Below are 72089 nucleotides of genomic sequence, written 5' to 3'. Positions count from 1 at the left end.
ATGTTATACACACAACTGAGGAATTGTAGTGTTGCACCTTTTATCCAGATGAAAGGAATTATTTTATAATTTGTCCTGTTTGATAATCATTTATGCTGATTTATATTGTGTACTTAGTCTGGGATCACTTAGCTTTTTATGAAAAACATCTAGACAAGCTTATTGTAAACTGTTCCTTAACTTTTTCTGAAATAAATCCATATATTGACTATATTTTTCATTTACCATCTTGCTTAATATTAGGTTTCTTCAAACATTTTTAGAATTATTTTAATAGTCTTAATGTAAGTCAAAGGCATTTTTATTACTTTGATCTCATTTATGTTTCCTTTGTGCTGCTTTTACCCAACCCACAGGCTGCCTTTCCAGTACTAGCTATTGAAATGATATTTTGGGCTATCTGTCCTGTCATGATATCTCAGATCTAGATACAAAGCATGTGGCCACTTAGGCTCATTCATGATTACAAGGGACTCTGTACGTTCCTTATAAGTCTCCATTTCAGAATTATAACAGTGTGTAAAGCACTTATCACTGACCCCTCAAATACCTTGGTCTCCTTTACAGTGAACTATACAATAGAACACTTTTTTTTTTTTTTTAGAATACTTTTGTAGTAGAACTCAATTCTACTACTACATGCTTGTGGACCTGAAGCCCAATAGATAAGCCCCTTCCATTATTGTTCAACAGTAAGATTTTTCTAGTTTCTGGTTAACTACTTTATACCTTATCTACTATTGTTATGTATTTGGAGCTCGTTCACTTCAGTTCAGTCATTCAGTCATGTCTGACTCTTTGCGACCCCATGGATTGCAGCATGCCAGGCCTCTCTGTCCATCATCAGCTCCGGAGTTCACCCAAACTCATGTTCTTTGAGTTGGTGATACCATCCAACCATCTGTCATCCTCTGTCATCCTCTTCTGCTCCCGCCTTCAATCTTTCCCAGCATGAGGGTTTTTTCCAATGAGTCAGCTCTTCCAATCAAAGTAATAGAGTTTCAGCTTCAGCATCAGTCCTTCCAATGAACACCCAGGACTGATGTCCCTTAAGATGGACTGGTTGGATCTCCTTGCAGTCCAAGGGACTTTCGAGAGTCCTCTCCAACACTACAGTTCAAAAGCATCAATTCTTCAGTGCTCAGCTTTCTTTATAGTCCAACTCTCACATCTATACATGACTACTGGAAAATTCATAGCTTTGACTAGATGGACCTTTATTGTTAAAGTCATGTCTCTGCTTTTTAATATGCTGTCTAACTTGGTCATAACTTTCCATCCAAGGAGCAAGCGTCTTTTAATTTCATGGCTGCAGTCACCATCTGCAGTGATTTTGGAGCCCCCCAAAATGAAGTCTGTCACTGTCTCCACTGTTTCTCTGTTTGACATGAAGTGCTGGGGGACTGGATGCCATGATCTTCATTTTCTGAATGTTGAGCTTTAAGCCAACACTTTCACTCTCCTCTTTCACTTTCATCATGAGTCTCTTGAAGAGTCTCTTCATCAAGAGGTTCTTCTTCACTTTCTGCCATAAGAGTGGTGTCATCTGCCTATCTGAGGTTATTGATATTTCTCCCGGCAATTTTGATTCCAGCTTGTGTTTCATCCAGTCCAGCATTTCTCATTATGTACTCTGAATGTAAGTTAAGTAAGCAAGGTGACAATATACACCCAAGGTGATGTATTCCTTTTCCTCTTTGGAACCAGTCTGTTGTTCCATGTCCAGTTCTAACTGTTGCTTCCTGACTGGCATACAGATTTTTCAGGAGGCAGGTCAGGTGGTCTGTTATTCCCATCTCTTTCAGAATTTTCCCCAGTTTGTTGTGATCCACACTGTCAAAAGCTTTGGCATAGTCAATAAAGCAGAAATAGATGTTTCTCTGGGACTCTCTTGCCTTTTCAATGATCCAGAGGACATTGGCAATTTGATCTCTGGTTCCTCTGCCTTTTCTAAAACCAGCTTGAACATCTGGAAGTTCAAGGTTAACGTATTGTTGAAGCCTGGCTTGGAGAATTTTGAGCATTACTTTGCTGGCATGTGAGATGAGTGCAATTGTGCAGTAGTTTGAGCATTCTTTGTCCTTGCCTTTCTTTGGGATTGGAATGAAAACTGACCTTTTCCAGTCCTGTGGTCACTGCTGAGTTTTCTAAATTTGCTGGCATATTGAGTGCAGCACTTTCACAGCATCATCTTTCAGGATTTGAAATAGCTCAACTGGAATTCCATCACCTCCACTAGCTTTGTTCATAGTGATGTTTCCTATGGGCCCACTTGACTTTGCATCCCAGGATGTCTGAGTCTAAGTGATTGATCACACCATTGTGATTATCTGGGTCGTGAAGATCTTTTTTGTATAGTTTTTCTGTGCATTCTTGCCACCTCTTAATATCTTCTGCTTCTGTTAAGTCCATACCATTTCTGTCCTTTATTGTGCCTATCTTTGCATGAAAAGTTCTTGGAGTTAAGCATAAAATAACTGAAGCATCAAGACTAGAATACATCTCCAACTACCAGTCAGACATTTTTTTCTCTGAAATTTCCATAATTTAAATATGGGGTAGACTAAAAATACCTGTTTTTATATAGCTAAAGCAGAAAAAAATCTTTAGATAGCATATCCTCATTAAAAAGAATTACTTTGTATTTTAAAAAAAAGGGTTTATGAAAGTGGGTATAGAGGGAACACACCTTAACACAATAAAAGCTGTTTATAACAAATCCATGTCCTTCACAATCTTCCATAATTTGCTCAAACTCACATCCATTGAGTCTATGATGCCATCTAACCATCTCATTCTCTGTTGCCCTTTTCTCCTCCTGCCCTCAGTGTTTCCCAGCATTAAAGTTGTTTCCAGTGAGTCAGCTCTTCCCATCAAGTGGTCAAGTATTGGAGCTTCAGTATCAATCTTTCCAATGAATATTCGGAATTGATTTACTTTAGGATTGACTGGTTTGATCTCCTTGCTCTCCAAGGAACTCTCAAGCGTCTTCTCTAGCACCATATTTCAAAAACATCAATTCTTCAGTGCTCAGCCATCTTTATGGTTCAACTCTCACATCCATACGTGACTACTGGAAAAACCATAACTTGACTAGACAGAGCTTTATTGTCAAAGTAATGTCTCTGCTTTTTAATACGCTGTCTAGGTTTGTCATAACTTTTCTTCCAAGGAGTAAGTGTCTTTTAATTTCATGGCTACAGTCACTCTCGCAGTTATTTTGGAGCCCAAGAAAATAAAGTCTGTCACTGTTTCTGTTTTTTCCCCATCTGTTTGCCATGAAGTGTTGGGAATGGATGCCATGATCTTAGATTTTTGAATGTTGGGTTTTAAGTCAACTTTTTCTCTTCTTTCACCCTCATAAAGAGGTTCTTTAGTTCCTCTAAGCTTTCTGTCATTTGGGTGGTGTCATCTGCATATCTGAGGTTATTGATATTACTCCCAGCAATCTTGATTCCAGCTTGAACTTCATCCAGCCCAGTATTTTGCATGATGTACTCTGCATGTAGGGCTTACTGCATAAATCAGCTGGTAAAGAATCTGCCTGCAATGCAGGAGACCCTGGTTTGATTCCTGGGTTGGGAAGTTCCTCTGAAGAAGGGGTAGGCTACCCAGTCAAGTATTCTTGGGCTTCCCTGGTGGTTCATATGGTGAAGAATCTACCTTCAATGAGGGATACCTGGGTTCAATCCCTGGGTTGGGAAGATCCCCTGGAGGAGGGCATTGTGACCCAGTCCAGTTTTATTGCTTGGAGAATCCCCATGGACAGAGGAGCTTGATGGGCTACAGCCCATGGGGTTGCAAAGAGTTGGACACAACTGAGCAACTAAACACAGCACACACTGCACTCTGCATGCACGTTAAATAAGGAGGATGACAATAAACAGCCTTGTTATACTCCTTTCCAAACTTTTAACCAGTCCATGGTTCCATGTCTGATTCTCACTGTTGCTTCTTAACCTGCATACATGTTTCTCAGGAGGCAGTTTAGAAGGTCTGGTTTCCCATCTCTAAGAATTTTCCACAGTTTGTTGTGATAACATAGTCAATGAGGAGAAGTAGATGTTTTTCTGGAATCACCTTGTTTTTTCTATGATCCAATGGATGTTGGCAATTTGACCTCTGGTTCCTCTGTCTTTTCTAAACCCAGCTTGAACATATGGAATTTCTCTGTTCACATACCACTGAAGCCTAGCTTGAAGAATTTTGAGCAAAATCTTGCTAGCATATGAAATGAGTGCAATTTATTGGTGGTTTGAACATTCTTTGGCCTTGTCTTTCTTTGGTATTAGAATGAAAACTGGATCTTTTCCAGTCCTGTGGCCACTGCTGAATTTTCCAAATTTGCTGGCATATTTAGTATAGCACTTTCACAGCATCATCTTTTAGGATTTGAAATAGTTCAGCTAGAATTCTGTTACCTCCACTGGCTTTGTTTGTAGTATTTCTTCTTTTTTTATTTTATTTTTTTAATTTTTAAATTTTTTTAAATTTTTAATTTTTTTCATTTATTTTTATTATTTGGAGGCTAATTACAATATTGTAGTGGTTTTTGCCATACATTGACATGAATCAGCCATGGGTTTACATGTGTTCCTCATCCCAATCCCCCTTCCCACCTCCCTCCCCATCCCATCCCATCCCTCTGGGTCTTCCCAGTGCACCAGCCCTGAGCACTTGTCTCATGCATCCAACCTGGGCTGGTGGTCTGTTTCACCCTTGATAGTATACTTGTTTCAGTGCTATTCTCTCAGAACATCCCACCCTCGCCTTCTCCCACAGAGTCTAAAAGTCTGTTCTGTTTCTTCTTAAAGGCCCACTTGACTTCACACTGCAGGATGTCTAGTTCACACCATCATGGTTATCCAGGTCATTAAGACCTTTGCTGTAGCAATCAAAGGTAAAACACCTTCTGCCATAGTTGCACAAACGTTTTCTTAGGTCAGTCTCCCAAGGTAATGGAAATAAAAATGAAAATAAGCAAGTAGTAGCTAATCAAACTTATGCTTTTTGCACAACAAAGGAAACCGTAAGCAAAATGAAAAGACAACCTTCAGAATGGGAGAAAATAGTTGCAAAAATGGAGCTGATAAGGGCTCAATTTCTCAAATATACAAATGACTTATACAACTCAACAACAAAACAAAAACAAAAACAACCCAATCAAAAAGGGGGAAGAAGACATAAATACACATTTCTCCAAAAAAGACCGCAGATGGCCAATAAGCACATGAAAAGATGCTCAACACTGCTAATTATTAAACAAATGCAAATAAAAACTACAGTGAGTCAGGACACATTACATACGTACACCCATGGCTGGTTCATGTCAATGTATGGCAAAAATTACTACAGTATTGTAAAGTAATTGGCGTACAATTAAAATTAATTAAAAAAAAAAAACTACAGTGAAGTACCACCCCAGACCAGTCAGAAAGGCCATCATTAAAACATCACCAAGTAACAAATGCTTTAGAGAGTGTGGAGAAAAGGGAATACTCTTATATTGTTGCTGAGAATGTACATTGATGTAGCCACTATGGAAAACAGTATTGATATTCCTCAAAAACCTAAAAATAGAGTTGCTATATGATATAGCAATCTCACTTCTGGACATATACTCAGACAAAACTATAGTTCAAAAGGATACAGGCACACTTATGTTCCTAGCAGCATTATTTACAATAGCTAAGAAAGTCAAAAAACAACCTAAATACCCAAACGTTTATCAACAGAATGGATATAGAAGATATGGTATGTGTGTGTGTGTATGAGTAACATTTCATGAGATATTGCTAAACCATCAGAAAGAATCAAATAATGCCATTTTATATGAAGTAAGTTATGAGGAGAAAGACATATACCGTATGATATCACTTATATGTGGAATCTAAAATAGAGTACAAATCAATATATCTACAAAATAAAAATAGGGTCACAGATATAGAGAAAAGACTTGTGATTGCCAAGAAGGAATGGGTTGGAGTGACAGAATGGGACTCTAGGATTAGCAGGGGCACATAATTATATATAGGATGGATTAAAAACACATATATGTATATATACACACACATATACATATAACTGAATCATTTTGCTGTATATAATAAATTAACACAACATTGTAAATCAACTATTCTTCAATAAGAATTTCAAAAAAAGGAAGAGAATCATTATATGTAATGTAATTAAAAAGTTTTTAAACCCCAGAACACAATCAGTTTTGTTTTATTAAATTTTTCTCCTTCCTTTCTGTACTCACAATGAAATAATCTCAGAAAAGAATTGAAGTTTTGTTGAGATTGCTATCACATAAATTATGCTTTGAAATTGGTAAGCATAAACTTTATTTTTGTTTTTTTAAAAGGTATAGATAAATCAGAAGATAGTCATGATTTATTAATAAAGAAAGATACCTTATATAGCATTTTTAGCAATTAAAAATCAGCATGTGTATACATGTGTGTAAACATGTGTACATATACTTTTTAATATATGTATATAAATTTACTTTAAATAAATTTATATAACAAAAATATGCATAAATCTGTTAACAGTGTTTGACTGTGGGTAGTGGCATCATTACCCTTCCCTTCCATGTATCACAGCCATGTCATGGTAAAGGGGCTTGCATAATTCAATGAAGCTATGAACCATGCCATGCAGGATAACCCAAGATGCATGGGTTATATTGAAAAGTTCTGACAAAATGTGGTCCACAGGAGAAAAAATGACAACCCACTCCAGTATTCTTGCCTGGAAAACTCCATGGACAGTAAGTATGAAAAGGCAAAAGATATGATGCTGGGAGATGAGCCCCCTTAGGTTGTAAGGTGTCCAATATGCTACTAGGAAGAGCAGAGGGCAGTTACTAATAGCTGCAGAAAGAATGAAGTGGCTGGGCCAAAGCAGAAACGATGCTCTGTTGTAGTTGTGTCTAGCGGTGAAAGTAAAGTCTAATACTGTAAAGAGTAATGTTGCATAGGCACCTGGAATGTTGGGCTTCCCAGGTGGTGCTAGTGGTCAAGAACCTGCCTGCCAATTCAGGAGACATAAGATACATGGGTTTGATCCCTATGTTGGGAGGATCCCCTGGAGAAGGGCATGGCAACCCACTTCAGTATTCTTGCCTGTAGAATCCCAATGGACAGAGGAACCTAGTGGGCTACATTCCATAGGATCACATAGAGTCAGACATGATTGAAGTAACTTAGCACGGCACATCACCTGGAATGTTAGGTCCATGAATCAAGGTAAACTGGATATGATCAAGCAGGAGATGGCAAGATTGAACATTGACATCATAAGAATCAGTGAACTAAAATGGATGGGAAAGGGCGAATTTAATTTAGATGACCAGTATATGAGCTACTATGAGCAAGAATCCCTTAAAAGAAATGGAGTAGCCCTCATAGTCAACAAGAGACCAAAATGCAGTACTTGGGTGCAGTCTCAAAAATGACAGAATGACCTTCATTCATTTCCAAGGCAAACCATTCAACATCACAGTAATCCAAGTCTGTGTCCCAAACACTGATACCAAAGAAGCTGATGTTGACCAGTTCTACAAATGCTTACAACGCTTTCTAGAATGAACACTGAAAAAAAAAAAAAAAAAGTCCTTCTCATCATACAGGATTAGAATGCAAAAGTATAAACCCAAGAGATAACCAGAATAACAGGTAAGTTTGGCCTTGGAGTACAAAATAAAGCAGGGAAACTCCAGACATGTTTCTAATAAGCAGCCATGTTTAAAATTAGATGGATGAAACTGGAGCCTATTATACAGAGTAAAGTAAGCCAGAAAGATAAAGAACATTACAGCATACTAACACATATATATGGAATTTAGAAAGATGGTAATGATAACCCTACATGCAAAACAGAAAAAGAGACACAGATGTACAGAACAGACTTTTGGACTCTGTGGGAGAAGGCGAGGGTGGGATGTTTTGAGAGAACAGCATTGAAACATATATGTTATCTATAGTGAAACAGATCACCAGCCCAGGTTGGATGCATGAGACAAGTGCTCGGGCCTGGTGCACTGGGAAGACTCAGAGGGATTGGGTAGAGAGGGAGGTGGGAGGGGGGATCAGGATGGGGAATACATGTAAATCCATGGCTGATTCATGTCAGTGTATGACAAAACCCACTACAATACTGTAAAGTAATTAGCCTCCAACTAATAAAAATAAATGAAAAAAAAAAAACAAACAAACAATTGGACTGTATGAGAATCTTTTACTTTCATCCTGTTTGTTTCACTTTTTCTATCTCATATTCACTGCTCTCATTTCATTTAGTCTATGTTTTTTCCAATTCTCCATCTCTCTCTCTCTCTCTCTTTTTTTAGTGTTCTTTTTGAAGCCTTTATCAAGAATAGTAGAAAAGCTTTCATATACATATATACAAACCTACATATCCTATATATAATTTAGAAAAGTTATGACTTTTTGCTTAACTAAAAATTCTATGACATTCTGATTCCACATGTTTGACTTTGTATTAATAGAATTCTAGTTTTCTAATTTTAAAAAATAGATATGCAGCAAGAAACTCCAATACTTTGGTCACCTGATGTGAACAGCTGACTTATTGGAAAAGACTTCGATGCTGGGAAAGAATTGAAGGGAAAAGGAGAAGGGGTGACAGAGGATGAGATGGTTGATAGCATCACCAACTCAATGGACATGAATTTTTAAAATTAATTAATTTATTTTAATTGGAGGCTAATTACTTAACAATATTGTGGTTGTTTTTGCCATACATCGACATGAATCAGCCACAGGTGTACATGTGTCCCCCATCCTGAACCCCCCTCACTTCCCTCCCCATCCCATCCCTCTGAGTTGCCCCAGAGAACTTGCATTGTCTTCTGTTTTACATATGGTAGTATACGTGTTTCAACGCTATTCTCTCAAATCATCCCACTGTCACCTTCTCCCACACAGTCCAATAGATTTTTGAACAAACTCCCGGAGATAGTGGAGGACAAACGACTATGGCATGGGGTCACAAAGAATTGGACACAAGTTACTGACTGAATAACAACAAAATGATCATATCTGACTTTGTGACCCCATGGACTATACGGTCCACGGAATTCTCCAGATCAGAACACTGGAGTGGGGACCTTTCCCTTCTCCATGGGATCTTCCCAATCCAGGGATCGAACCTAGGTCTCCTGCATTTCAGGCAGATTTTTCACCAGCTAAGCCACAAAGGAAGCCCAAGAATACTGGAGTGGGTAGCCTATCTCTTCTCCAGCAGATCTTCCTGACCTGCATTGCAAGTATATTCTTTACAACTGAGCTATCAGGGAAGCCTAGCAAGTGCCAAAAAATCATCAAGTCTTGAAATTTCCACTATGTTTTGTTCAAAACTATGATTATATAAAAATTTATAACATTTACTACACACATGCAAGTTGTGCAGCTGTAACAAGCATGTTTGAATGAGGAGCAGTGGCAAAACCTTTCTTCTATTCCTCTATAACACAGAGAGCTCAACCTGGTGTTTTGTGACAACCTAGAGGGGTGGGTTGGAAAATTTGGAAAATTCAGCCATGGCCACAGGACTGGAAAAGGTCAGTTTTCATTCCAATCCCTAAGAAAGGCAATGTCAAAGAATGCTCAAACCACTGCACAATTGCACTCATCTCACACGCTAGTAAAGTAATGCTCAAAATTCTCCAAGCCAGGCTTCAACAATACATAAGCTGTGAACTTCCAGATGTTCAAGCTGGGTTTAGAAAAGGCAGAGGAACCAGAGATCAAATTGCCAACATCTGCTCGATCATTGAAAAAGCAATAGAGTTCCAAAATAACATCTATTCCTGCTTTGACTATGCCAAAGCCTTTGACTGTGTGGATCACAACAAACTGTGGAAAATTCTGAAAGAGATGGGAATACCAGACCACCTGACCTGCCTCCTGAAAAATCTGTATGCAAGTCAGGAAGCGACAGTTAGAACTGGACATGGAACAACAGACTGGTTCCAAAGAGGAAAAGGAGTACGTCAAGGCTGTATATTGTCACCTTGATTATTTGACTGATATGCAGAGTACATCATGAGAAACGCTGGGCTGGAGGAATCACTAGCTGGAACCAAGATTGCCAGGAGAAATATCAATAACCTCAGATAGGCAGATGACACCACCCTTATGGCAGAAAGTGAAGAAGAACTAAAGAGCCTCTTGATGAAAGTGAAAGAGCAGAGTGAAAAAGCTGGCTTAAAACTCAACATTCAGAAAACGAAGATCATGGCATTCAGTCCCATCACTTCATGTCAAACAGATGCGGAAACAGTCACACCCTTTGTTTTGGGGGGGGGGGGGGCTCCAAAATCACTTCAGATGGTGACTGCAGCCATGAAATAAAAAGATGCTTACTCCTTGGAAGGAAAGTTATGACCAACCTAGACAGCATATTAAAAAGCAGAGACATTACTTTGCCAACAAAGGTCTGTCTAGTCAAAGCTAGTTTTTACAGTAGTCATGTATGGATGTGAGAGTTGGACTGTAAAGAAAGCTGAGCACCAAAGAATTGATACTTTTGAACTATGGTGCTGGAGAAGACTCTTGAGAGTCCCTTGGACTGCAAGGAGATCCAACCAGTCCATCCCTAAGGGAAATCAGTCCTGACTATTCATTGGAAGGACTGATGCTGGAGCTGAAACTCCAATACTTTGAAGCGAAGAGCTGACTCATGGAAGAGACCCTGATGCTGGAAAAGATTGAAGGCAGGAGGAGAAGGGGATGATAGAGGATGAGATAGTTGGATGGCATCACCGACTCAATAGACTTGAGTTTGAGCAAGCTCGGGGATTTGGTGATGGACAGGGAAGCCTGGCATGCTGCAGTCCATGGGGTCACAAAGAGTCGGACATAACTGAGTGAAGCAGGGTGACAATATACAACCTTGACATACTCCTGTCCCAATTTTGAATCAGTCCACTGTTCCATGTCTGGTTTTAACTGTTGTTTCTTGACTTGTAAACAAGTTTCTCAGGAGGCAGGCAGGTATGATGGTCTCATATTCCCCTCTCTTTAAGAATTTTCCATGATTTGTAGTTGTCCATGCAGTCAAAGGCTTTAGCATAGTCAATGAAGCAGAGGTAGATGTTTTCCTGGAATTCTTTGGCTTTTTTCTGTGATACAGCGGTTATTGGCAATTTGATCTCTGGTTCCTCTGCCTTTTCTAAATCCAGCTTGAACATCTGGAATTTCACAGTTCACATACTGTTGAAGCCTGGCGTGGAGTACTAGTTCAATTAAATCAAGTGAAAACAATACATTAGTGAAAAGGTAAAACTGAGTGAAAAAGAAAACTCTTAGATCAGAGATTCTTGACCTAATAAAAGTCTAAATGACAATTACAGGAGACACTGAAATTACCAACATTCCTCTTTGAAAAATAGACTCATGGATTTATATTTTATGCACTACATTTATAATAATAAATGATTATAAAGTATATTTCTAATATCAACATAAGAAAATACTGATGAGTTATCCAAACTGTATTAGTGAATAAAACATAATATATAAGAATCTACAAATTGTCATATCTGTTTTGATAATTGTATTGAAAAACATCAGATAGACATACACGTAAGAAACTAAAATTTGAATTGGGTCCTTCTTTCAATATCTACAAACATTTGCTTTAAATTCTCCCATCAAAATTTTTATGTGAAGATGCAGTAAAAATTCAATAGAAAGGAAAATATGCACATGTAATTTCTGATCTAATTTTAGAATTCTGGGGCATCTGTTAAATTAGGATATGCTTGTTTCTAATGTTTTTAATATTTACACTCAACACTGATCTTTATTCTGAACCCAGGAATCCCTTAAATATGATGGGATAAACATTTTTTAAGCAGTGACCTAGAATCCTGAAAGAGAGAGAACTCCAAAAGATAATAACTTATCTTTTGATAAATTTAATGTAGTGGATTGGAGGGAGCCTCTCCCACACTATACCCACCAAATTCTTGTCTATCCAAGAATTTAAGACTGACCTTATTTGGAAATGGGAGCTTTGCAGCTGTAATTATTTAAGGATTTAAGAATTATTTAAGGATCAAGCCCATGAACTCATGGGCTTCTCAGGTGGCACTAGTGGTATAGAACCTGCCTGCCAATATAGGAGATATAAGAGATGGGGGTTTGACCGTTGGATTGAGACGATCCCCTGGAGGAGGGCTTAGAAACCCACTCCAGTATTCTTGCCTGGAGAATCCCATGGACTGAGTAGCCTCCTGGAATACAATCCATAGGGCCACAAAAAGTTAGACACGACAGAAGCCACTTAGCACACACCCATGCAAGGTGAACTCATGCTGGTTTAGGATTGGCCCTAAATCCATTGAAAAAGACATGAACAGGCAGGAGGGAGAAGGCCACTTGAAGACAGAGGCAGAGATTAGAGGGATGCCGCCACAAGCCAAGGACCCAGAAAGAGCTGGAAGAGGCAATGAAACATTTTCCCTAGAACCTTTAGAGGTAGTGTGACTCTGACAATACCTTGACTTCTGTCCTCCAGAACCATGAAAGGATAAATCCCTGTTATGTTTGCAGCAATTTGTTTCAGCAGCCACAAGAAACTAATACAGTGGGCATAATCTACTCCAGTGCTTCACAGATGTAAATTTAATCTGTAGGCAGATGTTCATGTCCATTGAATCTGTGATGTGATCCAAACGTCTCATCCTCTGTTTCCCTTTTCTCCTTCTGTCTACAATCTTTTATAACATCAGGGTATTTTCCAATGAGTTGGCTGTTCACATCTGGTGGTCAAAGTATTGGAGCTTCAGCATCAGTCCTTCCAATGAGTATTCAGGGTTTATTTCCTTTAAGATTGACTGTTTGATCTCATTGTTGTCCAAGGGACTCTCAAGAGTCTTCTGTAGCACCACAGTTTGAAAGCGTCAATCCTTCAGCTCTCTGTCTTCTTTATTGTCCAGCTCTCATATCCATACATGACTACTAGAAAGACCATAGCCTTGACTATGAGGATTTTGTAGGCAAAGTAATGTTTTGCTTTTTAGCACTCTGGCTAGTTTGCCATAGCTTTTCTGCCAAGAAGCAATCATCTTCTAATTTCATGGCTACAGTTACCATCCACAGTGATGTTAGAGCCCAAGAAGGGGAAATCTGTCACTACTTCCACCCTTTTCCTCTTTGCAATGAAATGATAGGACTGGATGCCATGATCTTAGTTTTTTTTTCAATACTGAGTTTTAAGCCAGTTTTTTCACTTCTCACCCTCATTAAGAGGTTCTTTAGTTCTTCTTCGCTTTCTGCTATTAGAGTGGTATCATCCCCATATCTGAGGTCATTGATATTTCTCTGGGCAGTCTTGATTCCAGCTTGTAATTCATCCAGCCTGGCATTTCACATGACATGATCTGTGTATAAGTTAAATAAACAGGGTGACAATAAACAGCCTTGTTGTACTCCTTTCTCAATCCTGATCTAGTCAGTTGTTCCATATAAGGTTCTAACTGTTTCTTCTTGACTGGCATCCAGGGTTTTCAGGAGACAGGTTAAGATGATCTGGTATTCTCATCTCTTTAAGAGTTTTCCACAGTTTGTTATGATCCACACAGTCAAAGGCCTTAGCGTAATCAATGAAACAGAGGGTTTTTTTCTGGAAATCCCTTGCTTCCTCTATGATCCAGCAAATGTTGGCCATTTGATCTCTTGTTTCTATCCCTTTTCTAAACCAAGCTTGAACATCTGGAAGTTCTCAGTTCACATGATGCTGAAGCCTAGCTTGGAGGATTTTGAGCATAACCTTACTAGTATGGGAGATGAGTGCAATTGTCCAGTGGTTTAAACATTCTTTAGTACTGCCCTTCTTGGGGATTTGAATAAGGATAGATCTTTTCCAGTCCTGTGGCCACTACTGGGTTTTCCATATTTGCTGGCATATTGAGTGCAGCACTTAAACACCATCATCTCTTAGGATTTTAAATAGCTCTGCTGGAATTACATCACTTCCACTAGCTTTATTGGCAACAGTGCTTCCTAAGGCCCACCTGACTTCATACTCCAGAATGTCCAGCTCTAAGTGAGTGACCACACCATTGTGGTTATCTGGGTCATTAACATCTTTTATGTAGGGTTCTTCTTTGTATTGCCTTCTCTTCTTGATCTCTTCTGCTTCTGTTAGGTCTTTACTGTTTCTGTCATTTATTGTGCCCTTCTTTGGATGAAATTTTCCTTTGATATTTCCAACTTTCTTGAAGAGATCTCTAGTCTTTCCCTTTTATTGTATTCCTCTATTTCTTTGCATTGTTCATTGAAGAAGGCCTTCTTGTCTCTCCTGGTTATTTTCTGGAACTCTGCATTTAGTTTGGGTGTATATTTCCCTCTCTTTCTTGCTTTTCACATCTCCTCTTTCCTTGGCTGGTTGTAAAGCCTCCTAAGACAACCACTTTGCTGTCTTAAATTTCTTTTTCTTTGGGATGGTTTTGTTCACTGCCTCCTGTACAATACTACAAGCCTCTGTCCACAGTACTCCAGCACTCTCTACAAATCTAATCCCTTTAACCTATTTATCACCTCCACTGTATATTCATAGGGGATTTGATTTCAGTCACCTGATTGGCTTAGTGGTTTTCCCTACTTTTTTCAGTTTAAGCCTAAACTTTGCTTTGAAGAGCTGATGATCTGAGACACAGTCAGCTCCAGGTCTTGTTTTTGCTCCAGGTCTTGTCAAAATAAGGAACAAAGAATGTAATCAATTTAATTTCAATATTGACTATTTGTTGATGCCCATGTGTTAAGTCATCTCTTGTATTGTTGAAAATGGGTATTTGTTATGATCAGTGCATTCTCCTGGCAGAATTCTGTTAGGCTTTGCCATTCCTCATTTTGTACTTCAAGGCCAAACTTGCCTGTTATTCCAGGTATCACTTTAATTCCTTCTTTTGCATTCCAATCCCCTATTGGAATGAAACAGAACTTGTGTGTGTGTGTGTGTGTGTGTGTGTGTGTGTGTGTGTGTGTGTGTGTGTGTGTTAGTTCTAGAAGGTCTCGAAGGTCTTCATAAAACTGATTAACTTCAGCTTCTTCAGCATCGGTGGTTGAGGCATAGACTTGGATTACTCTGATGTTGAGTGGCTTGCCTTGGAAATGAACTGAGATCATTCTGTCATTTTTGAGGTTGCAACCAAGTACTGCATTTTGGGCTCATTGATTATGAGGGCTACTCCATTTCTTCTATGGGATTCTTGCCCACAGTAGTAGATATAAGCGTCATCTTAATTAGATTCACCTATTCCTGTCCATTTTAGTTCACTGATTCCTAAGTTGTCGATGTTTACTCTTGCCATTCCCTGCTTGACCACATCCAATTCACCCTGATTCATAGACCTAACATTCTATGTTCCTATGCAATATTGTTCTTTACAGCATCAGATTTTACTTTCATCACCAGACACATCCACAACTGAGTGTCATTTCCACTTTGGCCCAGACACTTCATTCTTTATGGATCTATTAGTCATTGTCCTCTGCTCTTCCCCAGTAGCATATTGAACACCTACGAACCTCAGGGACTCATCTTTCAGGGTCATATCTTTGGGTGTTTTTATACAGTTCATGGGGTTCTCACCTCAAGTATATTGGAGTGGTTTGCCATTTCCCTCTCCAATGTATCACATTTTGTCAGAACTGTTCACTACGACCCTTCTGTCTTGGGTAGCCCTACACAGCATGGCCCATAGTTTCATTGAGTTATGCAAGCCCCTTCACCATGACAAGGCAGTGGTCCATGAAGGGGATTTAATACATCATTGAATCAATTGTAAATAATGTGTAATAATGGTGCTAAATTTTTAATTCTTCTTCTTAAGGTATGTATTTTGGGGGAAAAGTTAATTCAATAATTCAAACCTCTATTTCTTCATATCTTCTTCCTTTTAAATATTTTTAAAGTTAATTTACAATTAAACTTCAAAGTTAATTTGTCAAACCACAGACTCCCCTGGTGGCTCAGTGGTAAAGAATCCACCTGCAATGCAGGAGACACAGGTTCAATCCCCGCATCAGGAAGATCCCCTGGAGGAGGGCATGGCAATCCACTCCCATTCTTGTTGGGAAAATCCCATGGACAGAAGAGCTGAGCAGGTGACTGTCCATGTGTAGCAAAGAATTAAACATGACTGAATTGACTGAGCATACACACACAGACTTTATAGATTAGCTTTTTTTCAAAATATGTTTTATTAATATCAGTTTAACCTTCACATTTTATAAGATGTTATAATCAAAGTGTTTTTTAAAAAAATTTACGTAAATGGTATTTTACCTTCTCTTGAAATCTATCAAAGAATAAAGAGCAAATTTAACCCTCCATGTGCAACCCACCATAGGCAAGGTGATCTCCACTGTCACTTTACATACTGTATCCAAGAGTGACTTTATTTATTCCTTCCTAATTTTCCTATTATATATGAAATGACTTATTCACACTTTTCCATTCTTTCATTATTTCCCTGCCCAAGGACCAGTAGTGTTGGCTCCATCTGAGCTTCCTCAGGGTTTCCCACACAGTCCATATGTTAAGCCCAGAAGGGTTTCAGTAACACTCAACCTTTATGGGCTATTTTTCCCACCAACATATTGCATTAGGTTGGCATCTAAAGATATGTAAGACTTATGGCTAATTCAATGGTCCAAAACCATAGTAGCAGAAATCTGTTAAGAAATTTTAAGGAAACTATCTGGTCATGATTTTCTACCTTCAAAACCTACCAGACCAGAATACAAATCCTGTGAAATTTAAAACCAAAGTGGCACTGATTACCAACATTTTGAGATTGATATAAACAAAAGAGATATATACCATTTAGAATACTGAAAGCCAGAGAAATACCTTTGTTCTTTAAAACTGAAGCATGTCAACATTTTCAGATGGTAATCATATTGTTATTATGGTGGTTTGGTGGCTTAGTTGCTAAGTTGTGTCCAATTCTTATGACCCATGGACTGTAACCTGCCAGGCTCCTCTGTCTGTGGGGATTCTCCAGGCAGGAATACTGGAGTGGGTTGCCATTCCCTTCTCTAGGGGATCTTCCTGACCCAGGAATTGGACCCAGGTCTCCCACATTGCAGGCAGATTCTTTACCGACTGAGCTACAAGGGAAGTCCGTTATTCTTATATATGAGTCCAAAACAAAAAAGGACAACTTATCATTCTTAATTTTTTCATCATATGAGGATAGAGAAATTTGTCATTGTTCCAGGGAGGGGGGCATTTTATCAGTGAACCTCTGAGTTGCCAGTGGTTGAGCCCATATGTATGTGTTGACAAGGGCAAATCCAATGGAAACTGCAAAGTAAAAATGCCCCTGCCTTAGGCTCCTAGAACACACAATGCAGAAGAAAGATGAGAGGACAGGATACTACTGTACAGAACAAGTGTGCACTTCACAACACAATCACCATCTCTCAAGCATCTGAGGGTTTATTTTATGAGTAGGAACAACTGCTGAACCTTGTCCCATCAAATGTCTGATATATGCCTGGAAAGATAATGTATCAGCAGAATTAAATAGTTCCCCATGGGTTCCTGGTATCTAGTATAAATATATTTTTAATGAAGTGATTTTCTTTTTTGTTACTCTAAGACTTGGTGACAATGCAAATTACTACTATGTTTTAGGGTGTTTATGAGCTCTAACTTACACTGAGTAGATGTTTGGATCATAATCAAATTCCTTAATGTGCTTTTGAGATTCTTCATAATTTGGCCACTTTTTACAGCTTTCCTGACTCCTCGCCTGACTTCAAGTTCTAATAAATCTGAAGCACTTTCAGCTTAGGAAGAGTTGTGCTGGGTTAACCAGACACCATTCCTGTCTTCAAGAAAATCAATGAGGATTATAATAAATATAATAAAAGCTACATATATACAAGCACAAACCTAATTCAGTCTTGGGAGCATAGAAGGCTTCCAGGGAAAAATGTATAAATATAGGAAGATAGTTAAGTATTAGGGAAATGAGTTTGTGTGGACAAGTATTTTTTACAAAGGAAATAGCCTGTGTAGATGCCTGGCAACCAGCAGTTCCTACAAACATTCTTTAGCTCATCCAGAGTTTCAATTTCTTCATAGTGTCTGAAGTGCTAATTATCATGGGTATATGTGAAATGAGTTCTCAGTATAAGTTTTTTTCCTAGGTTCTAAGTTTCACAAGTTTACTATGCCCATACTAATTGCAGAAAAATAAGAAACAAGTCTACAAAAGTTAAGAATGGAATGATATATGTATCATTTTACAAACTGCTATTCCCTAAGTACAGTATTCTTCCCTAAACTATAATGCCTGTTAATTGTTTTATTTCACTCACTGTTAAATTGTTCTCCATCTTCATTAGACTGAAGGCATGTGGTCTCCTTGAAAGATAAGTCTTAAAATTAAACTTGGCTTTGAACAGCTATTTCTCTTCTGTAATCTTTTACATTTCATACAATTCAGGTTCACTCCTCTTCCTGGCAATATCCTCATTCAAAAACACAAAAGCAAAGCAGGAAGAATGTTATAAACTGTGTGTTCTGAAAGCATGACATTTCTCCACCTTCATTTCAGCCTGACCCCTCTCATTTATCATCCCTGGCCTCATTACCAAGTTCTTCTAGTCACCCCTTATGCCACTAGAAAAATACATTGGATGAGAACTTGGCAAAATGTAGCTCTTCTCTAGCTAAATATACATGTGTGTTACAAAAGTGTGTTCAGCAAAGAAGTAAGGTGAGTGAATTTCACAGGTACCACAGTGGAACATCTGTTCTCCATAAATTTCAGTTGAGAAGAATTAGCTTGGAGCTGGTCCAGCAACTCAAAAACTTTTGTGTTCAATTACTGGTACTTTCTTTTGATTCACAATGAGATGTATCACAAATATCTTACCCTTTTGTGACTAGTTTTCCTCTTCTGTTAAACAGCTATGAAGCTTCCTGGTCTCCATTCTCCTACTGCTTTTGGTTCCTAATTTCTGTGTATAGTTTTCACTGACTTTAGTATGTCCACTTAGGAAAGGAACTACATACAGTTGAAGGAAAAAAAAAAGAGGTTTTTCTGGTTTGCAGAACAACTTGATTAATCAGAATTTGAGGTAAAAATATAATCTTGTAAGTCTATTTTGAATGCCAAGTTTTGATGTTGAAATATGTTCACATTTTTACCTATCACCATGGCATTTATTTTTTACTCCAAAAGATAAAATAGCATGTTATAATCTAGAGGTTTTGGTAAGAAATATTATCATCCTTCAATTTAGTTTTCTAACACATTTTCTTTGCTGAGGCTCCAAAGACACACAAAAAAATCAGCTCTTTTTTTTTTTTTTCTTAGTTCCAACAGTAAATAACTTTTGATTCTAATTACCTTTGTGTATTGCCTAATTGTGCTGCCTGATGTTTAAAAATAAAAGTAAAGATTTTGATGAAAATGAATCTGTGTCAATGCTCTTCTTCCGAAGAGCACAAAGAAATTTATAAGTACTTTTTCAACCATTTTTGATTTTCTAATTTGAAATGATACATCATGTGAGAATTACAGACAATTATTTCTTATGAAATTACTTCTCATATGAAGTTTAGTGTCAGCTCTTACAAGTCATTTCCTATGATTTCTGAATCATTTGGAGAAGAGTTACACATCTGTACATAGTTAAGTGACCTAAATTACTTTAGCTTCTGATTCATCATGCCCCCACCCTATTTTTATATTTAGCTCTATCTTTTTCCAGACTTCAGTGTTAATATAGAGCAAGTTCATACATAGTCTCCAAACCTGTAGCTTTCTTGTTTGCTTCCCTAAAGAGATTTTTGCATCTTTTCTCCTCCTAGCTATTTCTTATTCAAGTTCTAATTATATAATCATGACAAACAAATATACAGAATCTTAAAGCTGGAAAGATATATCAAAGTTGACTAGTTTCAACCTCATAAATAATGCAGAAGTAGCCTTCTTAAATTCCCTGGCATGTAATGCAGACTCTGAACAGTACCAGGACAGAGTCCACTAAATCGCAAAGAAACTGATTTCTCATATTTCAAAATTGAGATGTTTTACTTACTCTTCCGATCGGAACTTTTACTTGCTCTGATGGGAACAATCTCCCTCCAAGGCTTTGCATAACTTGTTTCCAAAATAATTTGTTTCTACTTCAATGTCAACTCAGCAAGACTTGTAGTCATTCTTATTCTCTTATCCATCTTAATTTTTTTCCACAATTCTTATTGCTACCTGGCTTTACACTATAGATGCATTTGTTTATTTGTTGATTATCTGATGCTGAACATAATAAAAATTTCAAGAAAGGAGGGGCTATATTTTATTACTATGGAATCTCCAGTCCCTAGTATAAGTCCTGGTATATAGTAGGTACCAGGAATATCTGTTGATTAATTGAATATTGAGCTTAAATGAGCACCCCTATAATTTTATCTACTGATCCAAGCTCTGCTTTTTGGAATCAAATAAGAGCAAACATTCTCCACGTAAATTGGTACAGCCACTATGGAGAACAGTATGGTGATTACATAACAACTTAAAATAGAGCTACCATATGATTCAGCAATCCCACTCCTGGGTATATTTCAGAAATAAACATAGTTCAAAAAGATATATGCACTCCAGTGCTCAAAGCAACTCTATACACAGTGGACAAGACATGGGGCAACCTAAATGCCCATCAATAGATGAATGGATAAAGAAGATGTGGTGCACATATGCAATGGAATACTACACAGCCTTAAAAAATGAAATAGTGCCTTTGCAGCCACATGGATGGATCTAGAGATTATCATACTAAGTGGAGTAAGCCAGACGAAGAAAGAGTATATATCGTATTCCACTTATATGTGGAATCTAAAAAATGAACTTATTAACAAAACAGAACTGAGCTAGGGAAATTTAAAGGTAATAGAAAGGAGGATATTCAGTATCCATGAAGAACCCATTTAGAGGTATGGAATTAGACTCGGTGGACATCTCGTAGATTGGGTACTTTCTCTACTAATGTTATATGGACCAAAAGGAGGGGAGGGGAAGACACGGTGCTAATGGCCCAGGTCTGAGGCTGGGCAAGGTGGGTGCCTGACCTTTTAATGTAATTATGAGGGTGATATTCTGGTCATATGATACATGTTGAAAGGTAAATAGAGAAGTTAAACAAAGAAAATAAATTTTTAACACAGAAAACATTTTAAGAAATTGAAATATTTCCAGTAACTATTTACAATGATGGATGCATTAATATATATTTTTTACTCCTTCCCTCTATTCTTTATTACCAGTCTTGGCTTTCAAAATATCTTAAAAACTTGCTCTAGATTAAAATTATTTCTAAAATCTCACACTTCTTTGAGATGTCCTGACTTTTTTATTCTATTTCTTAGCATCTTTGTATGTGGAAAATTCTCTTTATTTCATATTTGAGTATAAATAAAATGTTACCAAAATGATTAAATTGGGTATTGCATACTATCTTGCATACCTGGAATACCCCAGTTTATTTACAATCTTGTCCAAGTATCTTTCTTATTAAATTAGTATGTGCTGAATCGCTTCAGTCATATCTGACTCTTTACAACTCTATGGACCATAGCCTGTCAGGTTCCTCTGTCCATGGAATTTTGCAGGTAAGAATAATGGAGTAAGTTTCCATGCCCTCCTCCAGAGAATCTTTCCGACCAAGGACTGAACCCATGTGTTATGTCTCCTGCATTGGCAGTTGGGTTCTTTACCATTAGTGCCATCTGGGAAACCCAAATAAATAAAATTAATCCTGAATAACTGATAAAATTGGAGGATGATTTTAATGTGAATAAATTCTATCCACAAACCTGATTCTAGACAATGGTTTCAACTACATTGTCAACAAATCTTTTGTAAATATTCCTAATTAGAAGAATCATTTGGATTTCAGTCTCATCTGCTTACCAAAAAAGGTAAGCCCCAGGGCAAGGCATAATAACACCCAAGGGCACACTTGCTGGTTTTGTCAGGCTTCCTCCCCCTAAAATCAAGTATACAAACATCCTCAGGTCTTGGAGATTGAGAAAATCATCTCCCTTAAGAGTTTGTTGACAGATACATCTTCCCCATTATTTCATCCTCAACATGAAGTCTTCCTTTTCTTAATCTCCAACTCTTTCTTTTCTATTAAATGCAACGTAGAGTAAAGTCAGAAATAACCTCTGGCAATTCACTTAGACATCTCTCAAATAGAGGACTGTCAGTGTTCTTCTTTGTAAGGACTTGTTTATATTGCTCTGCTTTAGATTTTCAACTTTGTATTTCTTTAGATAAAGTGATAAAATGCATCCAATAACATTTTCCAGAAGCAAGAGTTAATTTTAGGTGTTCTTTCTGACAGTGTCCTAAAATGTTTATAATATAACCTGGAAAATTTTTAAGATCCATGATAGAACTTGGATTCCTAGGTAAGGATACTTTGGTTACTTTTCCATTGCTATGTTGTTACATTATCACAGTATCACAAACTTTGTTTTGTTGCTCTCCAGTCACTCAGTCATGTCCAACACTGTGACTCCAAGGACTGCAGCATGCCAGGCTTCCTTGTCCTTCACCATCTCCTGGAGCTTGCTCAAACTCATGTCAATTGAGTCAATGATGACATCCAACCATCTCGTTGTCTGTCATTCCCTTCTCCTGTTTTCAATCTTTCCTAGTGTCAGGGTATTTTCTAATAAGTTGGCTCTTCACATCAGGTGGTTAAAATATTGGCGCTTCAACTTCAGTATCAGTCCTTCCAGTGAATGTTCAGGACTGATTTCCTTTAGAATTGACAGGTTTGATCTTGTTGCACTCCAAGGGACTGTCAAGAGTCTTCTTCAACACTATAGTTCAAAAGCATCAATTCTTTGGTGCTCAGCCTTCTTCATGGCCCAACTCTCACATCCATATATGACTACTGGAAAACTATAAGTTTGGCTAGACAGACCTTTGTTGGTAAAATAATGTCTTTGCTTTTTTAATATGCTGTCTAGGTTTGTCATAGATTTTCTTCCAAGGAGCAAGTGTGTTTTAATTTTGTGGCTGTGGTCACCATTTGCAGTGATTTTGGAGTCCAAGAAAAGAAAGTCTGTCACTGTTTTCATTGTTTCCCCTTCTATTTGCCATGAAGTGTTGGGACCAGATGCCATGATGTTTGTTTTTTGAATTTTGAGTTTTAAGCCAGCATTTTCACTCTCCTCTTTCATGAACTTAACAGCTTAAAACAAGATTAATTTATTAACTCACAGTTTCCAAGTGTTGAGACTCCAGCACAGTCTGCTGGTTCCTCTGCTTACAGTCTCACAAAGCTATAAAGTGCTAACTATGATTATGATTTCAATTGAGGCTTAAGGTCTTCTAGGCTTGTTGGCTGTTGCTAGGATTCAGCTCCTTCGATTATAGGACTGAAATACTATCTTTCTTCCTGGCTACTACTCGAGGCCCATCAACTTTAAGGAAGATGATTATTCTCAATCACCAGGACCTGGGGATGTCTGGATGGTTGAATTCTAGAAGAGGAGGCCGGCCAGAGCCATTCTCAGATCCTTAAGGCTGGTTCTGTCATGGGCTCCTCTATACAATGTGGCAGCTTATTCTTCAAGGCCAGCAGGACAGCACTTCTTCTGCTTTTAATCTCCCGCTCTAGTCTGTTAAGACAAAATCTTCTCTAAAACTATAAAATCACAGGTCCCACCAACAATCAAGTAGGATTGATTGTGCTACATCAAATGATGGGAGCACGGTCACAAGATGGTGGAGGAATAGGACAGGGAGACCACTTTCTCCCCTACAAATTCATCAAAAGATCATGGGAATGTCGAGAAACTTCCACAAAACAGCTTCTCAATTCTGGCAGAGGACACCAGTCACCGAGAAAGGAAGTCCAATCTCTTCAAAAGAGGTAGAACAAGTATAAAAGATAAAAACAGATACACAAGGATTAGGGACAGAGACCCATTTTGGGGGGTGGGGGGAGTCATGAAGGAGGAGAAGTTGCAAGACAATAGGAAACCCTCACAGGCATGTTAGTGGGGAACTTTGGAATCTCAGAGGGCAACAGAACAGGACAAAAAATCAGAATATGCACCTAAGTGCAACTACCAGTGGCGAAGTTGCTCAGACTCTCCTGTTCACCAGCAGAGAGTGGGGGCTAGTCAAGGAGGTGTGGGCTTCGTTATTGGTCCTTAGGGTAAGGACTGGCTTGAATGCCCTGAGAACCATCTGAGGGAGCTAATGTTACATAGCAGCCCAAACCTTTGATCTCTAGAGAGACAAAAAGGAAAAGAACCTTTCTTGCAAAAGGCTCTAACACTGCACAGTGACCCCAGGTGTGCTCACTGAATAAAAGATTGTGCCCTAGTGAATACCAAAGGAGAGCAAGCCAGCTGCCATTTAGGGACTTCCCTCCCCAGAGACAGAGAGTCAGAGCCCAAAAGCAAGGGTCTACTGCAATGTCAGCCCCAGCACCAAACTGTGAGCAGGGTGCCAGTTGCTAACCACATTTTCCTGGGATACTGATGGTTCACATTGACAGAGTCAATTCCTAGGCAGATTGATAAATCCAGGGTCCCCAAGGAGGAGAAAAGGGTCCGGGGCTCTCGAAGTGGAGATTGGGAGTCTGGAATTCCCAAGGAGGAGAAAAGGACACACGCTTTTTTCCCCCCTCTACATTCCTTAGTCTTAGTCAATTACATCAGTTTAAACTTTGTACTAGGGATTATACAACAACAATGTTGTTGGCTGGAGGACAGTTTCTACTTCCTGAAAAGCTTCTGACTAATCCTGATATCTTAGAATGTATATTGTGGGAGTGGTTCTGGAGGATCTTTCTATTGTTAAATTCTAATCTTGTTATCCTAAAATCTAAATTTTGGGAGGGGTCTAGTAAAATTTTCACAAACTCAAGACATTCTTTTGATTCATTGTAATAACTAACTAAAAGGTATATAACTCCATTGCTAACTGTAGCAAGAGGGCACCCTTTATGCCCCCTTCTGATGTCTGTGTCAGAAGCTTTCTCTACCCCTTTAATAATAAAACTTTATTGCACAAAAGCTCGAGCAATCAAGCCTCGTCTCTGGGCCCGTACTGAATTCTTCTCTTCTGGAGGCCAACAATCCCAGTGTCTTTTCGTGATTCAGCAACAACCTTTCATCTTGGGGGCTTGTTCGGAATTCTTCAGGACAAGGTAAGGATGCGTGGAGCTTTAGTTCTTTGTTCTCCTATCGAACACATTTTCTGCTGTACTATACTAACTCTACCGTGTGCTTGTGTGAATGAATGACACGCCCTGCACAAAGAAAGTGAGGAGCCCTGCTCTGCGGTTCCGTGGTGACCTCATACGGCTTACGGCAGAAACCTGTCAGGGGTTTATACCAACCTGCCAATGCCAAGAGGCACCCAATATCTCCTTCAGGGACTGGCCAGAAATGGGCAAAGCATGTGGACCGAACTCTCCTTTCTTGATCAAACTTTCCGGTCTCTTTGAATATTTCATAACTCCTTGGGAATTAGAAGTACTAACCTAATCTACTGGATCATAGACTTTCAAGGGACTTGTGATCTATGCTGTTACTATGTACTGTTACTTAGGTCCCAAACTTTGATTGGTAGTCAGGAAGCGCCTAGCCTCTCTAGGAATCGAAAGTTCGAAAGCTAGATGGAGCTCTAGCTCCAAGAGCATCTCTGAGGTTAAAGGTCACTCAGATTGGAACTGCAATGGGGCTTTTCCTTTGGTAATGCTAGCTCTTAGCAGACCAGAGGAGGCTTTTACACTGGTATGGTGATACTTGGAAGGAACATCTCAGTTTTATGTTCATACTGGTCTTACTGTGGTCAGGAATATACTCAGGGTCGTGCACAGGCACCCAGGTGACGAATGTTTCCCCCAGCGGTCTTAGCTTGGGAGACATTCTGGAAGGTTACTCTGATTGTACCCTGGGTGGCATCAGAGGCAAGCAAGGTTTTAATGGTGGGGAGATGGACATAAGTCTGGGAAGCCATCAGGTCTACCCCTGATGCATCTCCACCCCGTCTTGGTGGTAGGGAGGGATGAGTACGGCGCCTGCATTTGTAAGGGACAGACTAAGTCCAGCCAGGAAGGAAAAGCTTTTGGTGTAACGTCTGTCTACACCCCCATCTAGAGCAGGGAGGGACGCCTCTGTAGAAAGATGGCGCTGGTCTCTTTTTTCCTCTCTTACAGATTGGAGCTAACAATTCCAGCCTCACTCCTTTGAACTGTATCCTGAAACACTGGGATCCCTTGGGCTTAAAGAAGACACACCTGGTCTTCCTATGTGCCTGGTCTTCTGGCCTTCCTGCATGGCCATGGTATCCATTGGAGGATGGCGAACTGTGGGCGGTTGGAGGGTCTCTTAATTATAATACTGTTTTACAATTAAACCGGTTCTGTAGAAAACAAAGGAAATGGGTAGAAGTAGCATATGTGTTGCCCTTTTTCTCTGAGAAATATGCCAGACTTATGTCCTAAGGGTATAAATTTGGGTGTGAAACCTTCAGCTCCCTCCTGGCCTCATACTTTGCCCCTGTATCCGGGGCTCCAAATTGAGCAAACTGAAAGTCAGAGAACCAACACCTCTCGCCCCCCACCCCCCCACCCCCGCCTCCTCGTGTGCCAAGAAGGGTTGCCTTGGTCTCAGTAAAAACCCAAACTGAGATTCAAACTGCCCGAGTAGAGATCCAAACAACATGACCTCAGACTACTCTGGTTTCAATAGAAACTCAGACCATCGAAGTAAGAGATGGGATGGAGGACAGGAGACAAAGAGATAAAGAAAAGCAGGTTTCTCCAATCTATCCCTGGGATCATATGCGTAGAGCAGGAAGAGAGACAGAGGAACAGCCACACAAGCTGTTACCTGTTCATGAAGCACCCACCGGGAGAAATAATCAGCCTATAAGAGTTAATAAGCCCTTTTCTTATCAAGAAATATAAAGAATCAAGGAGGATCTGGGAGACTATTTAGAGGACCCAGAAAAATATATTAGAGCTTTTAAAAGTGTTACTCTGCTTTGTGACTTTACTTGGAAGGGTGTGATATATATCTTAGGACAAACACTGACTCCTGACTCAAAAAGTCGAGTTTTGGGGAAAGTGGTTGCTTATGGAGATGAATGGCTTTGTAATGAATCAGTAGGGAAGAGGGAGGATGAGATAGCTGACCTCCCCACTGGGAATCAGGCGGTCCCAGCTACAGAACTAGACTGGGACTATAACACATCTAAGGGAAGATGGGATCAGAGTCATTTTGTCAGATGTATTCTTGAAGGACTCAGGCAAGCGCATGCTAAGACTTTAAACTATGCCAAGTTGGCAAATATAGAACAGGAGGAGAAGGAGGCTCCTGGTAAATTCCTAGCTAGACTGAGAGAAGCCCTTCACAGATTCACTGAGATTGATCCCGAAAGTGAAGAGGGAAGAGTGATCTTAAAAGATTTCTCACTCAGTCAGCTCCAGATATCTGCTTTAAGCTATTAAAACAAGAGTATGGACCAAATCAGTCTTTAGATAACCTGTTACAACTTGCTCAAACAGTCTATTTTGGTAGGGAATAAGAGGAAAGTAAGAAATGCAGAAAAAGACAAAGGAACAGGAGGAAGCCCTCATAATGGCTGTAAGAACCATTCTTAAACAGCCTGAGAAAAATGCCCTGAGGGACCCAAGTGAAAAGGGATGGGCTTGCTGTGGAAGCCCATCCTGTGGAAAGGAGGGGCACCTGAAGCAGGATTGCCCTCAGGCATCTAGGCTGCCCCAGCTCCATGTCTGCTCTGCAAGGGACCACACTGGAGGAAAGACTGCCCCCAGAGGTGTAGGTTTCAGGGGTCAGACTCTCAAGACAATCAGGATTGAAGGTGCCTTGGGGTCCCCACACAAATTCCCATCCTAATTACACCTGAGGAGCCCCGGGTATTAATAACTGTAGGGGGCCAATCCATCAATTTCCTTTTAGATACTGGGGCAACTTTCTCTGTGCTTATTGAAGCCTTTGGCGCACTTTCTTCCCGATCTGCTTCCGTAATGGGACTGTCTGGATAAGCCAAAAGGTATTGCTTCTGTTTTTCTGTAACTGGGACTCTGTGCTATTTTCACATGAGTTTCTGATCATGCCAGAGTCTCCCTCACCCCTTTTGGGGAGGGATATACTGAGCAAGGTCCATGCCACTGTTTTCATGAATATGGAGCCCTCTCCCTTTAATTGAACAAAATGTAAATCCTAGAGTGTGTGATGATGGAAAATCTGTGGGTTGAGCACAAAATGCTATTCCCATAGTTGTCAAGCTCAAAGACCTGCACTTATTTCCACATAAGAAGCAGTATCCACTGAAACCTGAGGTGAAGGAAGGGCTAAAACCCATCATCAAGAATATAAAGGAGCAGGGGCTATTAATTCCCTGTAACAGTCCACGCAACCCTCCTATGCTGTGTATTAAGAAATCAAATGGTAAATGGAGACTAGTTCAAGATTTATGAATAATAAATGAGGCTGTGGTTCCTTTACACCCCGTGGTGCCTAATCCTTATATTCTATTGTCTGAAATTCCTGAATGAGCTAAACATTTCTCAGTAACTGATTTAAAAGATGCCTTCTATTCAGTGCCTTTGGTGGAGGACAGTCAATTTCTATTTGCCTTTGAAGACCCTACACAGTCAGCTTCTCAGTTGACCTGGACAGTTTTGCCCCAGGGATTTCGTGACAGTCCTCACTTATTTGGACAAAGTTTGTCACGGGGTCTACAAAACTTTAATAGCTCCGAAGCAGTGGTACTACAATATGTAGATGACATTCTGCTCTGTGCTGAGGCAGAGGAAGCTTGTTCATAAGCCTCCGAAGATTTCTTAAACTTTCTGGCAGGCTGCGGTTACAAGGCATCAAGAGAAAAGGCTCAGCTTTGTCTGAAGGAGGAAACAGGCAGAGCTGGACTCCATCTTAGGACAGGCTGCGAACATTAAACTACACGCATGATCACCCTCCCCATAGACTCAGAACTTTGTGCCCAGTGTCTATAGAAATGGCATACCAATGGGAAACCAGACCCCCTGGATAAAAGAGCCTCAGGACTTGTACTTGGACTCTCCGTTGCCTAAAAGAATATGCTAATTATCTCTGTAATAGAACAGTCGTAAATTCCATTATGTTTATCGGAATATAACCACAGTCCTATTGATAAATGTCCACTGTTTATCTAGTCTTGTGACACATGAATCATGGGTTAACTTTGATCATCTCTCTCTTTTACCTTGTCCAGACTAGTTTCAAGGAATTTGGGGAGGTGGGTTTGAGCAAGTACACTTAGGGTATATAAGGTTTTTACAAAAACTGGTCAGGGTCCTTGGCTAAGAGAAGACTCTGCCTTGGGCCCACTGGTGTAATAAACTGCACTCCACTATCTGCATTGTCCTTCTGAGTGAGTTTGTTTCCTGGAACGCGTTCCTACAACATTTGGCGTATGGACCAGGAAACTCCTCACTTTGAAGAGACAAGTCCCATTTGGGACTACTCTGAGGCCTCGCCTCTTGAATCTTCTAGAGGGCGGAAGGGGCCTCACCCTTCTGGAAGGATTCTGCTTCTCAACGTCTCGACCTTTCACGTTCGCAGGTAGCGGACGGCAGCAGGGAAACTGAGTGCTCAGGTGAGGAGGAACCCACCTGGCAGGGTGGAAGAGGGGGCCTGATCACCCTCCCCCCCAGGAGGGACAAGAAGGGGCATGGACCCACAGGAGCCTGGAATAGGAAGGCAACAGCGATTGCTTGGTACACAGGTCAACGAGCGTGCTAGGGCTTAGGAAGGGAATTTGTGAAGGTCATTTAGGAGGTGTGTCCATGCTGTCTCAGGGAAAATTATTACCAGTGATGACCAGGGGATTTTTAGGATAGGAAACGGGTCCTTGTATGCTTGTATTCTGCCCTCCCCCAGGAGGTGTCCTTTCTGCTGTGAAATTCTTGACCCCCTTGGAAATGTTAGGCTAGAAGGAGGGGGATACATAAATGAATATGAATTGGCTTTTCCGGAGATGGCCTGGGACATGAGATACTTAACCCATCTGTGTTTTCATCCACACCTGATCAAGCCCACCAAGGCAGAACGGACTTTAAGGGAGAAATAATCTTGGACCACATGTGTTCTGGTTCAGCTGTGCTGACCAGCAGGTGAAGACACGCTGATCCCCCTTCTCCCTCTGGAATCCAGCAGGTAAGGCTCTTCTCACCCCAATTAGGAAAGAGACATAATGGCAATTTAAGTGTTATTGAGTGGAAATATCAGAAGTACTTAGGGTACTGAGACCTTCATAGACAGAACAAAAAGGAAAAGTAGAAGAAAGTCGAGAAGGTAAGCAAGATGGGGGGAAGTGAATCTAAGGCAACTGTATTGGAGTGCATGATTAAAAATTTAAAGAAGGGATTAGGAGGAGACTATGGGGTGAAGATGAAGCCTAACGGCCTCCATATACTCTGTGAGGTCGAATGGCCCCCTATGGGAGTAGGATGGCCACCAGAGAACACCATGAACTTAAAAATAAGTGGAAGCAATCTACACAGTAGTCGCAGGAGAGCCAGGACACCTGGATCAATATCCATATATTGAGTCATGGCTAGGGTTAGCTCAAGACCCTCCTACTTGGACAAGGTTCTGTATCCAGAAAGGAAAGGGAAAAATATTAATGGCACAAAAATTGACTGATGATAAAAAAGGAAATTCTGCAGGATTTGGAGGGGGATGACCTGACCTGTCCCCCATACTGGATAGTGATGCGCCTGCCTCCCAGTGCTCCACCAGGACCAGAGGCCACCTTAATGCCCAATCCAGGGCCAGGTGAAGTCCCTGCAGCAGCCACTGCTCTTCCGCCAGCTCTCCCGGAGTTCATAGAGTCACCGTTTTTGCAGGCTCCAATTCCGGTGACAGAAGCCTCTGGCCAACACTTCTAGGATCCGGCTCCAGCCGAACCGCCCAAGCTATACCCACCTCTCCTGGTGAGTACTGACAAGAAGGGGAGGGAGATGTTGGAATTAAGCAGAGACTGCGCTCTGCCAGAGAGCTGGAGGAAACAAAAGAGAACAGACGAGAGATTTACAATGCTAGGTGCTGCTCTGGGAAAGTCTATCTCAGGCCCTCTGGAAAACCTCATCTGCCCCAAGGACAGGACAGTCCTTCAACCGGTCCCAACGGAGGCCCCGGGCCCATTACAGCTAAACCAGTGTGCCCGGTGCTGAGCTTCTGGCCACTGAAAGAATGAATGCCCTAAGGCAAGGAAGGAATAGGAAGCTCCCATAGTTGTGGGGCTTGATGACTTGGAAATTAAATAGGGCTGCCAGGGCTCAGAGATATCAGGTCCCCAAGAGCCCATGTTAACCTTAAAAGTGGGGGACCAAAACATTGACTTCATAGTGGATACAGGAAACTGTTGGTAGTAACAAAACCTGTGGCACCACTGTCCAAAAAGACTACTGCTGTAACTGGGGTATCAAGAGAAGAGATGACTAAATCATTTTGCCAGCCCAGAAAATGTTAGGTGGGGGGGCACCAAGTGATTCATGAATTCCTCTACATTCCTGAGTGTCCAGTACCCTTTTGGGAAGAGACTTGCTCTCCAGGCACCATCCTGGTTAGAAAGCGCCAGTACCCGCTACCGATAGAGACCCGGACCGGCATACTGCCCCATATCAATAGATTGAAACAAGCGGTCATTCTAATAGAGTGCCAGTTGGCTTGGAATACACCAATCCTGCCAGTCAAAAAGGAAGGAGGACAGGACTATAGGCCTGTACAAGATCTCAGGCTAATCAACCAGGCTACTGTGACTTTACACCCCACTGTTCTAAACCCCTATACCTTACTTAGCTTCCTCCCACCGAGGACTAAAGTTTATACTCGCCTAGATCTCAAGGATGCCTTCTTCTGTGTATGCCTTGCCCCAGCATCACAGCCCATCTTTGCCTTTGAATGGGAAGATCCAGTCAGGGGCACCGAACAACAGCTCACCTGGACTCCCCCACAAGGGTTTAAGAACTCCCCAGCTATCTTTGGGAAAGCCTTGGCTTCTGACCTGAACTCATTCCATCTGGAAGAGTATGGATGCTGGCTCCTACAATACAGGGATGACCTGCTGCTGGCTGCCAAGACCAAGGACAAATGCTGGAAAGGGACAAAAGCACTGCTCCAGTTGCTGATGGAAGCAGGTTACCGGGTGTCAGAAGAAGGCACCGATCTGCAAGGAGGAGGTAAGGTATCTGGGGTTTGTTTTAAATAAGGGCTCAAAGTTCCAGACCCTAATTGGGCCCTATGTACTGATGGCACTAGCCTGATAAAACAAGGACAATGGCTGTCAGGTTAGCCAGAGCGGAAGGGGCCATCAAGACTGAAAAGTGATGGTGGGAATTGCCAAGTGGCAAATTATTGGTACTGGAGGAGCTGGCACACACTCTGGTAAGCCAAACACACCAAGCGACCCACCTAGGCCATGGGTGCTGCCTGCTCACAGGTTAATGCTGCCTCTCGGGTATTCAGACAAAAACCTCTGGGTATTCAGCTGAAAGGCACGCTGCCCTTTGAACATCTGGGAGTGGACTTCACTGAAATGAAACCTCACTGACACTACCATTACCTGCTGGCCATGGTATGTATGTTCTCGGGATGGGTAGAAGCTTTTTCTACCTGGACTGAAAGAGCATCAGAAAGAGCCCGGTGCCTGCTTAGGGAAATAGTTCCCAGATTTGGACTTCCTACCAGCATTGGTTCAGACAATGGCCCGGCTTTTGTAGCTGATTTAGTACAACAAGTAAGCAAAACTTTAAACATCAAATGGAAACTGCACACTGCATATAAGCCCAGTGTTATGAGATGGTGGAATGAACCAACCAGACAGTTAAAGAGACTCTGCAAGTGGATCATAGAGACTGACTGCTCCTGGGTGGACTTGCTTCCGACGGCTCTGCTCAGACTCAGGATGACCCCACAGTCCCAAGGCTATTCTCCATATGAAATTGTGTATGGCAGTGCCCCTCCCTTAATAATACAGGTGTCAACAAATTTGCCTCAGGTAAGGGGGGATAGGATTTCATAGCAGATGGAACTGGGTAAGGTAATAAATTGGGTATCTAAGTTTGTAGAAGAAAGGGTGCCATTCCCCCCTGGGGAACAGATTCAGGAGCTTACGCTTGGTGACCAAGCATGGGTCAAACATTGGAAACATGATTTGCTAGCCCCATGGTGAAAGGGCATTTCAGTTCAGTCAGTCAGTTCAGTTGCTCAGTCATGTCCGACTCTTTGTGACCCCATGAATCACAGCACGCCAGGCCTCCCTGTCCATCACCAACTCCTGGAGCTTACTCAAACTCATGTCCATCAAATTGGTGATGCCATTCAGCCATCTCATCCTCTGTCGTCCCCTTCTCCTCCTGCCCCCAATCCCTCCCAGCATCAGGGTCTTTTCCAATGAGTCAACTGTTCGCATGAGGTGGCCAAATTATTGGAGTTTCAGCTTCAGTATAAGTCCTTCCAATGAACACCCAGGACTGATCTCCCTTAGGATGGACTGGCTGGATCTCCTTGCAGTCCAAGGGATTCTCAAGAGTCTTCTCCAACACCATAGTTCAAAATCATCAATTTTTCAGTGCTCAGCTTTCTTAACAGTCCAACTCTCACATCCATACATGACCACTGGAAAAACCATAGCCTTGACTATATGGACCTTTGTTGGCAAAGTAATGCCTCTGCTTTTTAATATGCTATCTAGGTTGATCATAACTTTCTTTCCAAGGAGTAAGGGTCTTTTACTTTCATGGCTGCAATCACCATCTGCAGTGATTCTGGAGCCCAAAACAATAAAGTCTGACACTGTGTCCACTGTTTCCCCATCTATTTCCCATGAAGTGATGGGACCAGATGCCATGATCTTAGTTTTCTGAATGTCGAGCTTTAAGCCGACTTTTTCACTCTCCTCTTTCACTTTCATCAAGAGGCTTTTCAATGCCTCTTCACTTTCTGCCATAAGGGTGGTGTCATCTGCATATCTGAGGTTATTGACATTTCTGCTGGCAATCTTTTTTTTTTTTAATTTTCTCATGTCTCTCTTTTTTTTTTTTTTTTTTTTTTCATTTATTTTTATTAGTTGGAGGTTAATTACTTCACATCATTGCAGTGGGTTTTGTCATACATTGACATGAATCAGCCATTCTGCTGGCAATCTTGATTTCACCTTGTGCTTCTTCCAGTCCAGCGTTTCTCATGATGTACTCTGAATATAAGTTAAATAATATATGTATTATATTATTTATAGTAAATAAATATTGTACAGGGTGACAATATACAGCCTTGACATACTCCTTTTCCTATTTGTAACCAGTTTGTTGTTCCATGTCCAGTTCTAACTGTTGTTTCCTACTTGCATATAGGTTTCTCAAGAGGTGGGTCAGGTGATCTGGTATTCCCATCTCTTTCAGAATTTTCCACAGTTTATTGTGATGCACACAGTCAAAGGCTTTGGCATAGTCAATAAAGCAGAAATAGATGTTTTTCTGGAACGCTCTTGCTTTTTTGATGATCCAGCGGATGTTGGCAATCTGATAACTGGTTCCTCTGCCTTTTCTAAAACCAGCTTGAACATCTGGAAGTTCACAGTTCACTTATTGCTGAAGCTTGGCTTGGAGAATTTTGAGCATTACTTTTCTAGCCTGTAAGATGAGTGCAACTGTGTGGTAGTTTGAGCATTCTTTGGGATTGCCTTTCTTAGGGATTGAAATGAAAACTGACCTTTTCCAGTCCTGTGGCCACTGCTGAGTTTTCCAAATTTGCTGTCATATTGAGTGCACCACTTTCACAGCATCATCTTTCAGGATTTGAAATAGCTCAACTGGAATTCCATCACCTCCACTAGCTTTGTTTGTAGTGATACTTTCTAAGGCCCAGTTGACTTCACATTCCAGGATGTCCAGCTCTAGGTGAGTGATCACAACACTGTGATTATCTGGGTCGTGAAGATCATTTTTGTACAGTTCTTCTGTGTATTCTTGCGACCACTTCTTAATATCTTCTGCTTCTGTTAAGTCCATACCATTTCTGTCCTTTATCAAACCCATCTTTGCATGAAATGTTCCCTTGGTATCTCTAATTTTCTTGAAGAGATCTCTAGTCTTTCCCATTCTGTTGTTTTCCTCTATTTCTTTGCATTGATTGCTGAGAAAGGCTTTCTCATCTCTCCTGGCTATTCTTTGGAACTCTGCTTTCGAATGGGAATGTCTTTCCTTTTCTCCTTTGCTTTTCACTTCTCTTCTTTTCACAGCTATTTGTAAGGCCTCCTCAGACAACCATTTTGCCTTTTTGCATTTCTTTTCCGTAGGGATGTTCTTGATCCTTGTCTCCTGTACAATGTCACAAACCTCTGTCCGTAGTTCATCAGAAACTCTGCCTATCAGATCTAGTCCCTTAAATCTGTTTCTCACGTCCACTGTATAGTCATAAGGGATTTGATTTAGGTCATACCTGAATGGTCTAGTGGTTTTCCCTACTTTCTTCAATTTAAGTCTGAATTTGGCAATAAGAAGTTCATGATCTGAGCCACAGTCAGCTCCAGGTCTTGTTTTCACTGACTGTATAGAGCTTCTCCATCTTTGGCTGCAAAGAATATAATCAATCTGATTTTGGTGTTGACCATCTGGTGATGTCCATGTGTAGAGTCTTCTGTTGTGTTGTTGGAAGAGGGTGTTTGTTATGACCAATGCTTTATTTCCGCGAAACTCTATTAGCCTTTGCCCTGCTTCGTTCTGTACTCTAAGGCCAAATTTGCCTGTTACTCCAGGTGCTTCTTGACTTCCTACTTTTGCATTCCAGTCCCCTATCATGAAAAGGATGTCTTTTTGGGGAGATAGTTCTAAAAGATCTTGTAAGTCTTCATAGAACCATTCAAATTCAGCTTCTTCAGCATTACTGGTTGGGGCATAGTCTTGGATTACTGTGGTATTGAATGGTTTGCCTTGGCAATGAACTGAGATCATTCTGTCGTTTTTGAGGTTGCATCCAAGTACTGCATTTTGGACTCTTTTGCTGACCATGATGGCTACTCCATTTCTTCTAAGGGATTCCTGCCCACAGTACTAGATATAAGGTCATCTGAGTTACATTCACCCATTCCAGTCCATTTTAGTTTGCTGACTCTTAGAATGTCAACATTCACTCTTGCCATCTCCTCTTTGACCACTTCCAATTTGCCTTGATTCATGGACCTAACATTCCAGGTTCCTATGCAATATTGCTCTTTACAGCATCAGACCTTGCTTCTATCACCAGTCCCATCCACAACTGGGTATTGTTTTTGCTTTGGCTCCATCCCTTCATTCTCTCCGGAGTTATTTCTCCACTGATCCCCATTAGCATATTGGGCACCTACCGACCTGGGGAGTTCCTCTTTCAGTATCCTATCAATTTTCTCAGCAGTGGCTGAGAAGAGCTACCACACCCAAGGTCGGGGCAGCGACCGAGAGGAAATACCCCACCTCCAAGGAGTGGCTGCTGCTGGGCGCAGGAGGGCTGAGAGGAGCTACTCCACGTTCAAGGTCAGGAGGGTCGGTCTTGAGAGGATACCCCTCATTCAAGGTAAGGAGCAGCGACTGTGCTTTGCTGGAGCAGCCGTGAAGAGATACCCCACGTCCAAGGTAAGAGAAACCCAAGTAAGACAGTAGGTGTTGCGAGAGGGCATTAGAGGGGAGACAGACTGAAACCATAATCACAGAAAACTAGCCAATCTGATCACAGGACCACAGTCTTGTCTAACTCAGTGAAACTAAGCCGTGCCATGTGGGGCCACCCAAGACGGTCGGGTCATGGTGGAGAGGTCTGACAGAATGTGGTCCACTGGAAAAGGGAATGGCAAACCACTTCAGTGTTCTTGCCTTGAGAACCCCATGAACAGTAGGAAAAGGCAAATTGATAGGATCCTCTACATAGAAAGCCTTAAAGACTCCACCAGAATTACTAGAGCTAGCCAATTAATATAGTAAAGTTGCAGGATATAAAATTAATACACAGAAATCCTTTGCACTCATATACACTAGCAATGAAAAAACAGAAATTTAGAAAAATCCCATTCACCCTTGCAATGAGAAAAATAAATCACTTAGGAATAAATTTACCTAAAGAAACAAAGACCTAAATATAGTAAACTATAAAACACTGATGAAAGAAATCAAAGATGACACAAATAATGGAGAAATATACCAGGACCATGGATTAGAAGAATCAATGTACCAAAAATGAGGATACTACACAAAGCAATTTATAGATTCAATGAAATCCCTATCAAGCTACCAATGATATTTTTCACAGAACTAGAGCAAATTATTTCACAGTTTGCACTGAAACACAACAAACTTCAAATAGTCAAAAGCAATCTTGAGAAAGAAGAAAGGAACTGGCAAAATCATCCTGCCTGTATTCAGACTACATTACAAAGCTACAGTCATCAAGACAGTATGGTACTGGCACAAAGAGAGAAATATAGATCAGTGGAACAAAATAGAAAGCCCAGAGATAAATCCACCCACCCACGGACACTTTGTCTTTTACAAAGGAAGCAAAAATATACAGTGGAGAAAAGACAATCTCTTCATCAAGTTGTGTTGGGAAAACTGGTGAATCATGTGTAAAAGAATGAAACCAGAACATTTTCTAACACCATACACAAAAATAAACTCAAAATGGGTTAAAGATCTAAATGTGAGACCAGAAACTATAAAACTCTTAGAGGAAAACATAGGCAGAAGACTCTCTGACATAAATCACATAGAGCAAGATCCTCTATGATCCATCTCCCAGAGTAATGAATATAAAAACAAAAATAAAGAAATGCGACCTAATTAAGCTTAAAAGCTTTTGCACAATGAAAGAAATTATAAGCAAGGCGAGAAGGCAGCCTTCAGAATGGGAGGAAATAATGGTAAATAAAGCAATTGACAAAAGATTAATCTCCAAAATATGCAAGCAGCTCATGCAGCTCAATACCAGTAAGTGAACAACACAATCTAAAGTTGGGCCATACATTGACATGAATCAGCCATGGTTGCACATGTGTCCTGCCATCCTGAACCTCCCATCCACCACCACAATATTGTAATGTAATTATTCTCCAATTAATATAAATTAATTAATGTTGAAAATGGGCCAAAGAACTAAGCAAACATTTCTTTAAACAAGACATACAGATGACTATGAACACATTGAAAGATGCTCAACATCACTCAATATTGGAGTAATGCAAATCAGATCCACATAGAAGTACCATCTCACACTGGTCAGAATTGCTGCCATCAAAAACTCTACAAACAATAAATGCTGGAGGGTGTGTGGAGAAAACAGGACTCCCTAACACTGTTGGTACGAATGCAAACTGGTACAGCCATTATAAAGAACAGTGTGGAAATTCCTTAAAGAACTGGAAATAGAACTGCCATGTGACCCAGCAATCCCACTTCTGGGTATAAACAGAGGAAACCAGAAATGAAAGAGATACATGCCCAATGTTCATTGCAGCCTGGTTTATAATAGCTAGGACATGGAAGCAACCTAGGTGTCTATGAGCAGACGAATGGATAAGGAAGTTGTGGTACATATACACAATGGAGTATTACTCAGCTGTAAAAAGGAACACATGTGAATCAGTTCTAATGAGGTGGATTAAACTGGAACCTATTATACAGAATGAAGTAAGTCAGAAAGAGAAATACTGATACAGTATATTAATGCATATATATGAAATTTAAAAAGACAGTAACAATGGTTCTATATGCTAGGCAGCAAAAGAGACAGAGATGTAAAGAACAGACTATTGGACTATGTGAGAGAAGATGAGGGTGGTATGATTTGAGAGCATAGCATTGAAACATGTATATTACCATATTTAAAATAGGTGACCAGTGCAAGTTTTGTACCTGAAGCAAGGCACTTAAAAACCCAGAGGGATGGGGTGGGGAGGGAGGTGGGATGAGTTCCAGGATGGGGGGACACATACATACCTATGTCTGATCAATGTCGATGTATGGGAAAATCGCCAAAGTATTGTAGAGCAATTATCCTCCAAATAAAATAACTTAAATAAATGACTAAATAAAAATGTATTATTATTTTTTGTACATTTATTTCTTTGTTTGCTTTTCTACTCTTCTTTTCCTATTGCAATTAATCTATAACATATGTAAATCTTCTTTATCTACCCCTATTTAACTTTGCATTTCTATGATTTCTTTTTCTAAGCATATTTGTTAGATTGTTTTGTTTTGCTTTATTCCCCAGTTGACACTTTGCTTAATTTTGTTTTCCAGTTTGTGCTTTAGTTAATTTTGTTCTTAACTAGTGGATATCATTTTTGGTTTTCTTTGTTCGCTGGGTTTGTCTATTGTATTTTGTTTTTTGGACTATTTTGGTTTTGCTTATGGGTGTATATGTATGTGTATATATTACATGACTTTACTTATTTGCCTGATTTTGTAACTGGCATTTGTTTGGGGGTGTGCCTTTTGTTTCTCATTTTTTGTGAATTTGCTTCAATCTTATTTAATTCCATATCAAACTATCTGTGGAATCTTTTTTCCTGGCCAGAGATCAGGCAATGAGCCTTTGGAGTGGGAGCGCTGACTCCAATACCCTACACTACCAGAGAACTCCTAACCCTAGGGAGTATCAAACAGTGAGAATTCCCACAAAGGCAACCACTTGTATACAAGGCCTGGCATCACACAACTGTCAGTAGAACCCTGGGCAGGATGCCCCGTCCAACAACAAGCAAGACAAAAATAGAAACCTAATCATCAGCAGACAGGATTACCAGCTCACTCAACCCTGCCCATCAGAGGAAAAAGACACAACAACTCACCTCCTCCCACCAGAGTGTAAACATGAATCACACCCTGCATAGAGCTTACAAAACACTGGACCAACCTTATGAGGGCAGAAACCAACAGGAAGAAAGAATCAGACTGGGCAGCCTGGGAAAAGGAGGCTTTAACAATGTTTTAAAATAATAATAATAATAATGAAAAGACAGAGAAATATTGCACAAATGAAGGAACAACCTAGAGATGCACAAGTCCAAATAAATGAAGAGTAAATAGGCAAACTACCTGAAAAAGAGTTCAGAATAATAAAAACAAAGATGATCCAAAATGTCGAAAATAGAACAGAGAAAATGCAAGAATCAATTAGCAAAGACCTAGAAGAAATAAAGAATAAACACAAAGAGACAAGCAACACAATTACTGAAACTAAAAATACTCCAGAAGGAATCAATAGCAGAATATATGAGGCAGAAGAATGAATAAGTGAGCTGGAAGATAGAATAGTGGAAATAACTGCTGAAGAGTAGAATAAAGTAAAAAGAATGAAAAGAACTGAGGATAGTCTCAGAGACCATTGAGACAATATTAAACGCACCAATATTTGAATTATAGGGTTCTCAGAAGAAGAAAAGAAAAAATGAGATATGAGAAAAAAATTTAAAAGATTATAGTTGAAGATTTCCACAACATGGGAAAAGAAATAACCAATCAAGTCCAAGAAAAGTAGATTCCTGTACAGGATAAACCCAAGGAGAAATATGCCAAGACACATATTAATCAAACTAACAAATATTAAGCACACAGTAAGAATATTAAAAGCATCAAGGGAAAAGCACCAAGTAACATACAAGGGAAACCCCATATGTTTAACAGCTGATGTTTCAGCAGAAACTCTGCAGGCCAGAAAGGAATGGAAGGATATATTTAAAATACTGAGAGGGAAGCATCTACAATCAAGATTACCCTACCTGCAAAGATCTCATTCAAAATTGACGGAGAAGTCAAAAGCTTAACAGAGAAGCAAAAGATAAGAAAATTTAGTACCACCAAACCAGCTTTACAACAAATGGTAAAGAGACTTATGTGGTCAGGAAATAAAAGAGAAGGAAAAGATCTACAGAAATAAACCACAAACAATAAAGGTAACAACAATAGAGATATATATATCAATAAATTTTTAAAATGTATTAAATGTTTACATTTAATGGATTAAATGTTCCAACCAAAAGACACAGATTGGCAGAATGGATATAAAAACAAAACCCAAATATATGGTGTCTACAAGAAACCCACTTCAGACCTCAAGACACATATAGACTGAAAGTGAGAGGATGGAAAAATATATTCCATGCAAATGGAAATCAAAAGAAAGCTGGAGTAGCAATCCTGATATCAGACAAAATAGACCTTAAAATAAAGAATATTACAAGAGACCATGAAGAACATTACATAATGATCTAGGGATCAATCCAAGAGGAAGACATAACAATTGGAAATATCTATGCAGCCAACATAGGAGCATGTCAGTACTTAGGACAAACATTAACAGACATAAAATGAGAAACAGATAATAACATAATAATAGTAGAAGAGTTTAACATCTCACTTACACAAATGGACAAATCATCGAAACATAAAATTAACAAGGAAATATAAGCCTTAAATGACACATTAGGCCAGCTGGAACTCATTGATAACTTCAGGATATTCTATCCAAATGCAGAATACACTTTCTTCTCAAGTGTACATGGAACTTTCTCCAGGATAGAGCACATCTTGGGTCACAAGTCAAGCCTCAGTGAATTTAAGAAAATTGAAATCATATTGAGCATCTTTTCTGACCACAACACTGAGACTGGAGATCAATTACAAAAAAAAAAAAAAAAAAACAAAACCAAAAAACAAAAAATGCATGTAGATTAAACAGTACATTTCTAAATGGACAGGTTACAAAACCTATGGGATGCAGCAAAAGCAGTTCTAAAAGGAAAGTTCATAGCAATACAGTCCTTCTTCAAGAAACAAGAAAAACATTGACTAGACAACCAAAATTTACACTTAAAACAACTGGAAAAAGAACAAAAAACCTCAAAGTTAGCAGAAGGAAAGAAATCATAAAGTTCAGAGCAGAAATAATTGAAAAAGAAATGAAAGAAGCAATAGTAAAGATTAATAAATCTGAAAGCTGGTTCTTTGACAAGATATATGAAATTAACAAAACTTTTAGCCAGACTCATCAAGAAAAAAAGAGAGAAGAATCAAATCAGCATAATTAGAAATGAAAAAGGAGAGGTTACAACAGACAATGAAGAAATACAAAGGATTATAGCAGACTATTATTAGCAACTATATAGCAAGAAAATGGACAACCTAAAAGAAATGGACAGATTCTTAGAAAAGTTCAATCTTCCAAGACTGAACCAGGAAGAAATAGAAATCATGAACAACCCAATTACAAGCACTAAAATTGAAACTGTGATAAAAAATCTCCAAAAAAAACAAAAGCCCAGGACCAGATGGCTTCACAGGGGAATTTTATCAAATGTTTAGAAAAGAGTTAATGCTTATCCCTCTAAAATTCTTTCAAAATGTTTCAGAGGAAGGAAACGTCCAAACTCATTCTATGAGGCCACCATCACCTTGATACTGAAACTATGCAGAGACACACAAAAAAGAAAATTACAGGTCAATATCACTGATGAACATAGATGCAAATATCCTCAACAAAATTCTAGCAAACAGAATTCAACAGCACATTAAAAAGCTCATACACTGTGATCAAATCAGGTTTATTCAAAGCATGCAAGGGTTCTTTGATATATGCAAATCATTCAATATGATACACTATATTAACAAATTGAAAGATAAAAATCATATATAATTTCAATAGTTGCAGGAAAATCCTTTGACAAAATTCAGCACCTATTTATGATAAAAAATCATCAAAAAATGGGCACAGAAGAAACCTGTTTCAACACAGTAAAAGCCATATATGATAATCCCACAGCAAACATTATTATCAATGGAGAAAAGCTAAAAGCATTCCCTCTAAGATCAGAATAAGACAAGGGTGTCCACTCTCACTACTATTATTCAACATAGCTTTGGAAGTCCTAACTGTGGCAATAGGAGAAGAAAAAGAAATAAAAGGAATACAGATTGGAAAAGAAGTAAAACTCTCACTGTTTGCAGATGACATGATACTATACAGAGAAAACCCTAAAGATACTATCAGAAAATTACTAGAGCTAATTAGTGAATTTAGTAGTCACAGGATACAAACTCAATACACAGAAATCACTTGCATTCCTATATACTAACAATGAAAAATCAGAAAGAAAAATTAAGAATCAATCTTATTCACCATTGCAATAAAAAGAATAAAATATCTAGGAATAAACCTACCTAATGAGACAAAAGACTGTATACAGAAAGGTATAAAACACTGATGAAAGAAATCAAAGGTGACATGAAGGAGAGATATTACATGTTCCTGGGTTGGAAGAATCATTATTGTGGGAATGTCTATACTACCAAATACAATGTACAGATTCATCTTAATCCCTATCAAATTACAAATGGGGGACTTTTTCACAGAATTAGAGCAACATTTTTCACAATTTATATGGAAACACAAAAGACTCTGAATAGCAAAAACAGTCTTGAGAATGAAGAATGGAACTGGAGGAATCAACCTTCCCTGAATTCAGATTACACTACAAAGTTGCAGTCATTCAAGGTAGTATGGTACAGGCACAAAAGCAGAAATATAGACCAATGGAACAAAATAGAAAGCCCAGAAATAAACCCATGCACCTATGAGTACTCACAGTACTCAAAATGGTCCTTTAGATTTCAAGGCAGAAAATCATAGATTTGTTTTACATTAATTTGATGTCTTAAAAATCAGAAAGAAGCTTATTTTTACCGATATTTAACGTATATGTTGATGCCGGCCTCCAACTCAATTTATAAGTATATGCTTATTTGACAATATTGGGAGACATGTTATCTTGAAGAAAGAGAGGAAGGGCCATAATATGGAGGAGTTGGAGCCTTCACTCTTCATCTTTCTTCAGCTTGCATTAGATATTGTGGTTTATTCATTCCAGTTCAGTGGATTTAAAGACTATATTTTCTATTTTTAAGGAAATGAATGATCAATGTTGATCAAAGTCCTAAAAATATGTTAGATGTTGACTTAAAAATATTCACAGTCTAAAAGTTGGGAGTTGTGTTTTATTCAGTAAGAAATTTTAGGACTTCAAGTCAGGGAGACAGCACCTCAAGTAACCCTGAAAGAATTGCTCTGAGAAGACAAGGTGAAGAGGCAGGTTATATAGAAGTTTTTGAACAAAGAGTAGCTAGTCTGAATGTCAAAAGTTTTCTGTAAATTAAAGAAAACCAGATATCCTAAGTTAATATATGTATGGGGAGATGTAAGAGTCTGGGCTTACTTAAATCATTCCTTTGGTATGCACCTCAGCTATCCTGGGCCAGTATCCTGTTTTCATATCCTGAGTTCCTCAGAACTCACAGTAGGGAGTGGCTGTAGTTTGATTACTGCTAGATAGCAGATATTTTCCTTGCTGAGCTCCCTTAGGGCTTACCTGGTCATATTGGAGGGCTGCAATTGCTGATGACTGTGACATCCTTGATTACTAATATGGCAGGAAATATTTCATTTCTCATGGGGATGAAATTAAAGATGGAAAATTATACTAATATTGCAAATACAAATGGATTTTATGAAAACTCAGCATGCACTTCTAAAAGAAGCACTTCTTCAGTCTCATTATAGGATAGAAATGACGTTAGATCAGATATAAGAAATTTTCCAAATGTTGCTAACATCAGCAAAAATATTTGAATATATATTTATATCCACTACTATTAATGATGAGGTATATGTGCTTTGAGATAGTGGCTAGTGCTAATGCAAAGTATCACAATAAGAAATACATTGTAAAATAATATTTATGTCATTTAAATTTATTCTTCTTAAAGTTTTATTTTTGAATATACTTTATATGTATATTATAAAGTATATTCTTCCAACCAAATGTATCTACTTCCAACCAAATAATTATCTGTATATTAGAAAGTATATAATCAAATAGTTTTTATTGCTGAGTGTATGATCAAAAAAGAGACAATTGTTCTAGTACATCTTTTGTATCATGTTGATTATTGTTTATGAAATACTATATAAGTCCAGCCACTTCCATGTTAAAAGTCTCCATAAAGAATAACACTTTAGCAAGGCTTCTAGTGTGTAGTTCCAGTTAAAATTTCCACTTTTTTTCCCCCCATAAATTGGTTGCATGTTGGAAATCACCAATTATTAAGCTAGTTTTGCCCCCAAGTCTTTGATATTTTGATGTGCAAGTTATTAAATTACATAGGATTATTTAAAATCATTCATCTCATTGCCCAAAAGTCATATTTCTCAGAAGCATCTGAATATTTGGTTTGTTTTAAATATCAAAAGATGTGCCAACACTGGGTTATTACTCTTGAATGGCAACAGGAAGACAGAGCTGAGTAACAGATATTCCTTTTGAAGTGAAGTGAAGTTGCTCAGTCGTGTCTGACTCTTTGCGACCCCCATGGACTGTAGCCTACCATGCTCCTCCGCCCATGGGATTTTCCAGGCAGGAGTACTGGAGTGGGTTGCCGTTTCCTCCTCCAGAGGTTCTTCCCAATGCATGTCTCCCACATTGTAGGCAAGACGTTTTACCATCTAAGCCACCAGGGAAGTCCAAACGTGTATTCTCCAGCTCATCAAATTTTCAATCTCTCTCTTTTGTCTCTGTATTTCTAAGGCCAAGTGTTAATTGATATTTCTCACCAGTTTTGGCTGTGGTAAAAAAAAATACACAAGGATTGTAATGTGTTTTAAGAGAAATGGAAGAGTATACATATGCATATGGAAGAGAAGCATTTCCTTTCATCTAGGCACCTGTATCTCTTAACACCTACTTCAGAAGAACTTACATAACTCAGAATTACATGAAGCACATTTAGAATTATTCTTGTGGTTTTATTCATGCTGTTTTTTCTACTTGAGAAATTTATTCTTTATCCTTAATAACTAAAAAATTCATGTAACATCTCTATTTTTTTTATTATTATAGATACTTAGATTTTTCAAGTGACCATTCAGTTCAATAACAACTAAAACTTTGCAAGATATTGGTTATGATACATTGAAGGTCTCACAAAAGGTACAGAAAGATCCCAAGTAGTCTTTACCCTTAAAGAGAAAAAGGAGGTCAGTTAAGAAAGAAACAATAAAAACTGTGGTCCAGCTAAATTCAAAATCAAAAAAGGATGTGGAAGGGTCACAGATGCCTGAGGTAGAGTTGCTATCTGAAAATTAATCTCTAGGCTGCGTGGCAAAGGTAAATTTGGCCTTAAGCTCTGAAGTGAGACCCTATAGGGAATGCTTATTGAGTCTAGCTCAATGGTCTAGATAACTGCTAGAAATGGAAGAAGTAAATCATTTTCGCAAGAATGGTTTCCCATCTCCATTTAAAACTCCAAACAATTAACAGGTACTAAAGTTCTATCAATCAAAGATCATAACATTAAAAAAAAAAAAAAAGCCATTATTATAGAAAGTAATAGTTTGGCAGTTTGACCAGAGATCAAATTGCCAACATCTGTTGGATGATTGAAAAAGGAATAGTTACAGAAAAATATCTAGTTCTGTTTTATTGATTACACTAAAGACTTTGACTGTGGGCATCACAACAAACTGTGGAAAATTCTTCAAGAGATGGGAATAACAGACCACCTGACCTGCCTCCTGAGAAATCTGTATTCAGGTCAAGAAGCAACAGTTAGAACTAGACATGCAACAATAGACTGATTCCAAAAGGAGTATGTCAAGGCTGCATACTCTCACCCTGCTTATTTAACCTATGTGCAGAGTACATCATGAGAAATGCTGGGCTGGAGGAAGCACAAGCTAGAATCAAGATTCCTTGGAGAAACATCAATAACCTCAGCTATGCAGATGACACCACACCTATGGCAGAAAGTGAAGAACTAAAGAGCCTCTTGATGAAAGTGAAAGAGGAGAGAGAAAAAGGTGGCTTAAAGCTCAACAACATTCAGAAAACTAAGATCATGGCATTGGGTCCCATCATTTCATGGCAAATAGATGGGGAAACAGTGGAAACAGTGAGAGGCTTTATTTTGGGGGGCTCCAAAATCACTGCAGATGGTGACTGCAACCATGAAATTAAAAAACGCTTGCTCCTTGGAAGAAAAGGTATGACCAACCTAGACAGCATAATAAAAGCAGAGACATTACTTTGACAACAAAATTCTGTCTGGTTAAGCTATGGTTTTTCAGTAGTAATGTATGGATGTGAAGTTGGACTATAAAGAAGACTGAGAGGTAAAGAATTGATGCTTTTGAACTGTGGTGTTGGAGAAGACTCTTGAGAGTCCCTTGGACTGCAAGGAAATACAAGAGTTAATCCCAAAGGAAATCAGTCCTGAATATTCATTAGAAGAGCTGATGATGAGGCTGAAGCTCCAATACTTTGGTCACCTGATGCGAAGAGCTGAGTCATTGGAAAGGACCATGACAGTGGGAAAAATTGGATGCAGGAGGAGAAGGGGATGACAGAGGATGAGATGGTTGGATGGCATCACTCACTGGATGGACATGAATTTGAGTAAGCTCTGCGAGTTGGTGATGGACAGGGAAGCCTGGCGTACTGCAGTCCATGGGGTTGCAAAGAGTCAGACATGACTGAATGACTGAACTGAATTGAACTAAACTGAATTACAGAAAGTAAGTAGAGGGGGACAAAAGCTAATAGATTTAGAGCTCTAAGGGCTTCACTTATTGTATTACTCAGATATAGAATATAGAACAGCTATGCATATAATGGTTAAAAAATAAAGGACATCATGACAAAAGTCATCCATCAAGTCTAGCATATTGGAGATTGACATATAACTTCAAAACACAAGTGGAACTTCTAAATATGATAAATAATATGATTACTCAAACACACACACACACACACACACACATTTAAGAGGAAAAATAGCAGAATAGATAACTAAAAATAGAATTAATGAAGTGGAAGATGCCCCAGTAGAAATTACCAAAATAGCAACTCAGAAATGTAAAGATATAGAAAATTTTTTAAAAAATGTGAAAAATATATAGAGATTTTAATTTAAACGTCTTGCATAAGTCTAACAAAAATCACAAAAAGAGAATAAAGGTAACTGAAGGAGAGGCAGTTTTCAAGGAGATAATGACTGAAAAATTTTTCCAGAACTCTTAAAAATAAGAATGTGCAGGTGAAGAAACCATATCCAAGCATCGAGAAAGAAGGCCAGAGCATTTAAAAAGAAACAATAATTATAATTACAGCACCTTAAAATACATTGAAACCATGTCTTCAAAGTTCTGAGACAAAATAATCCAGATTACCATATTATGTTAGATTTTCAGTAACTGTTCTAAACAAGTTTTTTCTTCTTTTAACCATGTTCTTATATATTCTTCTCCCACATTAACTCTAAGGTTGTTTTTGTGCTTTGATTAATATCATATTATCAAATTTGAAGCTTAAAAACCCTTGGGAATCGAAGCATAGCTTCCTGTTCCTGGGAACTCAACCGCTATAATATGAAGAAGTCTAGGTTAATTCATTGAAGGATGAAAGCATGTGAACTCATTCCAAATGAGATCCTCCCAGGTCAGTTGTGACAAAATAATACCCTTACAACCCTGCCAAAGATGTCCATATCCTAATCTATGGAATATGTGGGTATATTACCTTACTAAGCAAAAGGGACCTTGCATTCAGATGTGATTAAAGACCTTGAAATGGAGATGTTACCCTGGATTATTTGAGTGAGCCTAAAGTCATCACAGGATCTTTAAAAGAGTCAGAGCAAGTCTAGTTCAGTTCAGTCACTCAGTAGTGTCCAACTCTTTGTGACTCCATGGTCTGCAGCACAATAGGCCTCCTTGTCCATTGCCAATTCCCGAAGTTTACTCAAACCCATATCCACTGAGTCAGGAATGCCATCCAATCATCTCATCCTCTGTCATCCCCTTCTCCTCCTGCCTTCAATCTTTCCCACCATCAGGGTCTTTTCCAATGAGTCAGTTCTTCACATCAGGTGGCCAAAATATTGAAGCATCAGTCCTTCCAATGAATATTCAGGATTGAGTTCCTTTAGGATGGACTGATTGGATCTCTTTGCAGTCCAAGGGACTCTCAAGAGTCTTCTCCAAGGTTCAAAACCATCAATTCTTTGGCACTCAGCTTTCTTTATAGTCCAACTTTCACATCCATACATGACTGCTGAAAAACCATAGCTTTAACTAGACAGAATTTTGCTGGCAAAATAATGTCTCTGCTTTTTAATATGCCGTCTAGGTTGGTCATAGCTTTCCTTTCAAGGAGCAAACATCTTTTAATTTCATGGCTGCAGACAACATCTGCAGTGATTTTGGAGCCCCCCAAAATAAAGTCTCTCACTCTTTCCACCGTTTCCCCATTTATTTGCCATGAAGTGATGGGACCAGATGCCATAATTCTTAGTTTTCTGAATGTTGAGTTTTAAGCCAGCTTTTTCACTCTCCTCCTTCACTTCATCAAGAGACTCTTTAGTTCTGCACTTTCTGCCATAAGGGTGGTGTCATCTGCATATCTGAGGTTACTGATATTTCTCCTGACAATCTTGATTCCAGCTTGTGCTTCCTCCAGCCTAGCGTTTCTCATGATGTACTCTGCATAGAAGTTAAATAAGCAGGGTGACAATATACAGCCTTGACGTACTCCTTTTTCTATTTGGAACCAGTCTGTTGGTCCATGTCCAGTTCTAACTGTTGCTTTTTGACCTGCATACAGGTTTCTCAGGAGGCAGGTCAGGTGATCTGTTATTCCCATCTCTTGAAGAATTTTCCACATTTTGTTGTGATCCACACAGTCAAAGGCTTTGTCATAGTCAATAAATCAGGAATTGAGATGTTATCTGGATTATCTGAGTGAGCCTAATGTCATCACAGGATCTTTAAAAGAGTCAAAGCAAGAGATGACAACAAAAGCAGAAATGAGAGAGAGAGAGACAGAAAGGGAATGAGGAGAAGAGAGATTTGAAGATACTACTCTGCCATAATGCTGGCTTTGAAGAGAGGAAAGAGCCACAAGCCAAGGAATGCATTCAATATCTAGAAGCTGGAAAAAGTAAAGAAACAGATTCTTCTCTAGACCCTCCAGAAGGATTTAATCTCTACTAACATATTGATATTGTGTAATACATTCATTTTGGAGTTATTATGAGATAATAAATTGGGGTTATTTACAATTACTGTTTGTATTGATTTTTTCCAGCTACAATGGAAAACTAATACATAAGTGTTTCTTAAGACTCAAAACCAACACCAAATAAAATAAATCATGTTTTGCTATATAGCAATAGATAACTGATACACACAGCCAGAAAAATCAATGTATGAAAAATTAGACTGGAAAAAAGACACTTTCAGATGAATCAGTTCAGTTCAGTTCAGTAACTCAGTTGTGTCTGACTCTTTGTGATGTTATCTGATCCTCAAACATCTGCATCCTGATTCACATGCTACTTTTGTTTATGATTTAATTTCTGTTGTTCTGTCACCATACATTATATGTTATTTTTATTAATTTATATAGAAATCTATCTATATATACCTCTTTAATATTTAACTTATTTGCTTACTATTATATATCTCAGACTCTTCTTCTGACATCATTTGTTCATTCTTTTTTTTTTTTTTTTTCATTTGTTCATTCTTAAGAAGTTAAGAAGTTAATTTGCCATAGGTCTCATTGGTAATCTCACTTTTTATTCTGCTGAAATTAAAAGACATTTGCTCCTTGGAAGAAATGCTATGACAAAACTACACAGTGTATTGAAAAGCAGAGACATTACTTTGCCAACAAAAGTCTGTCTAGTCAAAGCTATGTTTTTTCTAGTAGGCATATATGGATGTGAGAGTTGGATCATAAAGAAAGCTGAGCACCAAAGAAATGATGCTTTTGAACTGTGATTTTAGAGAAGGCTCTTGAGGGTCCCTTGGACTGCAAAGAAATCAAGCCGGTCAGTCCTAAAATAATTCAATCCTGAATATTCATTAGAAGGACAAAAATAAACAAGTTGAATACAATTAAACTTAAAAGCTTTTGCACAACAAAGGAAACTATAAACAAGGTGAAAAGACAACCCTCAGAATCAGAGAATATAATAGCAAATGGAAAAAAAATGACCAAGAATTCATTTACAAAATAAGCAAATAGCTCATACAACTCAATACCAGAAAAAATAAACAACCCAATCAAGAAATGGGAAAAAGACCTAAACAGACATTTCTCCAAAGAAGACATACAAATGGCTAACAAAGACATGAAAAGATACCCAACATTGCTCTTTATTCGAGAGATGCAAGTCAAAACTACAATGAGATATCACCTCACACTGGTCAGAATGGCCATCAACAAAATGTCTACAAATAATAAATCCTGGAGAGGACATATAAAAAAGGGAATCCTCTTGCACTGTTGGTGGGAATTTAAATTGATACAGTTTCTATGGAAGATGGTAAGACCCTTTAAAAAAACTAGGAATAAAACCATCATACGACCCAGCAATCCCACTACTAGGCATATACCCTGAGGAAACCAAAACTGGAACAGACACATGCACCCGAAAGTTTATTACAGAACCATTCACAATAGCTAGAACATGTTAGTAACTTAGATGTCCACCGACAGATGACTCGATAAAGAAGCTGTGGTACATATATACAAGAGAATATTACTCAGCCGTAAAAAGGATTGCATTTGAGTCAGTTCTGATGAGGTGGATGCACCTAGAATCTGTTATACAGAGTGAAGTAATTCAGAAAGAGAAATATGGTATACTAACACATATGTGTGAAATCTAGAAAGATGGCACCAATGAATTTATTTGCAAGGTAACAATGAAGAAACAGACATAGAGAAAAGACTTATAGACATGGAGTTGGGGGGAGGAAGGAGAGGGTGAGATTTATGGAGAGAGTAATAAGGAAACTTACATTACCATATGTAAAATAGACAACAAATGAAACTTACTCTGCAATTCAGGGAACTCAAACAGGGGCTCTGTAGCAACCAGATGGTCCAGATGTGTAGAGAGATGGAAGGGAGGTTCAAGAGGGAGGGGACATACATATAGCTGTGGTTGATTCATGTTGATATTTGGCAGAAAACAACAAAATTATGTAAAGCAATTATCCTTTAATTAAAAAAAAAAATCCCATGATGAACTAGAATAAAGTGTATGAAAAAGAATATATATGTTGTATAGTACCTGAGGCATTTTGCTGTAGAGCAGGAATTAACACACTGTAAATCAACTATACTTCAATAAAATTAAGAAAATAAAATAAAATAATAATCAAGAAGGAACTATTGAATAATATAGGGAAGTATACTCAAAATTTTGTAATAACTTATAAGGGACATAATCTGTATATATTAATTATTATTTATTAATATATATTAATTAATATAACTGAATCATGTTTCCACTTTGCTGTACTCCTGATACTAACACATCATTCTAAATCAACCATACTTTTAAAAAGCATCAGAAAACATCATTAGGATGGCAGCATGGGTCTTTTCCAACTTCAGTTCCCCTCACAGGAATATCAACTGGCAACTATCTATAGATAAAGCATCACTGTGAAAATACCAGAACCTGGGAGTAAGGCTGAGTCACCCTCCTGGAACACTGAGACTGATGAAGAACTCACTAGAAGGGTAAATGAAGCAATTTCACTGTGACCATAATGTCCCTCCTTGTGACTGGCACAGTATTTCACCAACAGGGTGGTCCTGGGTCTATAGTTTCTCTAGTAGGAAGCGAACCTGAGGTGGATATTTAGCTGAAGGATGCCCTTGGGCCCTCCCTTAGGGATTACTCTTGGGGATTATTGGGGGGATCTGTATAGCTTGACCACTGGGGATCAAACAGAAACAGAGAAGTGGACCAGGACTCACATGAACTAGTACTGACATCCTGACAGACCAAGTTCTTAATTACAGTGCTGCCTGAGCAGAGATCCTAGGCAGCAGCTCAAGCCATCTGCAGAGCCAAACTGGTGACCTTGTCTGGCCAGAGAGCTCAGCTGGAAGTACTGTCTGATTTAGTTCCCAACCAATGACCATATCAGCTATGGAGTCTATTCTAAGTCCCTGCCTGGGCAAAGAAGCAAATTTAAAGCTATACCAAACTGTTGAATAAAATATCCAGTCCCAACCTTTGGAAAATATGATCACAGACGTTCAGTACCCATAGAGCACCTCTTATAGCCTACTTGATCTTGAAGACCAGCCTGCAGCCCGGCTCAACTTTGGGGCATAGCTGGTGTTTTGCCTGATACCAGAGTACAACCAGAGGCTCCACCCACCTGAACATAGAGTGCAGTCAAAAGCACAATCTAGAGATTGAGGCCGCACCAAACCAGGAATGATTGCAGAGCCCAGCTACCAGGGATATTGCCCTGCCAGGGAGCACAGCCTGCAAAACAAGAGATGATTGCAGAAATTGAAGACAGCACAAATAAATGGAAATTGTTCATATATTGGAGTAATTAATATTCCTAAAATGTCCAAAATGCCCTAAAGCAATTTAGATTCAATGTGAAAAGTGAAAGTGTTAGTTGCACAGTCATGTTCAACTCTGTGCAATCCCATGAACTGTAGCCTGCCAGGAATGTCTGTCTATGGAATTCTCCAGGCTGGAGAATACTGGAGTGGGTTGCCATGCCCTTCTCCAGGGTATCTTCCCAACCCAGGGATTGAACCTGGGTCTCTTGCATTGCAGGCAGAGTCTTTACTGTCTGAACCACCTGGGAAGCCCAGATTCAATGTAATACCTATCAAAATTCCAATGGCATTTTTTACAGAAATAGCAAAACATGCTAAAACTTGTATGAAACCAAAAAGACCCCAAATATTCAATCTTGAGAAAGAACAAACCTGGAAGCATCACACTTCTTGATTTTTAAGTTTATAATAATCAAACAGTATGGTACTGCAAGCAAATAAAAGACAAACACAAAAATTACAACCGATGCATAGACCAATGAAATATAACAGAGCCCAGGAATAAATTCGCATATATGTGGTCAACAAATGTTTGACAATTATTCACAGTATTCAAAAGGGAAAGGATAGTTTGCTTAGTAAATGGTGCTAGAGAAACTGAAAATGCTCATGCAAAAGAATAAAACTAGACCTCTATCTTAAACCACTAAGACCTGAAAATGTGTAATTCCTAGAGGAAATTTCCTTGACGTTGATCTTGGCAATTATCTTTTGGATATGACACAAGCAACAAAAGCAAAAATAAAGTGGAATTATATCAAACTACAAAGCTTCTGTGCAGCAAAAGAAACATTTAATAAGTGAAAACTCACCATGAAGTGGAAGAAATGATTCACAAACCATATATCCTCTAAGGGATTAATACTCAAAATATATAAGGAACTCACCCAACTCAATAGCACAAAAATAATCTAAATTGGGCAGAGGACTTGAAGGGATGTTTTTCCAAAGAAGACATACAAAGGAGCCAGTTCCATGAAAGGGTGCTCACCATCACTAATTATCAGGGAGATACAAATTAAAATCACAATGAGATGTTATATGTGGAATGCAAAAAAGCTAAACTCACAAAACAGACAATAGATTTGTGGTCAACAGAGGTAAAAATTAGGGAAAATGATTCAAAGTGGTCACAAAGTACAAACTCCTCTTATAAGATGAATAAATTCTGGGGAGTACTGTAAAGAATGGCAACCACAATTAATAATGTGTGTATGTGTGTTTAGTCACCAAATCGTGTCCAACTCTTCTCTGATCTCATGGACTGTAGCCTGCCAGTTTCCTCTGTCCATGGGGTTTCCCAGGCAAGAACACTGGAGTGGGTTGCCATTTCCTTCTCCAGGGAATCTTCCCAATCCAGGGATTGAACCTTCATCTCCTGCACTGCAGGTGGAATCTTTACCACTGAACAACCTGAGAAGCTTATAGTTAACAATACTGCGTAGTACAGTTTGAAAATTACTAAGAGAGTGGACCATAACATTTCTCAACTCACACACATACACATAATGTGAAGTTATGGGTGAGTTAACTGACCTTACTATGTCACTATTCACAACATTTATGTATATCAAGTCATGCTATATACCTTAAACTTATACAATGTTATATGTCAATTTTATTTCAATAAAGCTGAAAAAAAGAATTAGAGAGTCTTAGAAAGGTAAGATGGACCCCGATGTTGAGCAATGTGAGGATTGCTTAAAACTTTGTCTGTAGTAATTAGAACAAGTAGTCTCCTTTTCATTTTTCACCAATGATTGGCTCTTAGATTAAAATGAACACTATCTAATCTTTTGGATTTGGCAAATGCAGAGCTCTCTCTGCTCCTAACTGATATTATGAGGACTGTGGGCTGTGAGAATCATTGGTAATTGAAATTTGGAAGATGTTGCTTAAAATTCAATCATATTATAAAAGTCTCATTATTTTTTTTAAAAACCCAACCAGGGACAATAATTTAGAGTAGGAAGACCCAAATTGAACATTATTGATCATGAGGATGTCCTATAGCATGAATTTGGATGATGAGAGTAAGGAAACCAAGATTCCAGTTGAGATATGGAAGCATTTTACTGTTCAGCTGTGAAATCCCTTGGTACTTCCCCCCGCCCCTCACCCCGAATCCTTATGCATAGTGTTATTTGAAAATGTTCTGACTCAGAACTGTTTTAGACTTATAAAGATACAACATTATTTCTGAATAAGTTAGATATATACTTCCAACTTGATGTCCAACCAGCTCTACAAAATTGAGGTATTCTTCAATTCATTAAGGATATCATTGTATCACTTGAACTTAAGAGTGGTTCAAAGAAAATTTAATATCTGTTAAAGTGGATTAAATTCAACTATTCCAAAATCAGAATTATAATTTGTAAGAGATATCCTTCAACATTTACTTGGCATGTATCTGGTAGTTCTGTACATCAAATTCATCCTGAGACCAAAATGTTTGAGAACTGCTTGAGTTAAGTGCATTTACAGTGTGCTCACGCCAGCCGGTAAAGAGCTGTGTACTTGCACCACACCTGTTTTGACATACCAAAATATTGGTTCTATTAAACTGTGATTCAACATTATAATCCTATGTTGGCCTGTGCTAAGATTTATGACAATAAACAGTCCTATTAAATTAATCATTTTATGGATTCAAACAAGTAGTTGGAAAGATTTTGATGATTTTTATTTATTCAAAGTGTACACTTTTTTGAGGTCCACTAGAAAAATTTCTCTGACAGTTCAGTATCATTAAAAATTTGGTCTCATCTCAGTAAATGATTTATCATTTTAGGTACCACAAGTTCTACAGTTTCTCTCTCTTTTCACTTTAATGTCTTGGAATCTACTATCTTTCCACCAAATGTGCAGCCCCTCTTCTAGCCACCATTTTGCTTAATCTTTTGGCATGCATTTTCACATATTGACCATCTGGCTTTTTCTGACTTTTGTACTTTTATTTTGTCCCAATTTCTACATCTATTTTCCTCACATATATACACAAAAATTTTTTCAAGACAGCGAGTAAATGCATATGCACATAGACAAGTTTGAATAGACTTCAATTTGACTCTCATAGTTCTATGAGAGGATCATAGTTGGAGTTGTCCCTTGTTTGCTGATGAGGAAACTGAGTGCTGATTGATTTAAGCAAGGCCATCTGCCTGGTAAAAATTTCTAGATCTTTGAACTTCAATTTCACATTCTTAAAATCACCACATTACCCCTTTCTGCAGCTAACTTTTGAAGAAAACATCCCATTGAAGCCTCTTAACCCTTTAAGCAGAGAAGGCAATGGCACCCCAGTCCAGTACTCTTGCCTGGAAAATCCCATGGATGGAGGAGCCTGGTAGGCTGCAGTCCATGGGGTCGCTACGAGTTGGACATGACTGAAGTGACTTAGCAGCAGCAGCAACAACCGTTTAAGATGACCAAGCGGGTTCTCTATTGTGAAATGAATCTTGCTGGCTCAACTGAGTTAATCCAGTTCCTTAAATTGCCAAAATTTGAGGACTGGGCAATTCTAACATTTGTGGTTCACATTATTATAGTTGCATCTATTCATGATTAGAAAAATCCTAAATTATATGTTTATTTTAAAGTTATATAAATGATGGTATACAAACTCTTGAAAAATTTTCTTGGAGACTTTAATTCTCCAGTAGCATAGTTATTATTACTATAAGCAAACTGCTTTCATTATGTCAATATGTCTCATATCAATTTATTACTTGCTGTCTGGCAGATTAATACACAGGGTCTAAGATATGTTTTCATGATGAAAAAAATGCAAGTAGGCAATTTGTGACTTTCTTTTATTTAGAATACATAGTTAACATAAATAAATCATTTCTTTACCAATTATTTTTTTTATTTGACATGAACTAGCATATCTGCTAACATTACTTTTTCTTAAGCTATAGCTTTCTAAAACTCATTATAATCATTACTAAGACTCCTCCCTACTGGTAGCAACAAATGAAAAAAAGAGAAGAGTGAAGCAGTCTGAAATTGAATTAGCAAAGAGGAGAGGGACTCACTGCAGAGAACTATGTGGTAGCTTTTCTGCTATCACCTGGTAGGAGGTCTGATAGCTTTCCTAAAATAGTAATACATTACAGCTTTTCCTAGAACTCCTAACAATATTCACTGAACAAATAATTTAATTATTTTCTTTGATGGAATCTGGACCATGTTTGACTTTCATGAGGAATTCATAATTCTTATTACTCAGCAACTGAATGACTCAGTTTGAATTCTATGTATCGTGTGTAGGTGGTGGAACTTCCCTCATAGTGCAATGGTTAAGAATCTGCCTTCAATACAGGTGACATGGGTTTGATCCCTGATCAGGGAACTAAGATCCCACACGCCCTGGGGTTACTGAACCCATACACTCTGGAGTCTCTGGTCTACAGGTAGAGACTCTGTGTGCCTCATGGAAGATCCTGCACCCTGCAACTAAGATCCAATGCAACTGAATAAATAAATAATTTTGGACTTCCCTGGTAAGCAGGATATAAACCTTCTATTTAAGTTTGGATGCCCACTGATAAATTTGTTTCTGAAGAGTCAGTAAAATACATCCAAGTCTGACTATATTTGGTTAAATTGTAGAAATGTTACTATGACATTTGGAGATCAAATCACTACAAGGTCAGTTGGGCTTTCCAGCACAGAACATTTTCCTTATTTGCATTGCTTTGGTTTTGTCACTTTGGATATTGGCATGGGAACCTGTTCTTTGTTGTTTAAGAGTTTTTAGTTGCTTTTTATTCTCAACTCTCAAGAGGAGTAATAATCCTGTTTTTCTGATAGCTCTTTAGCTACTGTAAAAATAATTGTGTTTATACCATGGAATATTACTCAGCCATTAAAAAGGATTCATTTGAATCAGTCCTAATGAGATGGATGAAACTGGAGCCCATTATACAGAGTGAAGTAAACCAGAAAGATAAAGAACATTACAGCATATTAACACATATATATGGAATTTAGAAAGATGGTAATGATAACCCTATATGCAAAACAGAAAAAGAAGAAGACACAGATGTACAGAACAGACTTTTGGACTCTTTGGGAGAGGGCGAGGGTGGGATGTTTCGAGAGAACAGCATTGAAACATGTATATTATCTATGGTGAAACAGATCACCAGCCCAGGTTGGATGCATGAGACAAGTGCTCAGGCCTGGTACACTGGGAAGACCCGGAGGGATCGGGTAGAGAGGGAGGTGGGAGGGGGGATCGGGATGGGGAATACATGTAAATCCATGGCTAATTCATGTCAATGTATGACAAAAACCACTACAATATTGTAAAGTAATTAGCCTCCAACTAATAAAAATAAATGAAAAAAAAATTGTGTTATAAACAAAGTTTTAGAATTTCAGATTGGTGTGGTGAATAATTAGAGGGTGTTAAAAATTTTTTTGTTTCAACCCAAACACACCCAACTAAGTAGTTACAAAAGACTCAGGGAAACACAGAAGTAGAATTATTTTCTCTGTTCTACTTTTTAAAGTTTCTTAGTGGAATCAGATGCTTTTAATACATGTTTGAAAAGAGTCTTTCATTTAACCTCTAAAACTAAACAAACCACAATTATGCTCTCCATTTTTCCTCAATTTAATCATTTGTTCCAATTTTCCTACCTTTGAAATCGGATGATTCAGCTCTCTTTTTTCTGGCTTAAAAATTTGGCTTGATTCAAATTTCAGAAGCTAATGCTTCATTCCTCAGTTTTCCTTATTTTTAAATCATTATAGTCTTCGTAATGTTTTCTATTTAGTTTCTTTTCTGATTTGGATCTCTTTAAGTTTCCATTAGACCCATTCTCTCTTCTGTCTGTGTTCTTTTTTTATATAAATCTCACTCTCCATTCTTGTTCTGAGGATATGAACCTTCTTTCTGATGAGTTCATATTCCCTTTCTAACATCCACCACCTGTATTCCATTTTATACTTCTAAGTCAGTAATGAGATATTACTTAAAGCATAGCTCAGATCTCGTATTTTAAAAGCACTTCTTCACCTAAGCTGAACTCTGACTCTGGTCTGGTGATATCTGGTTATTTCCATTCTAATCTACCTGCTTGAGTTGCTTCCTTCCTCGTCTGTCTGATTTGCATGGTTTCCCAATATAGTGCACCCAACAGATAATGGGCCCATACCTCTATGAATCTGAAGCTGAGTTCTGCCACAGCTGTATGGCCTTGAGCAAATTACTTAGCATCTGAATTTTCTTCCCTGCAAAATGGGGATGATAATAACTATATCACATTTTTTGGAATGATTAAATGAGAGCATACAATATAACTGCAGTTTTAGTCTGCAGAAAAATCTGGCAATGGTTTGTTGATGAAAATAGAAGTAGAAAATTAGAGTTGTATAATAAATTGCCAGTTTCCAAGAGAAAATGCCCTGGTAGGATGTCTTCCTTTTTCTTTCCCCCTATCATGCACATCCATCCCTTTTTCAAAAAAGTAAAATCCTGAAATACTTCAACAGATTCAATTCCAGGGATGCACTCAGACCAGTTGATTGCTCTAGAGATACCTTGGGACCTGAGTGAGTTTGGGGTCTGTTCTTCTGTATGGTGTCATACTGCTCCAACTAGAAACAACATAGGGAAGTCACACAATGTCCTGATATCTGGGCCTCGGACCTCTCTAATGATGATTTCATTTATTAGTAACTCTGGATGATATTTATAATTCTTTAAGAACTTTCTCCTTAAGAGATGCTAAGTTATGAAACATGCATGCACATTAGCTTGTCTCTAGATGTTTAGAAAATGATTAATAAATGACTCATGGGTCTTTTGTTAAAGAACTTTGAATCTGACACAGTTCACTGCCTAGTGGTTTTAGTCACTAAGTTGTGTCCAACTCTTGCAACCGCCTGGACTATAGGCCACCAGGCTCCTCTGTCCATGGGATTTTCCAGGCAAGAATACTAGAGTGGGTTGCCATTTCCTTCTCCATATTGAAATGTATAAATATGATTCTCTACATCAATTTTCCCTTACTTTATTTGCAATAAATTAAGAGTAAATAATGTTACCATTTGATTGTGTTTACAAGCCACATAATCCTTTACATGTCTTTAGGATATCCTCAGAAAAAATGTTAAAAATGGAAAAAAATGGAAGAAAAGGCTATTCACTATGCTGAGGTGGGTGTTATTGGATACCTGGAGGGTCAGATCATGTTCCTGCACACTGAAATCATGGAGCTACAGAAGAGCCCCTACGGAGGACGTCAGGGAGACTTGATGGAATCTCTGGAACAGCGTGCAATTGATCTATATAAGAGGTAAAGCTCAGACCTTCAGGGTACATGCCTAGTAGTGGAATTGCTGGGTCATATGGTGGCTTTACAGAGAGGGTAATGGCACCCCACTCTAGTACTCTTGCCTGAAAAATCTCATGGACGGAGGAGCCTGGTAGGCTGTAGTCCATGGAGTCGGTAAGAGTTGGACATGACTGAGCGACTTCCCTTTCACTGTTCAGTTTCATGCATTGGAGAAGGAAATGGCAACCCACTCCAGTGTTCTTGCCTGGAGAATCCCAGGGACGGGAGAGCCTGGTGGGCCTCTGTCTATGGGGTCGCAAAGAGTCAGAAAAGACTGAAGTGACTTAGCAGCAGCATTGAGCAAGCAGTAGTTGAAATTAAATTATTTTGAAGTTGATTTGGATCCACATAGTAACTCTAAGTGGTAATGGTTATTATCCCCCATCTTTAACAGTATTTTGTTCAACATAGGCAGAATTAGATATAAGTACAAAAAAGTCTACAGGAGGGCTTGGCAATCCACTCCAGTATTCTTGCCTGGAGAATCCCATGGACAGAGGAGACTGGCAGACTATAGTCAATGAGGTCACACAGACTTGGACATGACTAAAGTGACTTAGCAGCATGCACAAAAGTCCCAGGTTAGTTCTTCAAATAGATCTCAGCAATTTTAGGTCAGCAGTTGAATAATTGGGGGAAAATGGCAAAAAAAAAAAAAACACAACCACAAAAAACACATTTTCAGTAGAAGGGTCAGTCCTGTTTATAACTTAGAACTGGATTTAGAAAGAGCCTGGGATACAATTGATTATTAATCTGCTAAAAAGAATACTTTGCATTTTGTCACAAGAGTTTTTTTTTTTTTTTTTTTTTTAATAGCTTTGGACCAAACATAAGTAACTTTCTTATGGAATTGAAGATTTTCATGTCTTGAGTATAAAATGTCATTTAATAAGAATTTTTAAAATTTAGATATAATTGACATATAATGTTCTAATAGTTTCAGGTGTACAACATAATGATTTCATATTTGTATATATTACAAGCTGATCAGAATAAGGCTAGTTAACATCTGCTCAGCATACATAGTTACAAGTTTTTCCCCCATGATGAAAATTTTTAAGATCTATTCTCCCAGCAACTTTCAAATATACAATGCAGTATTAGTAATTACTCAGTGGTGAAGAATCTGCCTGCCAAGGAGGAGGTGTGGGTTCAGTCCCTGGATTGGGACTATACCCTGGAGAAGGAAATGACAATCCATTCCAATATTCTTGCCTGAGAAATTCCACAGACAGAGGAGCCTGGTGGGCTACATTCCACAGGGTCACGACTGAGTGACTAAACAACAACAAAATGCTATATATCCCTATAAGTTATTTATTTTATAGCTGGAACTATGTACTTCTTAACTTTAAAAAATGTCATTTAATAAAGATTTTGTTTTGATCAATGGTTTGGTTAGGTATAGAATGTTACTTAGTTCTGTTTCATTTCCCCCCCCCCCCTGATCAGCCCTGTTATAGACTTAGAAATTAGGTTTAAAAATCTCATTTTTTGGCAGGAGGGGTGGCTCTTTGGAAAACATCAAAGCGAGTTTAAGTATACATTTTTAGTTATTCATTCATTCAGTTCAGTTCAGTTCAGTTACTCAGTCATGTCCAACTCTTTGTGATCCCATGGACTGCAGCATGCCAGGCTTCCCTGCCCATCACCAACTCCTGGAGCTTGCTCAAATTCATGTCCATCGAGTCAGTGATGTCATCCAACCATCTCATCCTCTGTCACCTTCTCCTCCTGCCTTCAGTCTTTCCCAGCATCAGGTCTTTTCCAATGAGTAGTTCTTTGCATCAAGTGGCCAAAGTATTGGAGTTTCAGCTTCAGCATCAGTCCTTCCAATGAACATGCAGGACTGATTTCCTTTAGGATGGACTAGTTTGATCTCCTTGCAGTCCAAGGGACTCTCAAGAGTCTTCTCCAACACCACAGTTCAAAAGCACCAATTCTTTGGCACTCAGTTTTCTTTATAGTCCAACTTTCACATCCATACATGACTACTGGAAAACCAGAGCTTTGACTAGATGGAACTTCTCACCAGCTATCTAATTTACACACGACAGTGTATATACATTGATGCTACTTTTCCCATTTCTCCTACTCTCCCCTTCCCACCGTGTGTCCACAAGTCTGTTCTCTATATCTGCATCTCCATTCCTTTCTTGCAAACAGGCTCGTCAATACCATTTTCTAGGTTCCATATATGTGTGTTAACATACAATATCTGTTTCTTTTTCTGGCTTACTTCACTCTGTATAACAGGTTCTGGGTTCATCCACCTCACTAGAACTGATTCAAATTATTTATTTTCTATGGCTGAGAAATATTTCATTCTGTATATGTACCACATCTTCTTTATCCATTATCTGTTGATGAACATCTAGGATGCTTTCTTGTCCTAGCTATTGTAAATAGTACTGTGATGAACCTTGGAGGTACAGGTGTCTTTCTCAATTATGGCTTCCTCAGGGTACATTCCCAGTAGTGGGATTCTTAGGTAATATGGTAGATTTATTTCTGGTTTTTTAAGGTATCTCCATTGGACTTCCCTGGTGGTTCAGCTGGCAAAGAGTCTGCCTACAATGAGGGAGACCCGGGTTCAGTCCTTGGGTCAGAAAGATCTCCTGGAGAAGGAAATGGCAACCCACTCCAACATACTTGCCTGGAAAATCCCATGGACAGAGAAGTCTGTAGGCTACAGTCCATGGGGTGGCAAAGAGTTGGACACGACTGAGCAACTTCACATACTGTTCTCCATAATGGCTGTATCAGTTTACATCCTCACTAATAGTATAAGAGAGCTTCCTTTTCTCCACATCTTCTTCAGAATTTGTTGTTTGTAGATTTTTTGATGATGGGCATTCTGAACAGTCAGAATTCTCCACCATGACCTGCCCCTCTTGGGTGGCCCTACAGTGTGTGGACCACAAAAACTGTGGAAAATTCTTAAAGAGATGGGAATACCAAACCTCCTGACCTGCCTTTTGAGAAATCTGTATGTAGGTCAAGAAGCAAGTTAGAACTGGACATGGAATGACAGACTGGTTCCAAATCAGGAAAGGAGTATATCAAGGCTATATATTGTCATGCTGCTTTTAAACTTATATGCACAGAACATCATGAGAAATGCTGGACTGGATGAAGCACAAGCTGGAATCAAGCTGGCCAGGAGAAATATCAATAATCTCAGATATACGGATGACACCACACTTATGGCAGAAAGAGAAAAATAACTAAAGAGCCTCTCGATGAAAGTGAAAGAGGAAAGTGAAAAATTTGGTTTAAAACTCAACATTCAGAAAACTAAGATCATGGCATCTGGCCCCATCACTTCATGGGAAATAAATTGGAAACAATGGAAACAGTGAGAGCTTTTTATTTTGAGGGGCTCCAAAATTACTGCAGATGGTGACTGTGGCCATGAAATTAAAAGACACTTGCTCCTTCGAAGAAAAGTTATGACCAACCTAGACAGCATATTAAAAAGCAGAGACATTACTTTGCCAACAAAGGTCCATCTAGTCAAAGCTATGGTTGACATACAGTGATCATGTATGGATGTGAGAGTTGGACTGTAAAGATAAAGAAAGCTGAGTGCCAAAAATTGATGCTTTTGAACTGTGGTGTTGAAGAAGTCTCTTGAGAGTCCCTTGGACTGCAAGGAGATCCAACCAGTCCATCCTAAAGTTAATCAGTCCTGAATATTCATTGGAAGGACTGATGCTGAAGCTGAAACTCCAATATTTTGGCCATCTGATGGGAAGTACTGACTCATTTGTAAAGACCCTGATGCTGGGAAAGATTGAAGACAGGAGGAGAAAGGGACGACAAAGGATGGGACGGTTGGATGGCATCACCGATTCAATGGACATGAGTTTGAGTAAGCTCTGGGAGTTGATGATGGACAGGGAAGCCTGGCATGCTACAGTCCATGGAGTCACAGAGTCGGACACGACTGAAGGACTGAACTGAACTGATTCTGACTGGTGTGAGGTGATACCTTATTGTACTTTTGACTCGCAATTTTCTAATAGTTAGTGGTGTCGGGCATCTTTTCATGTGTTTATTGGCCATCTGTATGTCTTCTTTGGAGAAAGGTCTGTTTAGGTCATTTGCCCAATTTTTGATTGGGCTGTTTGTTTCTCTGACATTGAGCTGTATAAGGTGCTTATATATTTTAGAAATTAATCATGTGTCCATTGTTTTGCTGGCAATTATTTTCTCCCATTCGTAGGCTTGGCTTTTTTATTGTTTATTGTTTCCTTTGTCCTGCAAAATCTTTATGTTTAATTAGGTCTATCTGTTCATTTTTCGTTTTATTTCCATTACTTTAGGAAGTGGGTCAATGAGGATCTTGCTGTGATTTATGTCAAAGAGTGTACTGCCTACATTTTCTTCATAGAGTTTTATTTTTTTCTGGCCTTACATTTAAGTCTTTAAGCCATTTTGAATTTAGTTTTCTGTATGGTGTTAAGATGTGCTGGATGAAGCAGAAACTAGATTCAAGATTGCCGGGAGAAATATCAGTAACCTCAAATATGCAGATGACACCACCCTTAATGGCAGAAAGTGAAGAAGAACTAAAGAGCCTCTTGATGAAAGTGAAAGAGTGAAGTCTCTCAGTCGTGTCTGACTCTTTAAGATCCCATGGACTGTAGCCTACCAAACTCCTCCGTCCATGGGATTTTTCCAGGTAAGATACTGAAGTGGGTTGCCATTTCCTTCTCCAGGAGATCTTCCCAACACAGGGGCTGAACCCAGGTCTCCTGCACTGTAGGCAGACACTTTACCATCTGAGCCACCAGGGCAGGGCTCAGTGAAAGAGGAGAGTGAAAAAGTTAGCTTAAAACTCAACATTCAGACAACTAAGATCATGGCATCTGGTCTCATCACTTCATGGAAAATAGATAGGGAAACAGTGTAAACAGTGACAGACTTTGTTTTGGAGGGCTCCAAAATCACTGCAGCCATGCAGTGATTGGTGCATGCATGGTGATTGCAGCCATGAAATTAAAAGACACTTGCTCCTTGGAAGAAAAGTTATGACCAACTTAAACAGCATATTAAAAAGCAGAGACATTGCTTTGCTAACAAAGGTCCATCTATTCAAAGCTAGCGGTCATGTATGAATGTGAGAGTTGGGCTATAAAGAAAACTGAGGGCCAAAGCATTGATGGTTTTGAACTGTGTTGTTAGAAAAGATTCTTAAGAGTCCCTTGGACTGAAAGGAGATCCAACCAGTCCATCCTAAAGGAAATCAGTTCTGAATATTCATTGGAAGGACCGATGCTGAAACTCCAATATTTTGCCCACCTGATGTGAAGAACTGATGCATTTGAAAAGACCCTGATATTGGGAAAGATTGAAGGCAGGAGTAGAAGGGGATGACAGAAGATGAGATGGTTGGATGGCATTTCCAGTTCAATGGACATGAATTTGAGCAAGCTCCAGGAGTTGGTGATGGACAGGGAAGCCTGGCATGCTGCAGTCCATGGGGTCATAAAGAGTCGGACATGACTGAGTGACTGAACTGGACAGAACTGATGGTGTTAGGAAGTCCTGTAGTTTCATTCTTTCATTCAAGTTTTATACATGTAGCTGTCCAGGTCACTTATTGAAGAGGCTATCTTTGCCTCCTTTTTCAAAGGTAAGATGCCCATAGGTGTATGGGTTTGTCTCTGGGCTTTCTATCTTCTTCCATTAGTCTATCGTGTTTTGTTTTTTTTTCCCCCCCCCCAGAACTGTACTGTATACTGTTTTGGTGACTGGTAGCTTTGTGGTACAGCCTGAAGTCAGGCAGATTGATTCCTCCAGCTCTGATTTTCTTTCTCAAGATTGCTTTGGCTATTTGGGGACTTGTGTGTTTCTACAGTAATTGTGAAATTTTTTTGTTGTAGTTCTGTGAAAAATGCCTTTGGTAATTTGATAGGGATTGCATTGAATCTGTAAATTGTTTTGGGTAGTACAGTTATTTTCAAAATATTGATTCTTCTAATCCAAACATAGAATATCTTTCCCTTTGTTGGTGTCATTTTTTACTTCTTTCATCAGTGTCTTGTAGTTTTCTTCATACAAGTCTTCTGTCCCTTTAGGTAGAATTATTCCTAGGCATTTTACCATTTTAGTTGCAATGATGAATGGGATTGATTCCTTAATTTCTCTTTCTGATTTTTAATTGTTAGCATACAGGAATGTAAAGGATTTCTGAGTATTAATTTTACATCCTATGACTTTCTATATTTATTGTTTATTTTTTTTTGTTCAGTTGCTAAGTCATGTCTGACTCTTTGTGACCCCATGGACTGCAGCACACCAGCCTCCTCTGTTCTCCACTATCTTCAAGAAATTGCTCAAACTCATGTCCATTGAGTTGTTGATGGTATCTAACCATCTCATTCTCTGCCTTCAATCCTTTTGGCTTCAATCTTTCACAGCATGTGTTTTTTCCAATGAGTTGGATCTTTGAATCAGGTGGATGAAGTATTGGAGCTTCAGCTTCAGCATCAGTTAACTGGTTTGATCTCCTTCCTGTCCAAGGAAATCTCAAGAGTCTTCTCTAGCACCACCATTCAAATGCATCAGTTCTTCAGTGCTCAGCCTTCTTTATGGGATTCTTGAGGCTGGAATACTCAAGTGGATTGATATTTCCCCCTCCAGTAGACCACATTTTGTCAGAACTCTCCACTATGACCCTTCCATCTGGGACAGCCCTGCACAGAATGGGCCATAGCATCGTTTGGTTACACAAACCCCTTCACCATGACAAGGCTGTGATCCGTGAAGGGCATTTTTAGGTTTTTCTATGTATAGTATCATGTTATTTGCTAACAGTAATACTTTTACTTCTTCTTTTCTGTGTATTTCTGTGCTGTATGTCATAAGGACAAACTACAGTGGCAAGAGTGCACATCTTTATCTTCTTCCTTAAAGGAAATATTTTCATTTTTTCACCATTGAGAATAATGTTTGCAGTGGGTTTTTTCATATGGCTTTTATTTTATTGAGGCCAGTCAGTTCAGTTGCTCAGTCATGTCTGACTCTGTGAAACCATGGACTGCAACATGCCAGGCTTCCCTGTCCATCACCAACTCGTGGAGCTTGCTCAAACCCATGTCTATCGAGTTAGTGATGCCATCCAACCATCTCTTCTTCTGTCATTCCTTTCTCCTCCCACCTTCAATCTTTCCCAGCATCAGGGTCTTTTCAAATAAGTCTGTCCTTCGCATCAAGTGGCCAAAATATTGTAGTTTCAGCTTCAGCATCAGTCCTTCCAAAGAATATTCAGGACTGATTTCCTTTAGTTGGATCTCCTTTCAGTCCAAGGGACTCTTAAGAGTCTTCTCCAACACCACAGTTCAAATACATCAATTCTTTTGCGCTTGGCTTTCTTTATAGTCCATCTTTCACATCCATACATGACTACTGGAAAAACCAGAGCTTTGACTAGACAGACCTTTCTTGGCAAAGTGTTGCCTCTGCTTTTTAATGTGCTGTCTATATTGGTCATAGCTTTTCTTCCAAGGAGCAAGTGTCTTTTAATTTCATGGCTGCACTCACCATCTGCAGTGATTTTGGAGCCGCCCCCAAATAAATGGCTTTGTTGTGGTAGGTTCCTTCTATGCCTACTTTCTGGAGAGTTTTATTATAAATAAATAATTTTCAATTTTGTTCAAACTTGCTCTGCATCTACTGAGTTTATCACATGGTTTTTGATTTGTTAATATGGTGCATCATATTGATTGATTTGTATATGTTGAAAAATACTTGCATCCCTGGGATAAAACTGACTTGATCATGTTGTGTAATCTTCTTAATGTATTATTGGATTTTATTTGCTAGAATTTTGTTGTGGATCTTTGCATCTATTTTCATTAGTGCTATTGGTGTGTAATTTTTCTTTTTGGTGGTATCTTTGTCTTGTTTTGGTATCAGGTTTATGGGGCCTTGCAGAATGAGTATGGGAATTTTCCTTCCTCTGTAATATCCTGGAAGAGTTTGAGCAGGATAGGTGTTAGCTTTTCTGATACATTTGGAAGAATTTATCTGTGAAGCCGTCTTGTCTTTGGCTTTTGTTTTGTTGGAAAAATTTTTATCATAGTTTCAGTTTCAGTACTTGTGATTGGTCTGTTAATATTTTCTATTTTTTCCTGGCTCAGACCTGTAAGGTTGTACCTTTCTAACAATTTGCCCATTTCTTCAAACTTTTCTATTTTATTGGCATGTAGTTGCTCATAGTAGTCCCTTATGATTATTTGTACTCCTGTGCTGTCTGTAATAACTTCTCCTTTTTTCATTTCTAATTTTATTGATTTGGGTCCTCTCCTTTTATTTCTTGATGAGTCTGGCTAATGGTTTATCAACTTTATTTCTCTTCTGAAAGAACCAGCTTTTAATCTTATTAATGTTTGCTATTGTCTTCATCATGTCTTTTAAATTTATTTCTGCTTAGATCTTTGTGATTTCTTTCATTCTACTAACTTTGGGGTTATTTTGTATTTTTTTTTTCTAGCTATTTTAGGTGTAAGGTACGTTATCTGATGTTTTTCTTGTTTCTTGAGATAGGCTTGTATTGCTATAAGCTGACTTTTTAGCACTGCTTTTGTTGCATCCTATAGGTTTTGAGTTTTCATGTTTTAACTGTCACTTGTTTCTAGGTATTTTTTGATTCCCTTTAGTGACCTCTTGGTTTTTCAGAAGTGTTGTCTAGCATTTATGTGTTTGTGTGTTTTACAGTTTTTTTTCCCCTCTATGTGACATCTAATCTTACAGCATTGTGGTTAAAAAAAGATACTTGACACAATTTCAATATTTAAAAAATTACCAAGACTTGACTTGTGACCAAAAATGTGATCTATCCTGGATTATGTTCCATGAACTTGAGAAAGAAAGTGAAACTTGTTTTTAGGTATGTCCTATGGATATCAATTAGGTACATCTGGTCCAATGTTTCATTTAAACCTTGTGCTTCCTTATGAGTTCTGCTTCTGGAGGATCTGTCCATTGCTGTGAGTGGGGTGTTAAATCCCCCACTATTAATGTGTTACTGTTAATTTCCCTTTTCATAGTTGTTAGCATTTGTGTTACATATGGAGGTGTTCCTATGTTGGGTGCATATATATTTATAATTGCTATATCTTCTTCTTGGGTTAATGCATAAATTATTATGTGTGCTTCCTTGTCTCTTTTAAAGATCTTTATTTAAAGTCTTTTTTTTTTTTTTTTAAGTATGGATATTGTTACTCCTGCTTTCTTTTGATTTCCATTTGCATAAAAACCTTTTTCAATCCCCTCACTTTCAGTTTGTGTCTCAAGGTCTGAAGTGGGTCTCTTGTGCACAGGATATATAGGGATCTTGGTTTTGTATCAGTTCAGCCATTCTGTGTCTTTCGGTTGGAGAATTTACTTCATTTACATTTAAGGTGTAATTATTGATATGTATGATCCCATTAGCATTTACTTTATTGCTCTGGGTTTGTTTTTGTTGGTCTTTTCTTTCTCTTGTGTTTCCTGTTTAGAGAAATTCCTTTAGTATTTATTGTAAAGCTGGCTTGGTGGTGCTGAATTCTCTTAACTTTTGCTTCTCTGCAAAGCTTTTGATTTCTCCATCAAACCTGAATGTTAACTTTTCTGAGTAGCGTAATTTTGGTTGTAATTTTCCCCCTTTCATTACTTTAAATATATCTTGCAGTCCCTTCTGACCTGCAGAGTTCCTGTTGAAAGATCAGCTGTTAGCCTTATGGGGATCCCCTTATATATTATTTCTTGCTTTTCACCTATTGCTTTTAATTGTTTTCTTTGTGTTTATATTTCATTAGTTTGATTAATATGTGTCTTGGCATGTTTCTCTTTGGGTTCATCTTGTATGGGAGTCTCTGGGTTCCCTGGACCTGGGTGGCTATTTCCTTTCCCATATTAGGGAAGCTTTCATCTATAACCTCCTCAAATATTTTCTTATACCCTTCCTTTTTCACTTCTTCTTCTGGGAACTGTATAATTTGAAATTTGATGCACTTAATGTCTCCCCAGAGGTCTCTGTGGCTGTCCTCATTTCTTTTTATTTATTTTTTCTTTGTGCTGCTCTGCTTTAGTTATTTCTACCATTCTATATTCCAGCTAACTTATCTGTTTTTCTGCCTAAGTTATTCCACTATTGGTTCCCTAGTGCATTTTTTTTTTTTAATCTCAGTTATTGTGCTGTTTATTGCTGATTGTCTGCTCTATTTCTTCTAGGTCCTTGTTTAACATTTCTTGTATCTTCTTGACCAGTGCCTCCAGTCTATTTATCTGTGCCTTCATTTTATTTCCATGATTTTAGATCATTTTTACTGTCATTACTCTGAATTTTTTTCAGGCATGTTGCCTCTTTCCTCTTATTTTGTTTAGCCTTGTGGATTTTTACCATGTTCTTACTGCATGTTTCTGTCTTTTCATTTTGCTTAATTGCCTGTGTTTGGGGTCTCCTTTCTGCAGGCTGCAAAGTCATAGTTCTTAATTGTGGAGTCTACCCCTCTGTGGGTGGGGCTGGACCAATGCCTTGTGACAGTTTCATGGTTAGGAGGACTTGTGCCTGGATTCTACTGGGTGGAGCTGGATCTTTTCTCTTTGAGGGACAGTACCACATCCAGTGGTGTGTTTTGGGTGCCTTTAGATCTGGCATGGCTTTGGGAAGCCTCTCTGCTAATGTGCAAGGTTGTGTTCCTGTTTTACTGATGGTTTGGTATGAAGCATCTGGTATTGGAGCTTGCTGTCTTCTGGGTGGGACCTTGTTTTAGTGTTGAGATCTAGATCTTTAGAAGAGCTCTTGCTGATCAGTGTTCCATGAGGTTGGGAGTTTGCTGATGGCCCAACGTCCTGAACTCAGGTCTCCTATCTCAGAGGTTCAGGCCCAACCCCTTACTCTTGCCCCAATATTCCACAAGCCATATAGCACAGAAGAGAAATAGATAGAGGAAAAATGAGAAAAAAAAAATAGGTAAAAGGAAATCAACCAAACTTAGAAACGAAAAAAAAGCATGGACAGAAAAAGCCCCAAGAAAAATGGTGAAAGTAATACTCAACAGACAAGAACACCCAAAGAAACTCACACACTTAGAAAGAGAAAAGAAGAGAAGAAAAATAGAAAAATAAGTATAAAAACTGGAGCCAAAAAAGAAAACTATCAATCAAGCCAA

Source organism: Dama dama, chromosome 5 (assembly GCF_033118175.1).
Source record: "Dama dama isolate Ldn47 chromosome 5, ASM3311817v1, whole genome shotgun sequence".
NCBI lineage: Eukaryota > Metazoa > Chordata > Mammalia > Artiodactyla > Cervidae > Dama > Dama dama.
This window is presented reverse-complemented; position numbering follows the sequence as displayed.